This window comes from Hemiscyllium ocellatum, chromosome 9 (assembly GCF_020745735.1).
Source record: "Hemiscyllium ocellatum isolate sHemOce1 chromosome 9, sHemOce1.pat.X.cur, whole genome shotgun sequence".
Classification (NCBI taxonomy): domain Eukaryota; kingdom Metazoa; phylum Chordata; class Chondrichthyes; order Orectolobiformes; family Hemiscylliidae; genus Hemiscyllium; species Hemiscyllium ocellatum.
Window position 1 is genome coordinate 110,834,624 of NC_083409.1, and position 72,089 is coordinate 110,906,712.

Consider the following 72,089-nt stretch of genomic DNA (forward strand, 5'->3'; position numbering starts at 1 on the left):
TCCAGAAACTGAAGCTTTACCAAACGCAGAATCCCTTCAATCCATCTCTTTCGTTCCTTTACATGTATCAAGTATTTCTTATACACTTTCGCTAATGAGGGAGAAAGAAATATCTTTTTTTAAAACTTCAGTCAAAGTGCAGATGGTATCACAGCACTTTACCAAACAAACTGCCAACTTCAACTGGAAAGGAGGAAAGAAAGATTTCTTTCAAACTTATATTTATTTCGTAACTTTTACATCCTCACACTGTTCTTGCCATTTATATCAAATCAGTTAGTGGCCACTGTCACTTTCTGCTGTTAGGACAGTGGGTCAGAATTTCAAAAACGTCACAGGCATTTTCGCCCTTAATTTCAAATGCGTTTCTTGAAAGAGGATTGCTACAGAAACATCGTAACTACAAGTGCAAATTCAGTTGTTTGCTGTCAAAACCCTTGTGTAGGACTGATGGAGTGTAATACCTAAAGGCGTCAAACTTCAAACAGAGAGAGAGTCACACAGAATTCTTAACCAGTTCCCAATAGAGAGCAACCTGTTGCTGTTGGCTTATGTGCTTTTCTCTTCCAGGAATATACAGAAAAGAGTTAAAATAGCATATCAGCTCTCGTCAATGTGTTGTTATCAGTCTCCTGTGAAATGTCCTGTCCTAAGTGTAACTTATATGCAGTGGAAGTCTCAACTTGAGAACTCCTGTAAGCACCCCTCCACCACAGGTAAAACATGGAACACTGTCTCTCGCTCTGAGTGCTACAGACAGTTAAAAAAGGAATCAGGACAAAGGAATTTTAACCAAATTGTACAACAAAGAATCTCAAAAACTAACTCTTCACCTGCTGGGTTCCTCACTACCAATGCATCCCAATAATGACTGCAACATTATCTGAGCTGCTCCTCAAGAACAATTCACAGGGTGATCTGCATCTGTTTTCAATATTTTATCTTTTTGATTTGTGTCTTACATCTAATGTGTGTGTCAGTTGTTTAACATTTCTGCACATGTTGTAATCAATAAACTCACTTTCATGTTAATTTAAGAAAGCCTGGTTAAATTGGGCTCCTTTTAAAGCAAGTATTAATTTCATCTGAGACACAGACATCCGCAAGAAAAGGGATTCTTCTTAAAGTTAACATTGTAGCATCCAACTGAGGGCTGGATGAATAAGTAAAAGGAGCCAACTCATCCTTTCTCACTTGGGAGATTTACAGATTGGGGTGTCCTATCTGAAACTAGGACAAATTGGGGAATCTCACCCAGTCTGGTCATGACAAACTGGGGGCTCAACAGAGATTTGAAACCACAGAGACAACAAATTAATGAGAGTAGGTAAGTTATTACAGTAGCGTTTCGACTTACGAACTTAATCCGTTCCGGGACCCGCTTCGCGAACCGAAAAGTTCGCGAACTGAATCAATTTTTCCCATTGTTCGGATAGCGTAAGAATGCATGGACATAGCAACGAACGTTGTTCATAGCGCACCCACCAAAGACGAATGAATGAGATCACGTGGGGCCTGGGAGCTTTTGCGTTCAAAAAGTGCGTAGCAAAGCAGAACAATGAAACCACATGGTCGCACACGTGCTTTTTGCGTTCGTACTTTCATTCGTACTTTGAATTTCATACGTACGTTGAAGCAAAATTTTACATGCAATCCTATTTGTAAGTCGATTTGTTCGTGAACAGGGTCGTACATATGTCGAGGAGCTACTGTACTTCAAAATGAATTTACATTAAAAAAACAAACTGCAAAGATCTTTCATGATTTTGTATTGCTACTGTAGAGAAATGTCTGCATTTGATGCTAGAGTTTTCCCAGCAGACTGAGGTCAGTTACTTTTGAAGATTTAAATGTTATGTCCCCAAAATGGTTAAAGGATTAAATGAGAAACTTAGAATTAGAATTTCTTTTGTAAGCTATAAAACCTAAAATTTTAACAGGAATGGCCAGTGGTTGATGGGCAGAAACTGAGGATGGTGAAGCAGATAGAGCAATGAAAGTATTGGAGCAGTGGAAATTAGAATTTCAAGAATACAAAAATGAACAGAAAAGAAATATATCCGACAGGAAACAGCAAGATGAACAAGAGGGTTTCAAGAAAAACTGTGGGAGATGGGAGTTGAGGAGGTAGGACCCTACTGTGTCACATTTAGAGAGGAAAAGATGGATGCCTTCTTTATTTCTTTTGAGCAGCAGTTAAAGCAGCCAGTCCAACGCTATTCCATATTGTTGCAGGGTAAGCTTTCAGGGAAAGTACCTGAAGTTTATTTCTCTTACCTGAGGAAATTGCCACAGATTACAATGTAGTAAAAAAAAATCTTCAATACATACCAGTTGGTGCAGGAGGTGTATCATTAAACATTTTGTAACTCAGGCAACGCCCCGTCCAGACATAACTGGAATTTGAAAGGATTATGCAACTTGCTTTGGAGCGTTGGCTCCAGGCAATTAAAATGGAGGCCACAGAAAAATAAACTCTCATTCTCCTGAACTCCAATGAGTACAAGCCTAACCTACTCAATAGCTCCTAAAAATGAAATCTCTCCATACCCGGAATCAACCGAGTGAACCTTCTGTGGACTGCCTCAACTGCCGCATATCTTGGTTGGCTATTAGTCACAGTCTAAAGATATGGGACTGGCCGTATGGGACTGTGATGAGGAGAAATCTCTTCACTCAGGGAGTGGTAAGCCTGTGGAAGTCCCTGCCACAGAAAGCAGTTCAGGCCAAATCACTGAATATTTTCAAGGAGTTAGTTGTAGTTCTCAGGGCTAATGGGATCTAGGAGTGTGGGGAGAAAGAAGAAACAGGGTATTGAGTTGGTTAATAAGCCATGATCATATTGAATGGTGAAGCAGACCGGAAGGGCTGAATGGCCTACTCCTGCTCCTATTTTCTACGATTCCTTAAATATGGGCACCAAAACTGACCACAGTTTACTAGCTGTGGTCTGACCAGTGCCTTGTACAGGTTGAGCAAGATTTCCAAATTTTCCTACTCCATTTCCTTTGAAAATTAGGCCAAAAGTCTGTTTGCCTTCCTCATTATCAGCATCAGCTTGGATGCTAGGTTTTTTTGTGATTCATGCACAAGGACCCTCAAATCCCTCTGAGCTGTAGCATTCCTCAGTCTCTTACCTTGAAAATAATATACAGCTCTTCTTTTCTCCAGTCAAAGAGTACAACTTCCCAATTTCCCAACATGTCTATCTCTCTCCGCAGACTCATCACTTGCTTTCCCACCTACTTTTTGTGTCATCCACAAACTTGAGTTCTCCCTTGTCTTGTTCCTTCTTCCAAAGTGATCCATCTCACATTTATTAACTTTAACTTCCATCTGCCACTGATCTGTCACCTGACCAAACTTCCTTCTCATTGTCAACCACCCAGCGAATCTTGGTGTCATCCGCAAACTTACTTATCATCCCTCCCACATCTTGTCTACATCATTTATGAATATCATAAGCATTAAGGGAACAAGCATTGATCCCTGTGGGACACCACTGCACACCAGGTTCCAGTCACACAAAAGCCTTCCCCCACCTCCCTCTATCTCCTGTCACTAAATCAATTTCAGAACCACCTTGCCAAGTGACCCAGGAGTCACCTGTTTTTATGTTCTTTATTAGTTTCCAAATGGGACCTTGTCAGAGGCCTTGCTGACATCCAGATAAACTACATCAACTGCACTACCCTCAAATATTCACCTGGTTACCACGTTGAAAAATCGTTAGACGTGCCTGCACTCTAACAAAGCCATGTTGACCATCCCTGACCAATGCTTGCCTCTCCAAGTGAAGGTAAGACCATAAGATGCAGGAGCAAAAATTAGGCCATTCAGCCCATTGAGTCTGCTCCACTATTCAATCATGGCTGATAAGTTTCTCAATCCCATTCTCCTGCTTTCTCTCCATAGCCCTTGATCCCCTGGGTACTCAAGAACCTATCTATTTCCAACTTAAATATACTCAATGATCTGGCCTCTACAACCTTCTGTGGCAAAGATTTCCACAGATTCCCCACTCTCTGGCTGAAGAGGTTCCTCCTTATCTCCATCTAAAAGGCCTTCCTTTACTCCAAGGTTATGCCCTCAGATCCTTAACTCTCCTCCCAATGGAAACATCTTCCCAACATCCACTCTGTCCAATTTTCTCCTTGCCTACTTCCTGCTATTGTCCTACTCCTGATACTGGTTGATAGTTCATGGGGCGAGCTCTAAGATCTGGTTTGTAAAGGGGAACGACAGTTTCTTTGCTCTGGCATCTCCCCTGGGGCCAGAGACAATTTATAACTTTGTGTGAGGGCCTCTGTAATTTCTTCCTTCGCCTTCAACACCATCCAGACCTGGTGATTTGTTCACTTTTAAACTGACCAAACCCCAATAATTCCTCACTTCCTATACCAATGTGCTCCAGAAATTCACAGTCAATTTTCACACTTGTTTTCTCTTCCTGAGGAATGGCAGATGTGATATATTCATTTACCAGTGTTCTCCGGTTTTACACAGATTACCCCTTGATCCATAATGGGGCTACTCTTTCCCGGGTTATTCTCTTCCTGTTGACATACTTGGGGAATATCTTGGCACCCTCCCTAATCTTACCCATCAGTGGTTTCCTTGCCCCCCCCCACCTTTGCTTTCCTAATTGCTTTCTTGAGCTCCCCCTGCACTTTCAATACTCCTCTCGGTCTACGTTGTTCTGCTTCCTTTCTACGTATGTTATGTCTCTCTTTTCCTTCTTGTCCAGTCCTGAATATTCCTAGATATTGAGGGTTCTCTGGGTCTGTTGTTCCTACATTTCACCCTAAAGAGAACATATCGCACATGTACTCTTCCCAGTACATCTTCAAACATGTGCCACTGTTCTGCTGTACAATTACCCTCTAGTCACTGTTCTCCATCGATTTTGGCCAAATAATGCGTTATTCTAACAAAATCTACCCTACTTTAATTCAAAACGCTTTTTTAATCACCATCTTTTTCCACTGCCCTAACTAAATTAGGAATTATGGTGGTGTGGTTGTTAAACTCCATGTAACTACATCTCTGTGATATTGATGAGATCATGCCCTAGGCCCGGCCCAATCATCTTTGGCTGTTTCATCAATTAATTCCCCTCCATCTTAAGGTCAGAAATGGGGATGTTTGCTGATGTTTGCATAATATTCAGCACGATTCATGACTCCTCAGATACTGAAGCAGTCCATGTTCATATACAACAAGATCTGCACAATATCCAGGCTTGGGCTGACTAGCAGTGAGTCACATGTGCACTACCCAAAGGCCAGGCAATGGCCATCTCCAATAAGAGTCAATCTCACTACCACCCCTTGACATTCAATGGGGTTACTCGACCCAGTTGCCTGGATGGGTGCAGCTCCAACAACACTCAATAAACTTTTTCCAAATTCATTCAAGGGATGTGAGCATTGCTGGCTAGGACAGCATTTATTGCACATCCCTCATTGTCCAAAGCTAAGTGTCAACCACATTTCTTTGGGTCTGGAGTCACATGTAGGCCAGACCAGGTAAGGATGGCAGTTTTCTACCCTGACGGATATTAGTGAACCATATGGGTTTTTCCAACAATCAGCAGTGGATTTTTGATCATTGTTAGATCCTAATTCCAGATTTTTTGTTATTGAATTCAAATTCCACCATCTGCGATGATGATGATCCAATCCAGGTCCCTAGAACATCACCTGGGTGTCTGGACTAGCAGTCTAGCGATCATACCACTGGGCCATCACCCCTCCCCCCACAGGGCTTGGATGGCTTGACACCACCCAGGACAAAGCATCCACTCCCTCCACCACCAATGCTCAGGAGCAGCAGTGTGTACGATTTACAACATACACTGCAGACATTCACCAAAGCTCCTCAGGCAGCACCTTCCAAACCCAAGGCCACTTCCATCTGGAATGACAAGAGCAGCACATACATGGCAACACCATCCCCTGAAAGTTTCCCTCCAAGCACTCACATTCTCATTTGGAAATATTTCACCGTTCCTTCAGTGTTGCTGGGTGGACATCCTGCAATTCCAGTTTAGATTAATGTGGTGCTGGAAAAGCACAGCAGGTCAGGCAGCATCCGAGGAGCAGGAAAATCGACGTTTCGGGCATGAGCCCTTCATCAGGAATCTGGAATTCATCCTGGAATTCCAGCCAGTGACACCCACATTCCACAAATGAGCAAAAAATCTCATTCATCTCCAGTGGTTAATCAACTTATTCGGTTCTGAATGCTACTTATATCAAAGTAAAAAGACTAACGTAACTCTTTTTTTCCAGCTGCTCTCCTATGCCAGTACATTCTGTCTCATCCTGGCCCACTCTGAGGATTGTTATCGAAATGGGTGCAATACCACTTGCTTTGTAAACCTCCTCCAAGCCACCCACTCCCCTATTCAGTTTCACACCCTCCCTTCTGTGTTTCTGCATTAGTCTCTTTGCTTCCCCTTAACAGAAGTAAATTCAGGGGAATATGCAAACTGAATGTGTGGCTTAGTATCTGCTACATGAGGGAGGGCTATAGATTTCTGGGACATTGGGATTACTTTGTGGAATTCCTGTGACAACAGCAACACAGCCTGCCAGACGAACTTACTCACAGCTAGAGTTTTGTCTCAAAGTTGGGAGAACTGATCATGGAATAGTCAAGCAACAGACTGACAGATCTTTATTCACAGAGCTGTCCTTAGAGGCAATGACCCAGACAACATCCCTGGATATGTCCTGTTCCACTGACAAAGGAGATGTACGAGGGATGGTGGCACAGTGGCATACAGTCAATGGGGAGTTTCCCAGGGAGTGCTCAACGTTGACTCCGGACCCCATGATGTCTCATGGTTTCAGGTCAAATAAGGGACAAAGAAATCTGCTGCTGATTACCACCTGCTACTCCCTCTTGGCCCATGAGTCAGTACACCCCCACACTGACAGTGGCCAAGGCACAGAATATATTCCAGATAGAGGACTTTGATGTCCAACACTCAGGAGTGGTCTGAACGCACTATTATTGACCAAGCTGGCTTAGTCCTGAAGGACAGAGCTGCTGGATTGGATCAGTGGCAAATGGTGAGAAAAGAGGGAATGTAACTACTTGACCTCACTTTCACCTATTTACCTGCCACAGATTCATCTTTCAGATAATCTCCCCAGGCGTTCCTCAGGGTTGTCTCCCAGGGCCAAACATTCTGCCCAACCTATCGATGTCAGCAATTACAATCCTGTTCAGCCTGAAACCTGTAAACTGTATGTTCCCTTGTGGAATTCTCTATCATGCCTCTTGCATTAGGAAGACATATTATTCCATGAGAAAGTGCATTACAATACCTTGCATGACAATCCGAATTCCGTTTGCATGAGCATGACACAGAAGTGCAGTGGGAAGAGAATGTGTAATCACAATTGTCGTAATCTTTGACCAGTCGTAATGTATCCATTCGGGTCCTTTATTATCAAAGATAACGACCTGGTGGAGAAACAGATTAGGCAGTAATGCTGCTTGGAAGTGTACAGAATACGAGCAGTAGACCATTTGGCTGTCTGAGCATGCTCTAAAATTCTGTATGATCATGGCTGCCCCATACTCTTTGATACGTTTTGCCCAAAGAACTGTAATGTGGCTGCTTCTAGAAAACACTTGAGGCTGAGGTTATTTGCTGCAAGTCTAGTGACTGCACTGTCTACTCAGCAACATTACTCAGAGGTGGATATAAACCTCAGCTACTGAACAGTTACAATGTCATTTTACACCAAGGATTGTTTCCAGGATCTGGTACATTGTATTCACCTTAATCTGAACCAGAACCTCAGTTTTACAGAGATTAAACTCAAATCACAATGTACTTCAATATGACCCCAGGACGTTGCCCTGGTGTTTTCTCTGGGTCAATATTCTGTGCAAACGGTAATCCTGATCCATGGGATTAAACTGTCAGAATGGATCACACTTCGTTCCAGAGGCTGTACATCAGGGACACCGTTTAACAGAAATCTTTTCCTGCTGCTGCTGCTGCTCTTGTTAAAATATCTTTGCACTGCTCCGTTTTCCCGAGGCTCCTGTTTCACACAGGCTGGAACGAGAGCAAGTTGCACACTTTCCCATCCGGATTGGAGAGAATTTGATCCTCTCTACATCCCAACAAGGATCTGAGCTGGTCCAGCTCTCCCTGTCCCTGAGCAGGACTCAGCCCCTCAGCCTGGACCTGACCCTTGGTTTGTGTCAAGGAGCCTTCTCCAGCCTGAATCCCCCAGGGCCTGGAGTGGAGCTGGAGCCTGACTGGGAGGGACACTCTGTTCCCCAGCCGAAGCCAGGCCAGCCCCGGGGAGGGAAAGACCATCCTCCAGAGGAGAATCTCTCCCAGCTCACACAACAGAGCGGGGGCTGGGGAGAGGAGCAGCAGCACACGGGGAGAGACAGGAGCTCCCATCCCAATACTCCATCCCAAGTGTTGCTGCTCAATGGCCTTCAAAAGACAACTTCCAGGCAACTAGAGAATTGAACGGTTTGTAAATACCCACCTCGACTTGGTACTGATGGTCAGCAGGCAGAGGGTGGCACAGAGTAGTGGGTTTGCACGGGCACACACGAGCAGGAGAAACAGTGAATCCTGAGAGGATCCCCAGCACCAGCACCACCAGAAACTGCACCGAAACCAAACTCCAGCACATCCTCTCGGCCGGAGATGGAGATCCATCAGACACAGTGAGATGCTTCATTTATACCGAGTGTCATGTGAGTGATGATGCCGCCTCCTGGCTCTCTCTATCTCTATCTCGGTTTGTGTGATAACAGGAAAATGTTGACGCAAACTCCATCCTGGAAAATGTAACTTTGTAGAGAAGTTTGCATCTCCCCCTCCTCCACTCTCCTTGTCTAACAGTTAGCCCTGAACATTCCTGTAGCATTTCCTCCTTGACTTTCTGCTCAGAATCTCACTCTCTCTTCCTCCCTGCCTGTGCTACAGTTAATCTCAACCTGATTTCTGAAAGTCTGATTTCCTGATTTCCCACGTCATTGTGTCTCAGTGGAAACATTTGTGGGTGGTCCCTGCCCTCCGCACATCACTCTATACCTCGATGCTCAGTCCTGGAACCTCTGCTCCCTCCACGCTGTTCCCCTCCCCCATCATTTTCTTCTATCCTTGCAGCAATATCAGCCTCAAATATTTCTCATAGAATGCTCAGATTCTTTGAAACATTAATCTTATCTTTTAACTGACAACTGGCTACATCCCCATTTCACCATCATAGCCAGTCGTCAAGTGATAGTCAGCATTGTTACTTTGTTTAAGAAGAGCATCATAGATCAGCCAGGAAATTTTTGGCCATGTCCAAAAATTATTAAACAAAGCAGCATGGTGGCTCAGTGGTTAGCACTGCTGCCTCACAGCACCAGGGTCCTGGGTTTGATTCCAACCTGGGGTGGCTGTCTGTGTGGAGTTTGCACATAATCCATGTGTCTGTGTGGTTTCCTCCCACAGTCCAAAGATGTGCAGGTTAGGTGAATTGGCCATGAGGGAAAAATGGGTTTGGGTCAGTATGGACCTGTAGGGCCGAAGGGCCTATTTCCACACTGCAGGGAATCTAATCTCATCTAATTTAATCAAGATTCCTCGAGACATGATTGGCCGGCATTTGGAAAAAAAAATAGACTTAGACTCATAGAGATGTCCATCATGGAAACAAATTTTTTGGTCCAAATCATCCATGTTAATTAGAAACCCTAAATTAATCAAACCCCATTTGCCAGCGTCTGACCCACATCCCTCGTTAGGGTCTTTTTCTTCAGATTCTTACACACTTGATGCAACTGCAAAACTCCAACTTTGTGAACAGCCAAAATTCATTAAGCAAGTACAAACTTTTGGAGGAACCCTTACCAAGATTCTGGGTAATCCAAGATGGAGGATGGCAAACATTTCTGGCTGTAACAGGCTGCTCCTTTTTTGAGGATATTTTAAGTGTTGGAGGTGATTTTCTTGAATTCCAGGAGCAGCAATTATTGTTTTATATGCTGTTGCATTGTTTTGGAACTTTGGAGAAAAGGAAAGTCAAAACAATGGCACTTTTAAAAGGGAGAGGAACAGACAAAGGCAGCAAATGGTGAGGTCTGTGCAGGAGGCAGGGAGAGAGAAAGAAACCCCCACTGCTAACTGACGCAGCAGTGAACCTGCGCAGTTACTGCCTTTGCTGTTCGAATTCATGTGTGGCTGGACATTGAAGTGCGTCTAGAAAAATTAACAAACCGTAAAATTCACAACTGATCTTGGAGGAATCTGTTTTGTAAAGATCACAGCACAGAAACAGATAAGTGAATAGTTTTAAGTGTGGCCTTGCTATAGGTCTGCAGGAGTGAGTAGAGTGGGTTGTTTCTTGATTATATGTTTTATTGAGATATGTTTCTTGATTAAACTTAAAACAAATGCCATAAGTATTAAGTTAGCATGGAGCAGTGTTTTGTAGACAATAGACAATAGACAATAGGTACAGGAGTAGGCCATTCTGCCCTTTGAGCCAGCACCACCATTCATTATGATCATGGCTGATCATCCCCAATCAGTATCCTGTTCCTGCCTTATCCCCATAACCCTTGATTCCACTATCCTTGAGAGCCCTATCCAACTCTTTCTTGAAAGTATCCAAGACTTAGGGCAGAGCATTCCACACACCCACCACTCTTTGGGTGAAGAAGTTTCTCCTCAACTCTGTTCTCAGTGGCCTACCCCTTATTTTTAAACTGTGTCCCCTGGTTCGGGACTCACCCATCAGCAGAAACATGTTTCCTGCCTCCAGAGCGTCCAATTCTTTAATAATCTTATATGCCTCAATCAGATCCCCTCTCAGTCTTCTAAACTCAAGCGTATACAAGCCCAGTCCCTCCAGTCTTTCAGCATAAGGTAGTCCCTCCATTCCAGGAATTGACCTCGTGAACCGATGCTGCACTCCCTCAATAGCCAGAATGTCTTTCCTCAAATTTGGAGACCAAAACTGCACACAATATTCCAGGTGCGGTCTCACCAAGGCCCTGTACAGCTGCAGAAGGACCTCTTTGCTTCTATACTCAATTCCTCTTATTATGAAGGCCAGCATGCTATACCTGCTGTACCTGCATGCTTGCTTTCATTGATTGATCAAAGTTTGTGAGAAGATTTGTGAGAACCCTAGCCAGAGAAACAATAGCCAACCTGCTGGATGTACAGAACAGACAACAGGACGTTGAACCTATCAACAAAGACTGCACACTCAAACTACTGGGCCTGTGCCTCACAACACACTTCACATTCAACAACCAAATATATGAACAAATCAACGGAACACCCATGGGCTCACCCATCTCTGGACTCATAGCAGAAGCTGTAATGTAAAGGTTAGAACAAACAGTCTTACCGCAAATTCAACCCAAACTCTGGATCAGATATGTAGATGACACCTGTGTAATCATTAAAAACACAGAAATAGAGAACACACACCGGATCATCAACGCCACACTCACAGGAATCCGATTCACGAGAGAGGAAGAAAAGGACAACCAACTCCCATTCCTAGACGTGATGGTACAGAGAACACCTAACGGAGAATTCACCACAAAGGTATACAGGAAAGCCACACACACAGACCAAGTCCTGAACTACGAAAGCAACCATCCCAACCCACACAAAAGAAGTTGCATCAAGGCACTGTTCAAAAGGGCCACAACACACTGCAGTACACCAGAGCTGCAAAAAGAGGAAGAAGAACACCTATACAATGTATTCTCCAAAAACAGATGCCCGCGCAATTTCATCAACAGATGCCTAAGGGAAAGACAACGGAACGAGGACATGCCGCAACCCAAAGGGCTAGCCACACTACCATACATCAAGAGCATTTCTGAACTGACAGCCAGACTACTGCGACCACTAGGACTCATAACAGCACACAAACCAACAGCTACTCTCAGACAACAACTCACCAGGACGAAGGACCCGATACCCAGCATGAGCAAAACCAATGTAGTGTACAAAATCCCATGCAAGGACTGCACAAAACACTACATAGAACAAACAAGAAGACAGCTAATGATCCGCATCCATGAACACCAACTAGCCATGAAACGACATGACCAGCTATCCTTGGTAGCCACACACACAGATGACAAGCAACATGAATTCGACTGGGACAACACTACTATTTTAGGACAAGCCAAACAGAGAACAGCCAGGGAATTCCTAGAGGCATGGCACTCATCCACAGATTCAATCAATAAGCACATTGACCTGGACCCAATATACCGGCCACTGCAGGGGACAGCTGGAACTGACAACCGGAAGCGGCAGATTCAAACCACTACAAATGCCGGAGGAAACATCACAGAAGCGCTTCACAGGAGGCTCCCAAGCACTGAGGATGTCACCTAGACAGGGGACGAAATGTCTGCAACACAAATTCCCAGTTTGGTGAACAGAACCACAACATTCATTGACTGATGTCCAAGAACACCTAGATCTCGTTGTACTGCCCCTTTACCTAATGTGACTCCATTTAGGTAGTAATCTGCCTTCCTGTTCTTGCCACCAAAGTGGATAACCACACATTTACCACATTAAACTGCAAATGCCATGCATCTGACCACTCACCTAGCCTGTCCCGGTCACCCTGTATTCTCATAACATCCTCCTCACATTTCACCCTGCCACCCAGCTTTGTGTCATCAGCAAATTTGCTAATATTACTTTTAATACCTTCATCTATATAATTAATGTACATTGTAAAAAGCTGCGGTAATTTTGTTATGTGCTGTGGTAATGTGCCCTAATTTTGCTCACTAACCTCCTTTGTGGGACTTTATCAAAGGCTTTCTGAAAGTCCAGGTATATTACATCCACTGGATCTTCCTTGTCCATCTTCAAAGTTACATCCTCAAAAAATTCCAGAAGATTAGTCAAGCATGATTTCCCCTTCATAAATCCATGCTGACTCAGACCTATCCTGTTACTGCTATCCAGATGTGTTGTAATTTCATTCTTTATAATTGACTCCAGCATTTTTCCCACCACTGAGGTCAGACTACCTGGTCTATAATTCTCTGTTTTCTCTCTCCCTCCTTTCTTAAAAAGTGGTACAACATTAGCCACCGTCCAATCCGCAGGAACTGATCCTGAATCTATAGAACATTGGAAAATGATCACCAATGCATCCACGGTTTCGGAGGCCACCTCCTTCAGTACCCTGGGATGTAGGCCATCAGGCCCCAGGGACTTATCAACCTTCAGACCTAACAGTGTCTCCAACACCAATTCCTGGCAAATATAAATCCCCTTCAGTTCAGGTCCTTCAGCCACTGTTACCTCAGGGAGATTGCTTGTGCCTTCCCCAGTGAACACAGATCTGAAGTATCAATTCAACTCTTCTGCCATTTCTTTGTTCTCCGTAATATATTCCCCTATTTCTGTCTTCAAAGGCCCAATTTTAGTCTTAACCATTTTTTTTCTTTTCACATACCTAAAAAAGCTTTTACTATCCTCCTTTATATTTTTGGCCAGTTTACCTTCAGACCTTATTTTGTTCTTTGCGTATTTCCTTTTTAGTAATCCTCTGTTGTTCTTTAAAAGCTTCCCAGTCCTCCGATTTCCCACTCATCTTTGCTATGTTATACTTTTTCCCTTTTGTCTGTATATGCTCCTTAACATCCCTCGTCAGCCACGGCCACCCCTGCCTTCCCTTAGGATCTTTCTTCCTTTTTGGAATGAACTAATCCTGCATCTTCTGCATTATACCCAGAAATATCCGCCATTGTTCCTCCACTGTCATCCCTGCTAAGGTATTGCACCATTGAACTTTGGCCAGCTCCTCCCTCATAGCTCCATAGTTCCCCTTATTCAACTGAAATATTGTCACTTTAGATTCTACCATCTCCCTTTCAAATTGCAGATTAAAGCGTATTGTATTGTGGCCACTACCTCCTAATGGCTCCTTTACTTTGAGGTCCCTAATCAAATCCAGTTCGCTGCACAACACCAGATCCAGAATTGCTTTCTCCCTGGTAGGCTCCAGCACAAGCTGTTCTAAGAATCCATCTCGGAGGCACTCCACAAACTTCCTTTCTTGGGGTCCAGTACCATCCTGATTCTCCCAGTCTACCTGCATGTTGAAATCCCCATAACAACAGTAGTAATATCTTTGCGACAGGCCAATTTCAGCTCCTTATTCAACTTACACACTACATCCAGGCTACTGTTTGGGGGCCTGTAGATAATTCCCATTAGGGTCTTTCTACCCTTAGAATTTCTCAGCTCTATCTGTACTGACTCTACACCCCCTGATTCTAGGTTCCCCCGCGCAAGGGACTGAATATCATTCCTTATCAACAGGGCCATTCCACCCCCTCTGCCCGTCAGTCTACCCTTACGATAGCACGTATAGCCTTGAATATTCATTTCCCAGGCCATTTCCACTTGAAGCCACATCTCAGTTATTTCCACAACATTATAACTGCCAATTTCCAAATGAGCCTCAAGCTCATCCATCTTATTTCTAATGCTTCGTGCATTCATATATAATATTTTTAATTTGTTACTCCCCTCACCCTTCTTATCAATCCCTATATCACTTGACCTTACGGCATGATCCTTTATTGAGTTTTCTGCATTGATTCCTTTGTCTTTCTTGACTTCTCTTGTTCTAACTTTCCCTTTAACTTCCTTCTTAAACTTCCAGTTTGTCTCCTCCCCCACCCCCCCACTATTTAGTTTTGTAGAGGAATAAGACAGTGCTCTTCCTGGGCCTGCAGATTGTAAGAAGACAAAATGGCCCTTAGTAGTGTGATATGCTATTCTTGTTAGATGTGGGAATTTAGGGAGAGTTTACGTGTTACTGAGGATTATAACTACAATAAATGTCATTGGTTGTGAATCTATCAGATCAAATGGATCAGTTGGAGTGATAGTTAGAGGCAATGAGGAATTTACAAGAGCAAGGGGATGTGATGGATAGCAGTTACAGGAAAGAGGAAAAGTTGAAGATACAGTCACATAGATGGGTTAACTCCAGGAAAGGTAAGAGAGGTAGGCAGGTAGCGCGGGAGTCTTCTGTGGCTATTCCCATTTCAAACAAGTATGCTGTTTTGGAAAATGTAGGGGGTGATGGATTCTCTGGAGAATGTAGCATGAACAGCCAAGCTTCTGGTATCAAGTCTGGCTTTAATGTAATGAAGGGTACGTCAGAATTGATTGTGTTAGAGGACTCTCTAGCCCGAGGCACAGACAGACATTTCTGTAGCCAACAGTGAAAAATCAGAATGGTGTGTCGCCTCCCTGGCCTGGTGCCAAGGTCATGGATGACTCAGAGAGGGTGCAGAATATTCTAGGGAGAAAGGGACCAGCAGGAGGTCATTGTACACATTGGCACCAACAACTTAAGGGAAAAGGGATGAGATTCGGAAGGGAGAATATAGAGAGTCAGACAGGAATTTAAAAAGGAGGTCTTTGAGAGTAGTATTATCTGGATTACTCCCTGTGCTATGAGCTAGTGAGGGTAGGAATAGGAGGATAGAGCAGATGAATGCATGGCTGAGGAGATGGTGATGGGAGAAGGATTGACATTTTTGGATTATTAGAATCTCTTCTGTGTGAGAAGTGACCTGTAAAAGAAGGATGGATTGCACCTGAATTGGAAGGGGACTAATATATTGGCAGGGAGATTTGCTAGAGCTGCACAGGAGGATTTAAACTATTAAGGTCGGGGGGTGGGACCCAGAGAGATAGTGAAGAAAAAGATCAATCTGAAATTGGTACAGTTGAGAAAAGAAGTGAGTCAAACAGTCGGGGCAGGCAGGGACAGAGCAGGGACAGAGCAGGGAACAAGGTAGGACTGATAAATTAAACTGCATTTATTTCAATGCAAGAGGCCTAACAGGGAAGGCAGATGAACTCAAGGCGTGGTTAGGAACATGGGACAGGGATATTATTGCAATTATGGGTGGAACAGAGAAATAGGAAAGGGCTGATCACCTTACTGGAATTGTGTCATAGACGCCCAAATGGTCAGCGCGAAAGTGAGGAACAAATTTGTAAGGAGGTCTCAGTTATCTGTAAGAGCAATAGGGTGGTTATATTAGGGGGTTTTAACTTTCCAAACATAGACTGGGACTGCCATAGTGTTAAGGGATTAGATGGAGTGTAAAATTTTCTGATTCAGTGTGTGGTTGTACCCACTAGAGAATGTGCAAAACTTGACCCGCTCTTAGGAAATAAGATAGGCCAGGTGACTGAGGTGTCAGTGGGAGGAAGACTTCGGGGCCAGCGACCATAATTCTTTTAGTTTTAAAATAGTGATGGAAAAGGTTAGGCCAGATCTAAATATTGAAGATCTAAATTGGAGGAAGGCTAATTTTGATGGCATTAGCAAGAGCCTTCTAAAGGGCAAAAGTGAGGACTGCAGATGCTGGAGATCAGAGTCAAGATTAGAGTGGTGCTGGAAAAGCACAGCAGGTCAGGCAGCATCTGAGGAGCAGGAAAATCGATGTTTCAGGCAAAAGCCCCAAGCTGATTGGGTGCAGCTGTTTGCAGATAAAGGGATAGCTGGAAAATGTGAAGCCTTCAGAAATTAGATAACGTGAGTCCAGAGACACTTATTGTGAAATGAAAGGCTGGTAGGTGTAGGATATGCTGGATGACTAAAGAAATTGAGGGTTTGGTTAAGAAAAAGAAGGAAACATATGTCACGTATAGACATACTGGATTGAGTGAATCCTTAGAAGAGTATAAAGGCAGTAGGAGTATACTTAAGAGGGGAATCAGGAGGGCAAAAAGGGAGCATGAGGTAACTTTGGCAAATAGAGTTAAGGAGAATCCAAAGGGTTTTGACAAATACATTAAGAACAAAAGGGTAACTAGGGAGAGAATAGGGCCCCTCAAAGATCAGCAAGGCGGCCTCTGTGTGGAACCGAAGGAGATGGAGGAGACAGTAAACAAGTTTTTTGCCTCAGTGTTTACTGTGGAGAAGGTGATGGAAGATATAGACTGTAGGGAAATAGATGGTGACAACTTGAAAAATGTCCATATTACAGAGGAGGAAGTACTGGATGTCTTGAAACATATAAAAATGGATAAATCCCCAGGACCTGATCAGGTGTACCCTTGAAATCTGTGGGAAGCTAGGGAAGTGATTACTAGGGCACTTGCTGTGATATTTGTATCATCGATAGTCACAGGTGAGGTCCCAGAAGACTGGAGGTTGGCTAACGTGGTGCTACTGTTTACAAAATATGGTAGGGACTACAGACTGGTGAGCCTGATGGTGGTGGGCAAACCTCACCACTTATTCTGGCAGTTCATTCCATTCATGTAATACCCTCTGTGTGAAAAACTTACCCCTTAGGTCCTTTTTAAATCTTTCCTCTCTCACCCTAAGCCTATGCCGTCTAGTCCTGGACTCCTCCACCCCAAGGAAAGGACCTTGTGTTTTTACCCTAAACATGCCCCTCATGATTTTATAAACCTCTATAAGGTCACCCCTCAGCCTCCAACACTCCATAGGAAACAGCCCCAGCCTATTTCCCCTCTCTCTGTTGCTCAAGCCCTCCAATCCTGGCAACATCCTTGTAAATCTTTTCTGAACCCTTTCAAGTTTCACAACATCCTTCCTATCGGAGGGAGACCAGAATTGTGAGTCAACATGACTTTTCGTGGGAGAGATCTTGACTCATAAATTTGATTGAGATTTTTGAGGAAGTAATGAAGATGGTTGTTGAGGGTTGACACTGAATGTTGTATAAATGGACTTTCCTTAAGCATCTGACAAGGTCCCTCATAGTAGATGGGTTCAGAAGATTAAGCCACATGGTGACAACACGTTGGTGACAAGCTTGGCTTGGTCATAGAAGACAGAAGGTAGTTGTGGAGGGGTGTTTTTCTGACTGGAGGTCTGTGACCAATGGTGTTCCACAAGGATCTGTATTGGGACCCCTGTTGTTTGTAACACATTCAAAATATGTGGGTGAAAATGTTGGTGGTTTGCTTTGTTAGTTTGCAGGTGACACAAAAATTGGTGTATTAAAAGAAAAACAAAATAATTATGATCATCGAATGTTGGATAATTGAGTTTCCTCTGTATACAGTAAATGGCAGGGATGTCAGGAGTATTGATTTACAGGGGGATCTTGAGGTGCAAGTCTATAGCTCCCTGACAGTGGCAAAACAAGTGGATAAGGTGGTAAAGAATGCAGATGACAATCTTGACTTCATTAGTCAGGGCACTGAGTGTAAAGGTTGGTATGTTATGTTGCAGGTATAAGATTTTGGTCAGACCGCCTTTGGAGTATTGTGTGCCATTCTGGTCACCGCAATATAGGAAGGATGTGGAGGCTTTGGAGAGGGGGCAGAAGTGATTCCAAGGATGCTGCCAGGATTGGAGTGTATCAGCTACAAAGAGAGGTGAGAAAACTTGGATTCGTTTCACTAGAGCATCGCAGGCTGAGCATTGGCCTGACAGAACTGTATAAAATTTTGAGAGGCGTGATTCGGGGGGATGGTCAGAATCCCTTACCCAGAGTGGAAATGTCAAAAACTAGGGGACATAGGTTTACGGTGAGAGGGGGAAAGTTGAAAGGAAATGTGCGAAGGAAGTTTTTTACATAGAGGGTGGTCGGTGCCTGGAGTCCTGCTATAAAAGGAGGTAGAAACAGATACAACAGCAACATTTAAGAGGCATTTAGACAGACGTATGGACCGGCAGAGAATCGAGGGATACAGATCACGTGTAGGCAGATTGGATTGGTTTAGAAGAGAATCAAGATCGTCACAGACGTGGTGGGTCGAAGGGTCTGTTCCTGTGCTGCACAGTTCTATGTTCTATCACGTAGCAACGCTGCACCCACACCTACTGTCACTTGCATCAACAGCCAGTTTGAATGGCTCCCTGTAATTCAGAATTGTTAAAATCAATTAGGTCATCAGAACAGCTTTCCAGATGTCAAAGGTACCCTGATTTTCCCAAGTCTCTACAACATTTTTGTTTTTTTTAATAAATTTGTCAAAGGAGCCAGGAAAATTCTGAAGCTCAGTATAAAATTGTAATGAAATCCATTCCTGCCAGCATATCTATTAATTTCACGTTTTGTCTTGGTCAGTCTGAAATTGCCCTTAATTTTCTCGCTGTTACTTATCCTTGTCCCACAGTGTAACCCAAATAAGTCACTTTTGCTTCTCAAGTTCAAACATAGCCAGATGCATGATTCACACGAAAACAGAAATTACTGGAGAAACTCAACAGGTCAGGTAACATCTGTGAAGAGAAATTACAGTCAGGTTGGCATTGGCGGCATAGTGGCTCAGTGGTTAGCACCAATACCTCACAGCGCCAGGGACCCGGGTTTGATTCCAGTGTCGGGTGACTGTCTGTGTGTTGTTTGTACATTCTCCCCGTGTCTGCGTGGGGATGCTCTGATTTCCTCCCACAGTCCAAAGATGCACAGATTACGTGAATTGGCCATGCCAAATTGCCTTTGGTGTTCACGGATATGTAAGTTTGGTGCATTAGTCAGGGGTAAATATAGGAGAATGGGTCTGGGGGGGTTACTCTTTGGAGGGTTGGTATGGACTTGTTGGGCTGAAAGGCTTGTTTCCGCACTGTAGGAATTCTATAATCTATTCTAAGTTCAGTGACACTTGTTTAGAATGGGTGTGTTCTGTCAGACCTGCTGACTTCCTCCAGCAATTTCCATTTCTGTCTTAGATTTCCAACTTTTGCAGTTCCTTCAGATTTACAACCAAGGTGCTCTTTATACTCCCGTCAGGTGGTGTGCATGTTTCCCCAACTTTGAATGAATAAAACTGGGTTGTTGGCATAAACCACACATTTATGAGTCATTCAATGACTTTATGTGTTAATTTGTGGAATCCAGGTTTGGCGTTGCAAATCTGGTCACCATACTATAGGAAAGATGTGATTTCACTGGAACGGCTACAGAGGAGATTCTCCGGGATGTTGCCGAGGGTGGGGCAGTTCAGCTTGAAGAAAAGCTAGAGTTGTTTTCTTTGGAGCATAGAATGTAATGGGGGGCGGGGGGGGGGGGGCGGGTTATGAATGAACGCCAACATGTTCCAGAAAGTTAACACATGGGAATTCTACTCCAACTTATTTTATCTTTCCCGATACTTCACTCTCCTCATGTATCACACTCAAACAGTTACCTTGAAATTAGTCTTTTATTTTTATTTTGTAAAATAATACATAGTCACGGAGATGCGCAATTTTCCTTTTAGGAATACACAATTCTTCAGTGTTCAGAAGTTAAACATCAAACCAGTCCAGTGTTTCAAATCCTTACTTTAAGACGCAAGCAGGAAAAAGACAGCACTATTCACTGAACCCTTCACAGGTTGAAATGGAGGGGATTGCTCATTGCTGAAGTGATAATGCAAATCAAAACTGGGTAAAATGTGAATTAGAAACATAGAAAGAAAGGAATAGGCCATTTGGCCCTTTAGGGTCTAGATTAGAGTGGTGCTGGAAAAGCGCAGCAGGTCAGGCAGCATCCGATGAGCAGGAAAATCTACGTTTCGTGCAAATGCCCTTCATCGGAATTCCCGAAACGTCGATTTTCCCGCTCCCTGGATGCTGCCTGACCTGCTGTGCTTTTCCAGCACCACTCTAATCTAGACTCTGATCTCCAGCATCTGCAATCCTCACTTTTGCTATTTGGCTCTTTGGGCCTGTTCTGCCATTTAATATGATCATGACTGGAATTCTAACTCAGTCCCTGTTCCTACTTTCACTATATACTCTAAGGAATATATTTATTTCCTTCTTAAAAACAATTGAGAATTAAAAGAGCATTAAGATTCGAACAGACATGTGTATAGCAGATTGGATTATTACCCAACAGGAAAGCAGAATTGTTCTCCAGCTTCTAGTTCCTGCCTGGTGTTAAGGATTGCAACAGTTGATTGAAATTGTGAGCTCATGTAAACAATTTAATGTGCTACTTGAAGTGACCAGATCTTGTTTTGCACATCAAATCAGTAGGTTTGCATTTCATTCGTAGATGTTCAATCATTACAGAACTATGTTGGGTGAATGGTCTACATTGGAAACTAACTTACACTCTGCTGCATTAAGTAGGAAAACTAATTAGATCGTATGAAGATTGATAGGATCAAACTCGTCCTTTTCCTCAGAAAGGGCAGAGAGCATTCCACATTTGTTCGGTTTGCATTGCTGCTAATGGATCCGTACTGTAGTTTAGATAATTTCCTGACGACATACTAATGCCACGGAGTTTTAGCTTCTTCAGGATAGATGATTTCAGTGAAATGCTCTCTGGGTCATCATACCAGACCTCATGGTATTTTTCACCTTCCTGCCATAAAAGCCAAAGAGATTTACATAGATAGGAGATGCTTTTAGGTCAGTACAAAGCTCTGGAGACAATGCTGAACATCTTAAACAGCACCAACTAACATTCATTACCTGCGTTAAGAAACAAATTTGGGTGGAATTTGAGTTCACATCCTCTGAATTTTTGATTCAGGAACATCACTATAACATGGAAATTTCCCTTGTAAAGTCACAAAGTTACATCAAGTTGATTGCCTCATAGTTTAAACAATTAAGCTTTGAAAGTGAACAGGAAAGTATGAAATAGGAGCTAAAGAAGATCGCATGGCCTTATGAATTTACTTTGCTATTCAGGTAGACTGTGCTTGACCTTTAACCTCAGAACCACCTTCCCACACTATCACCATTTCCTCAATGACCTTGACTTCCGATAATCTGTTGGCCTCTGTCTTCAACATATTCAACAACTGAAAACCTTTAGCTCGTGGGAGAAGAGAATTTCAAAGATTCACAGCCTTTCGTGTGCAGTAATTTCACCTCCCTTCAGTTCTACAGAACCTCGGCTTTATTCAGTATTGTGTCCTGTGCGCTAGATTCCTTTGCCAATGGCAGTATTTTCTCAGAATCGCACTTGTGAAGCTGCCAAGAATTTAAAGATGTAAATTAATAATTTTTCATTTGCCTCAATTCCCCGTCAGGTAACTATATCAGTGTAAGGGAAGTAGATGAAAATTGTGCAGAGAAATTTTAGCCTGACCTCCCCGACGCCCGATAAAACTGTGGGAAGGATTGTTACTCAGACATTGCAACCTCTTGGTAACTATATTACTTTACCACTGCTCTATGCAATGATCTTAACAGTTCTTTATATATGAATTTTGAAATATGAAAAACTAGTGTAGAACTTTCCTGCCTAATTGGCTATCCTACCTTATCTACTTTATTGTTGTGATGGACTCATAAGCACACCAAGTTTCTTCTGAAAGTAAACATTTTCAAGTCTCTCATCAGTCAAAAAACAATTGTTTTCGTTTTCTCTTCAATAGTAGATTACTTCATACCTGGTGTTGGCAATATAAACTTAGACTGATAGAATGTCTGATGCAGTGGAAATAATAATTAGAAGGGCGTGATTGAAAAAGGACATTTTGCAGATTTTCAATGGAATGCATAAATCTTTTCCAAGATGTGATCAGCAGTTTAATTGACCGAAAACCTACATGCTATTTAGAGAAGCTTAAAGAAATTTGGAAAGCAGCCAAGCAATGCTTTTGGGGAGATAAGCAAAATTGTGTTTTGCCACTTAACTACACATCTGAAAGGACTTATTTTAATACTTAATTTTCAAAGTTATTTTAATGAAGCAGGGTTGAAAGCAATTTCCAGTTCACTGTATATAACAGCAAATTCATTAAATTCACCGAGATGCTGTGCAATGTATGAATGCAAGGCACATGTTTAAAGACCAAATATATAAACTCAAACTGACATTCTGAGATGTGGGCTGGTTTAGATCAATTGGTTTGACAGTTGCTTTGAGAAGCAGAGTGATGCCAGTAGCATCACTAACTGAGGCTCCCATGTTGGATTCTCTTCTCAGTCACTCTCCACATGTGGGACATGGTGACCCTCAGGTTACACCACCACCAGTTGTTTCTCTTTGTCTAATGAAAGGGATACCCTGTGGCTTCATAAGACTATGATGATTTTAACTTTGTATTCTCTGATTATTAAGATTACATTATTGCTAATGATAGAGAGTTTGAAAAGAAAACATTTTAAAATCACTAAAACAATGATTTCAACTGCTTGTATCCTTTTTATTAAAACAAATGTGCATCATGTTTTGTTGCTTTGCTTACCAACTTCCATTTTCTTGTTAAATCTCCAACTATACATGTTCTACTGTATAAGCTGCATGTTGTAAACACTGGTGACGCATGTGCACAGAAAACAATGAATCCTGAAACACTGCAATGTTTGCGTTTGACAAAGAATATTACAATGCCCAGTGTCTATTTTACTTTGACTAATATGAATATATCAATATACAAACTGGGAGGATTAGGCCACTCAGCCCCTCAAACTTGTTAATGAGGCAACCTACACCTTCCTCCAGATCGTTTATGTATATCACAAACAACAGTGGTCCCAGCACAGATCCCTGTGGGACACCACTGTCACAGTCTCCATTTTGAGAAACTCCCTTCCACTACTACTCTCTGTCTCCCGTTGCCCAGCCAGTTCTCCATCCATCTAGCTAGAATACCCTGGACCCCATGTGACTTCACCTTCTTCATCAACCTATCATGGAGAACCTTACCAAACACCTTACTAAAGTCCATGTGTGTGACATTTACATCCCTTCCCTCATCAATCGACTTTGTCACCTCTTCAAAGAATTCTATTAGGTTTGTAAGACATGACCTTTCCTGCACAAAACCATGCTGCCAATCACTGATAAGCACATTTTCTTCCAAATAGGTATGTATCCTATCCCTAACTATCTTCTCCAGTTGTTTCCCTGCCACTGACGTCAGGCTTATTGGTCTATAATTACCTGGATTATCCCTGCTACCCTTCTTAAGCAACATTAGCAATTCTCTAGTTCTCTGGGGCCTTACGTGTTCAAGGATGCTGCAAAGATATCTGTTAAAGCACCAACTATTTCCTCTCTCACTTCCCTTGGTAACCTGGTATAGATCCCATCCAGGAGAAAGTGAGGTCTGCAGATGCTGGAGATCAGAGGTGAAAATGTGTTGCTGGAAAAGCGCAGCAGGTCAGGCAGCATCCAAGGAGCAGGAGATTCGAAGTTTCGGGCATAAGCCCTTCTTCAGATCCCATCCAGACACAACACTGCCTCCCCCCTTTTGTTAATCTGACCTAGAATAATCAAAGATCTATCCCTAACCTCAACATCTGCCATGTCCCTACTCATTAAGAATCTCACCCATTTTCTCTGACTCCACGCATATCTTTTTTGTTTTATCCTTGAGTGGGCTAACCCTTTTCCTAGTTACCGTCTTGCTCCATATTTATGAATAAAAAGGTTTTGGGATTTTCCTTGACCCTGTTGTGAAACTTGGAAGGTTCAGAAAAGATTTACAAGGATGTTGCCAGAGTTGGAGGAATTGAGCTACAGGCAGAGACTGAATAGGCTGGGGTTGTTTTCTCTGGAGCACAGAGGCTGAGGGGTGACCTTATAGAGATTTATAAAATCATGAGGGGCATGGATAGGGTAAACAGATAATGTCTTTTTCCTGCAGTGGGGGAGTCCACAACTAGGGAGCATGGGTTTAGGATGAGAGGGGAAAGATACAAAATGGATCCAAGGGACAATTCTTTCACGCAGAGGGTGGTGTGTGTATGGAATGAGCTGCCAGAAGAAGTGGTGGAGGCTGGTTCAAACACAACATTTAAAAGGCATCTGGGTTGTTATATGAATAGGAAAGGTTTGGAGGGATATGGGCCAAGAGCTGGCAAATGGGACCAGATTAGATTAAGATATCTGGTTGGCATGGATGGGTTGGACCGAAGGGTTTGTTTCCGTGCTGTACATCTCTATGACTCTATGACTTCAGGACCTTATGTTTCAAATAAGTCCCCTCCAACCCTTCTGAATCCCCTCGGCAGATACGAGCCTAGCCTGTCCTCATAAGATACCCCATCCATTCTAGGTACAGGTCCATCTGCTATAATGCATGTTTCACTAATGTGAATGCACTGTAACACAACTGATGAATTGGGGACACTATTTCTAAAGAGCAAACCTTTAAAACATGTGTTAGCTGTTGAGTGATTGCATTGCCAACACTAAGCTCTGTTTATAAAGCGGGATTTTTCTATAATGCGGGGTTGGACAGGACTGCAACCATTGTGTGATAGAAGAACTACCTGGAGTAGTTTAGGAACCATTCTCTGAACTGTTTCCAAAATATTTGGATCTTTCCTTAAATAAGGAGACCCAATACTATGCAGGGTACTCCAGATATGAGAACACAGTGCTTTGTGTAAATGAAGCATAACCTCCCAAATTCTGTTTTCAATTCCCATCACAATAAACTGTAAGTCCATTAGCTTTTCTGATTATTTGCTACAACTGCATATTTACCCTTGCAATTTCTGCACCAGGACACACCGATCTTTATACATCCCAGAGCTCTGCAACTTCTTACCACTTTGATAATGAGCTTTTTTTTATCCTTTCTACTGAAATGAGCCAATTCCACATTTTCCCAAACTAAACTCCACTCGCCAGATCTTTGTCCATTCACTAAAACTAACTGTGACTCCCCTCATGGTTTCCTGATGTCCTTTTCACAACTCGTTTTCCAATAATTATTGTGTCATCAGCAAATCTAGCATTTGTTTGCATAATCCAAGTCATTTATATAATTTGCAAAACGTTGAGGTCCTAGCACTGAGGTCCCACTCATTCCATCTTTCCAAGCAGAAACTGATTCATTTCTACCCATTGTCTGTTAGCTCTCAACCTTCTGTCCATGCCAATGTGTGACTCCCTACACCTTGACCTTTTCCTTCTACATTTACCTGTGGTGTTACACCTGATTAAATGTCTTCTGGAAATTTTAATACTCTACATCTATTAGTTCTCCTTTCTAAGAGCCACATTTATGTTGCAAGATTAACCTCTTTAAGTGTGCTGCTGTAATGTATTTATCAATAGCTTCTAACATCTTCATTGCAACAAATGTTAATTTAATTGACCAGTAGCTTCCTCAACTCAGGGAAATTTTGGAAAATCAAAACCAACACAACAACTATCACTTCTTTCAAGATGCTAGGATGAAATCTCTCTGAGACCTGGGTCCTTATCAGCCTCCGATTCCAATAATATAATTGCCACATCTGCATTGTTTCTCCCTCTCTTCTGATTTCCTGATTTATAGCTATTTCTGGGATGTTACTTGTACCTCTACAGTGAAAACTAATGCAAAATATTTGTTTGATTCATTTGCCATCTCCTTACTCCCATAAGACATAGGATCAGAATTAGGCCATTCAGCCCATTCCAATTTGTGCGCCATTTAATCATGGCTGTTATGCTTTTCAACCCTATTTTCTGTCTTGTTCCCATAATCCTCGAGCCCCTTACTAATCAAGAACCTAGCCATCTCGGTTTCAAATACACTCAATGACCTGGCCTCCACAGCCTTCTGTAGCAATGGGCTCCACAGATTCACCACCCTGTGGCTGAAGAAATTCCTCCTTATCTCAGTTCTAATGGGTCGATCCTTCAGCATTAGGTTGTGCCCTTGGGTCCCTAGTCTCTCCGACTCGTGGAAACATCTTCTCTATGTCCATTCTATCCAGGTCCCTCAATATTCTGTAAGTTTCAATCAGATCCCCCTCAACCTTCCAAACTGTGTCAAGTACTCTCCCAGAGTCCCCAACTGCTCTTCATATGATAAGCCCTTCATCCCCAGGATCATTCTTATAAATTTCCTCTCGGCCCACTCTGATGCCAGCACATCCTTCCTTAGGTACAGAGCTGAAAACTGCTCACAACATTCCAAATGTGGTCTGATGAGATCCTTATGCAGCCTCAGCAGTATAACTCTGGTGTTGTATTCAAGCCCTCTTTAAATTAATGCTGACATTGCTTTTGCCTTCCTCTCCATCAGCTGAACCTGCATGTTAACCTTAGGAGAATCTTGAACTAGGACACCTAAGTCCTTTTGTGCTTCAGATTTGCAAAGCCTTTCCCCATTTAGAAAATAGTCTTCGCCTCCATTCTTCCTACTAAAGTACATAAACCGGCTTTCCCACATTGCATTTCTTCTGCCATACCTTTGCTCACTCTCCTACCCTGTCCAAGTCCTTGTGCAGCCTCCCTGCTTCCTCAACACTACCTGTTCCTTCACCTTCTGCCAGTCAGCCGATCCTCTGTCCAATTCCCCATACCTGCGTTCTCTCAGACCAACACTCTCTTTCCCTTTCTTTTGGAAATATAATTACAAGATCTCACCACCTGTTTCTATATTCCTAGCCACGATTTCCCTCATATCTAATTTTTCCTCCTTTAGTAGACTTTTAATTATGTTTTGTTTTCTTAATTTTTTGGTCTCATCTTTGACTTCCCTCCAGTTTTGCATAACTGTATGCAATTTTTCCTTAAGTTTGGCAGCCTTACCTTGTAAACATAATATGGGGATTTGTGGTTATCATCCCAGTATCTGCCAGTAATAGAGTCGGGCAGCTGCTGTATAATGTCTTTGTATGGGACCACCTTCGCAATGAGAGAACCACAGAAACCAACTCCAAAGGGAGGTACTGTCACATAACATCTTCCAGGCTGTAAAATACAAAAAAGGAAAGGAAGAGAACTTGTGAGCACCGTTATTTTACAAACATTAAAAAGGCTCTGGCAGAATAAAAGATAGTCCATTTAAGACTGAGATAAACTGGAATTGCACGGCTCAGTGAATCATTGAACCTTTCTACCTACGGAGGATTAATCACTGAGTATGTCAAAGACAGAAACTGAGAGAGTTTTAGATGCTAAAAACCTTCGGGAAAAGTGAAGCAATACAGAAAAATGATGCTGAGGTGGAAGAATGGCCATGATGGAGTTGAATGGTGGAGCAGGCTCGAGGGGCTGAATGGTCTGCTGAGAGAGTCAGATGTATGCAGTCTCGAAACAGACCTTTCAGCCCACCATGTCTAAACTGACCAGCAAACCCCAGACTACATCAATCCCATTTACCTGAACTTGGCCCGTACCTTACTATACCCTGGCATTTTAGGTGCTAATCGAGATGCTTCTTAATAGTTGCAAGACTACCTGCTTCCACCACCCTCTCAGGCAGCACCTTCCATATTTCTACCACCCTCTGGGTGAAAATGGTTTTCCTCTGATCTTTTCTAAAGCACTTATTCCTCACTATAAACCCATGCCCTCTGGTCTTAGAATCATCTGCCATGGGTGAAAGAGATTCTCATGACTTACTGTGTCTGTGACTCTCAGAATTGTGTATAACTCAATCTGATCCTCCAGCACGACCCCACCCCCGACATCCTCTGCTCCAGAGAAAACAACCCAGCCTATCCCGTCTCTCTTTATAACTGATACTTTTTATCCCAGGCAACATCCTGGTATATCTCATTTGCAACTTTCTGAGAGTGTGGTGAACAGTACTACACACACACACACACTATTCCATCTGTCGTCTGACCAATGCCTTACAAAGTTGTGACAAGACTTGCTTGTTCCTTTATTCTATGTCCTGGCTAATGAAGGCCAGTATCGCGGATGCCTTTTTCATTACCCTGTCTCCCTGTGCTGACATCTTCAGGCATCCTGCTCTGCGGATGCTGCCTGACCAGCTGTGCTTTTCCAACATGACTCTAATCCTGACTCAGGTTTCCAACACAACAACAAATGGTAGACCCTAATGGTAGAACAAAGGAACCTTGATGTAGAAGTCCTCATTTTAACCTTCAGGCATCTATGGACGTCTACATCAAGGCCTCTTTGTCCTCAGTACTCTTTAGGTTTACCATTTGTTGTGTAATCCTTCTCTTATTCGACCTCCCAAAATGCATTGCCTGCACTTATTGGAATTGAATTCCTTCTGCCATTCCTCTGCCCCATTTACCAGCTGATCAATGTTGGCCTGAGGCCATCCTCCTCAATACCAGCAATAGCTGAATTTTCATGTCATATGAAAACTTGCGAATTATATTTTCTACATTCATGTCTGAGTCATTAATGTACATAACAAACAGAAAGTCTCCTCGCACCAATCCTTGCGGTACACAGCTAGACAAAGGCTTCCAATCACAAAAACATCCCTCCGCCATCACACTCTGCCTCCTGTTGACAATCTAATTTTGGATCCAGTTTGCCTCATTCCTTGGATCCCAACTTCCTTTTGGACCCACCTTCCAAATGGGACCTTGTCAAATGCCTTGCTGAAGTCCATGTAAACCACAGCAACTGCTTTACCCTGATCAATACATTTAGCCACCTTTTCAAAAGACTTGACTAACTTAGTCACACAGGATCTCCATCCAGCAAAGCCATGCTTACTATCTCTGATCGATCTCTGTCTTTCCAAGTGTTGCTTAATCATGTCCTTCCAAGTTTTTTCCAACCTGTCCTGACTATTGATATCAATTTAACTGCTCTGTAATGACCTGATCTATCCCTGCTGCCTTCCTTGAACACAGAAACCTCATTAGCTATCCTCCAGTCACTCCTCAGACACAGGACAAGGACAGTTGGGTTACAGTTGGGGGAGGAAAGGCAACCAACAGATAGGGCAGGGATCCCCTGTGGCCGTTCCCCTTAGCACTAAGTATACCATTTTGGATACTGCTGGTAAGGACGGCCTACCAGGGGAAAGCCATAGTTGTCAGGTCTCTGGCACTGAACCTGGCACTGCGGCTTAGAAGGGAAAAGGAGAGAATAGGGGTAGAGGTAGGGGACTCAATAGTTAGATGGATTGACAGGAGATTTTGTGATCAGGAACGGGACTCCCGGAAGGTACGTTGCCTCCCCGATGCCAGGGTCCGGGATGTTGCTGATCGGGTTTACAGGACTCTGAAGGGGGAGGGTGAGCAGCCAGAAATCGTGGTACACATTGGCACCAATGATATAGCCAGGAAAGGGATTGAGGATCTGAAAAGTGACTACAGAGAGTTAGGTTGGAAGCTGAAGAGCAGAACGAGTAGAATAGGGATCTCAGGTTTGCACCGGTGTCACGATATAGAGAGATGAGGAACAGTCAGCGAGTGCAGCTTAACACATGGCTGCGAGGCAGGTGCAGGTGGGAGGGCTTCAGATACTTAGATCATTGGGATGCGATCTGGGGAAGGTGGGACCTGTATATGAAAGGTTGCACCTGAACTGGAGGGGCACAAATGTCCCGGGTGAGAGATTTGTTCATGTGGTTCGGGAGGGTTTAAACTAGTTTGGTGGGGGTGGGTGGGAACCGGAGCTATACATCTGAGAGAAGTTAGTTGCAGATGGGGCAATGACAGGATGTAGTGAATCTATTGGGAAGGTTTCTCATGCGATGAAACAAAGGAATCGGTTAAAGTGTGTCTGCTTTAATGCAAGGAGTGTCAGAAATAAGGGTGATGAACTTAGAGCATAGATCAGTACTTGGGAGTCTGATGTTGTGGTCATAACAGAGACATGAGTTTCACAGGGGCATGAATGGTTGCTAGATGTTCCAAGGTTTAGAACATTTAAAAAGAACGGTGGGGGGATGGAAAATAGGATGGGGGGTTAATATTGCTCATCAGAGAGTGCATCACATCTACAGAAAGGAAGGTCGTTGAGGAAAGTTTGACAACCAAGTCAGTATGGGTGGACGTTAGGAACAGCAAAGGAACAGCCACCACATTAGGGGTTTTCTACAGACCCCCAATTAGCAGTAGGAAAATCAAAGATATTTATTTGGGGAAAAGGAGATTATGACGCTATCAGACAGGAGTTGGGAAGAGCAATTGTTCCACAGAAAGGGCACCACAGACAATGTGGAGATTGTTTAAGGAGCAGTGATGCACAAATTTGGTTCTCTGAGACAGGCAAGAAGGGATAAAATCAAGGAACCTTGGATGATGAGAACTGAGGAACTTCTTGTCAAAAGGAAGAAGGCAGCTTACGTCAGGTGGAGGAAGCAAGGGTCCAAAATAGCTTTAGAGGATTACAGGCTCACTAGAAAGGAGCTTGGCAAGAAGGATTAGGGAGAGACCAAAGGCATTGTACTCATATGTGAGGAATAAGAAAGTGATTAAGGAGAAAGTAGGGTCAATCAGGGATAGCGTAGGGAATTTGTGCATGGAGTCTGAGCAGATCGGGGAAGCCCTAAATGAGTTTTTTCCTTCGGTTTTCATGAAGGAACGGGACCTTATTGTGAATGGGAACTTCAAGGAGCTGGGAAACAGGCTTGAACAGATTGAGATTGAGGAAGTTGATGTGCTGGAAACTTTAGTAAACATTAAGATTGATAAGTCCCTAGGGCCAGACCTGACTTATCCTAGACTGCTCCAGGAAGCGAGAAAGGAGGTTGCTAAGTTGCTAGCGAAGATCTACCGAAGTGGGCGGCACGGTGGCACAGTGGTTAGCACTGTTGTCTCACAGCGCCTGAGACCTGGGTTCAATTCCCGACTCAGGCGACTGACTGTGTGGAGTTTGCACGTTCTCCCCATGTCTGCGTGGGGTTCCTCCGGGTGCTCCAGTTTCCTCCCACAGTCCAAAGATGTGCGGGTCAGGTGAATTGGCCATGCTAAATTGCCCGTAGTGTTAGGTAAGGGGTAAATGTAGGGGTATGGGTGGGTTGCGCTTCGGCGGGTCGGTGTGGACTTGTTGGGCCGAAGGGCCTGTTTCTACACGTAAGTAATCTAATCTTTGCCTTCTCAATTTCCACAGCAGTTGTACCAGAGGATTGGAGGGAGGCAAATGTTGTTTGTCTTTTCAAGAAGGGAGTAGGGAAATCCCTGGGAATTACAGATCAGTCGGTCTTATATCTGTGGTCAGCAAGGTTGTCGAAAGAATTCTGAGGGATAGGATTTATGGCTCTTGGACAAGGCATAGTGTGATTAAAGGCAGCCAGCATGGCTTTGCGAGGGGAAGGTCATGCCTCACAAATCTTATTAAGTTCTTTGAGGAGGTGATGAAACAGGAAGGTCTCTCTTGAGTGCTGAATATAGGATTAAAGACAGGATTCTTGGCAGTTTGGAGGAACTGAGGGATCTTGGTATTCAAGTGCATAGATCCCTCAAAGTTGCCACCGGGGTTGATTGGGTTGTTAAGAAAGTATATGGTGTTTTGGCTTTCATTAACAAGGAGTTCGAGTTTCAGAGCCACGAGGTTTTGCTGCAGCTCTACAAGTCCCTGGTGAGACCACACTTGGAATGTTGTGTCCAGTTCTGGTCGCCCTATTATAGGAAAGATATAGAGGCTTTGGAGAGGATGCAAAGAAGGTTTACCAGGATGCTGCCTGGACTGGAGGGCTTGTCTTATGAAGAAAGGTTGAATGAGCTCAGACTTTTCTCTCTGGAAAGAAGGAGGAAGAGAGGTGACCTGATCGAGGTATACAAGGTAATGAGAGGCATGGATTGAGTTGATAGCCAGAGAATTTTCCCCAGGTCAGGATTCACAGGTATGAGGAGTCATCGTTTTAAGATATTAGGAGGAAGGTGTAGAGGAGACATCAGAGGTAGGTCCTTTACACAGAGAGTTGTGCGTTCATAGAATGCGTTGCCAGTGGTGGTGGTGGAAGCAGAGTCATTAGGGACATTTAAGTGGCTGCTGGACATGCACAAGGACAGCAAGCGAATTGAGGGATGTGTAGGTTAGGTTATTTGATTTTTGATTAGGAATAATCCTTGGCACAACATCATGGGCTGAAGGGCCTGTTTTGCACTGTACCTTTCTAGGTTCTATGCTAATGTTAATACCAGTTGAAGTTGAAATCCTGTATGAGGGTGGCACGGTGGCTCAGTGGTTGCCACTGCTACCTCACTGCGCGAGGGACCTGGGTTCGATTCCCACCTCAGGCAACTGTGTGGAGTTTGCACATTCTCCCGTGTGTGCATGGGGTTTCCTCTGGGTGGTCCAGTTTCCTCTCACAGTCTGAAGATGTGCAGGTTAGGTGAATTGGCCATGCTAAATTGCTCATTGTGTTAGGTGCATTAGTCAGGGGTAAATGTAGGGACATTGGTCTGGGTGGGTTGCTCTTCGGAGAGTAGGTGTGGACTTGTTGGGCTGAAGGGCCTGTTTCCATATTGTAGGGAATATTATCTTTCCACATAACTAAAACCCTGTTTTTCTCACACCTTTCTGAGATTTGCCTACGCCTGCACCTATGTCCTATGTTCTTACATGGCAGCAGCCTGACTGACCTCCAAATATACAGGCTATGACAGAAATTCCAGAGAAATGAAACAACTTAAAATCTCAAAACCAAAACTGAACATTGTTCTTGTTGATCAAGAACATTAAGCATGAGTGAACCAAGGAATTCAGACCTTTATCTTCCTAATGGGATAGTGGAAGAGGCTCAAAAGGATGGAGACATCTCCTTTCGATCCTCCTCCCAGTTTCTCTGTAAACGGATCTGCTTTGAGAAATGATTTGAAAAGCTTCAGTTTACAGTCTGGAAGGAAGCAGTTGGTGGAAAGCTTCAATTAAACAAAAGATTAAGTGTCTTGGTTAATGTAAACCAAGGTAACAATCAGTGCTCGCAAATGGAAGTCAGTGCAAAGTTAAGATGACGGAGGGAAGATACTAACAATATTAATTTACCAAGTTCTAAAGGTTTTGAAAGTGAATGCATTGAGGATATAATTAATTGCTCTGATTGGACAGTTAATGTACCAATTGGAATGTGTTTTGAATAAACTTACTTTATTCTCATTTCTTATAAAATACAAACTAATTACTTTTCCTTACCTCAAAGTACTGCTCACAGAGATAGTCATAACCAAACCATGGAACTCCCATTATCAGCTTTTTGGAATCAATACCGAGCCTAATATAATTTAACAGACCTAAAGGTAGAAAGAAATTATTGTATTAGATTAAGAATGATATAGATCAGGCAGAACTTGAACTACATGCTGTGTTGTACATACCTGTAAAAACCTCAACATAGGGAGCATTTGCTTTTGCAAAGCATTCATCCATCATGAAGCTCTGCACATCAAACGATGCCACTATTAAAAGGTCACAGGCATTTGCAATTTCCACAAAATCATAACATCGGTTATTCTTGCAAGGAGACCAGGGCGCATTAAATGAAACCTGGGACCAAGATATAATACAAAAAGTTAATTTAGCCATAAATCTGGGTTGGAGTTGAGCAGTATTTATAAAACTAGTTTCTTGGAATGTGAACTTAGGGCAATGTCACAGAATGACAGGACCATACTGTACTGAAGAGGCCCTTCAGTCCATTGAGATTGCACTGACAAAAACTATTCTAAATCTAAAACAGTCCTATTTTCCTGCACTTGCTCAATGGCCTTGAATGTTAGACATTGTTCGTGTTCATCCAAGTACTTGGATGCCCTCAACTACCCTCTGAAGCATTCCAGATTCCCACCATCCTCTGGGTGAAATATCTTTTTCTCAAATTCCCTGGATTTCACCTTAAAATTATGCCCCTTTGTTACTGACCTTCCAATAAGGGGAACAGCTGATGTTGGTTCACTCTGTCCACGCCCCTGATAACCTCATGCACCTGTATCAGGACTCCACCTCAACCTTCTCTGCTTTAAAGAAAACAACTTAGGCTTATCCAACTTCTCTTCATCACTGAAATACTCCATTCCAGGCAACATCTTGGTGAATCTCCTCTTCACTGTACTCACATCGTTTCTATAGCGTGATGACCAGAACGGAACATAATACTGCAGCTGTGGCCTAACCAAAGTCCTGTACAGCTGCAACATGAACACCCTGCTCTTAGAATCTATGCCTCAATTGATAAAGGCAAGAATCCCATATATGTCCTTAACTACCCTATTACTCTATCCTGCTGCCTTCAGGGATCAGTGGATAAGCACCCCAAGATCTCTCCATTCCTCTGAGTTTCCTGGTGTCCTGCTATTCAGTGAATACTCCCTTGTCTTGTTAATTCTCCCCAAGTTCATCGCCTCACATTTATCAGCGTTAAATTTCATCTTTTCAGAAATGGAAACTGAACCAATGATACCAGCAAATGAGGAATAGCAGTAATCCATTAGCTAGTAGATCCATCTGATTATTATCTAGAAATTTTATCAGTGACTCACAAAATTTCAATGGTAGTTCAGGTAGCTTTTCCAGAAAAATTCAGGCTAAAAGAGTAAAATTTCTTTCATTAAAGGATGTGGGGAAATTTTGATAAATGTGCCAGGTAGTGGGGAAACTCCAATTTTCAATGAATTCAGTGCCTTTAATTCCAATACCAGCTTTCAAACAACTGTCTAGCATGACCTCAATAGATTGTGCTGGACCATTACTTAAAACCAGGAGTGAGAATCAGTACCTTTATATAATTATGCTTAAAGCAATGAAAGGTCTTTTTTTTAACAACATATGGATTACTCAAAGAAATACAATCAGATCAAGGATCAAATGTTATGTCCCAAATTTTGAAACAAAGCCTAAAGTTTGGGACGTAAGCAATTTATCTCTTGTGCTTATAGCCACAATCTCACAGTGCATTGGAAAGATGACATCAAACTTTGAAAACTATGATGTGGAGGAGCCGATATTGGACTGGGGTGGACAAAAGTTAAAAATTACACAACAATAGGTTATAGTCCAACAGGTTTATTTGAAATCACAAGCTTTTGGAGCCCTGCTCCTTTGTCAGATAACTAGTGACGGCAGGTAGACTGGCTACCAGAGCAGCAGTCTGAAAGGTTTATTTTGAATAAACCGGTTGGACTATAACCTGGTGTTGTGTGATTTTTAATTTTGAAAACTATGGTTAGAGCTTATCTTCATGAAAGGTATGAATAGCTGAATGTAGTTGTGAGAAACCATTTCAACTGTTGTGAAATAGCCGAGAGATGTGAGGGAGGAGCAAAGGACTTCTGTGAAGGTTTTAACTTGGTGACATTTAAACCTGAGACCCTACACATTAGGGCATCCCTCCACCCCACCTCCTCTAATCTTACTAAGAGTCGGTAAACTAGGTAAGTTTTCAGGTTTCTCTTTCTTTTCTTCTCTTCCTTTGTTTAGCTTTGTGCAGGCTTTCAGCATGGCGGGATATGGATGTGAGGGCAGTTGCATGTTCCTCCTGTAGAATGTGGCAGGTGAGAGACACTGTACATGTCTCTGCCGACTACATCTGCGGGAAGTGCACCCAACTCCAGCTCCTCGAAGACCGAGTTAGGGAACTGGAGCTGGATGGACTACGGATCATCTGGGAATATGAGGGGGAAATTGAGAGGATGTTCAGGGAGGTGGTCACTCCCCAGACACAGGTTAAGGACAGCTGGGTTACAATCAGGGGGAGGAAAGGGAACCGACAGTCAGAGCAGAGATCCCCTGTGGTCGTTCCCGTCAGCAATAAGTATACCATTTTGCATACTGCTGGTGGGGACGGCCTACCAGGGGAAAGTCACAGTTGTCAGGTCTCTGGCACTGAGCCTGGCCCTGCGGCTCAGAAAGGAAAGGGGGAAAATAGAAAAGCGCTAGTGGTAGTGGATTCAGTAGTTAGACGGATTGATAGGAGATATTGTGGTCAGGAATGGGACTCCCGGAAAGTATGTTGCCATGGTCTGGGATGTTGCCGATCAGGCTTACAAGATTCTGAAGGGAGAGGGTGAGCAACTAGAAATTGTGGTACATATTGGCACCAATGATACAGCCAGGAAAGGGACTGAGGATCTGAAAAGTGACTACAGAGAGTTAGGTTGGAAGCTGAAGAGCAGGACGTGTAGAGTAGTGATCTTGGGTTTGCTACCGGTGCCACAAGATAGTGAGATGAGGAACAGTCAGCGAACACGTGGCTGCGAGGCTGATGCAGGAGGGAGGGTTTCAGATACCTAGACCATTGGGATACCTTCTGGGGAAGGTGGGACCTGTACATGATGGACGGGTTGCACCTGAACTGGAGGGGCACAAATGTCCTGGGTGGGAGATTTGATCGTGTAATTCAGGAGGATTTAAACTAGATTGGCAGGGGGGTAGGAATCAGAGCTACATGTCTAAGAGGGAGTCAGTTGCAGATGGGACAGTGACAGAATATATTGAATTCTATTAGGAAGGTTTCTCATGTGATGAAACAAAGGTTAAAGTGTGTCTGCTTGAGGCAAGGAGTGTCCGAATTAAGAGTGATGAACTTCGAGCATAGATCAGTACATGAGGCTACAATGTTGTGGCCATAACGGAGATGTGGGATTCCAAGGGACAGGAATGGTAGCTTGATGTTCCAAGGTTTAGAACATTTAAAATGAACAGGGAGGGGGAAAAAGCAGAGGGGGTGTAGCATTGCTAATCAGACAGTGCATCACAGTTACAGAAACAAGGTTGTTGAGGAAGGTTTGTCTACTGAGTCAATATGGGTGGAAGTTAGGAACAGCAAAGGAACAGCCACCACAATGGGGGTTTTCGACAGACCACCAGTAACACAGTAGAGAGATTGAAGATCTCACAGGCAGACAGATTTTGGAAAAATGCAAAAGTAGCAGGGTTGTTGTTATGGGTGATTTCAACTTTCCTAATATCTACTGGAACCTTCCAAGTGCCGATGGTTTGGATGAGTGGTTTTTGTCAGGTGTGTTCAGGAGGGTTTCCTTACTCAGTATGTAGACAGACTGACAAGGGGAGAGGCCATTTTGGATTTGGTGCTCGGCAATGAGCCAGGACAGGTGTCAGATCTCATGGTGGGTGATGACAACTGCCTCACATTTAGCATAGCCACGGAGAGTGAAAGGAGCAGTTACCGAGGGAAGATATTTAATTGGGGAAAAGGAAATTATGACACAATCAGACAGGAATTGAGAAGTACAGACTGGGAGCAATTGTTCCACAGAAAGGGCACAGCAGACATGTGGAGACTGTTTAAGGAGCAGTTGTTGTGAGTGATGCACAAATTTGTTCCTCTGAGACAAGTAAGAAGGGGTAAGGTTAAGGAACCTTGGATGGTGAGAACAGAGGAGCTTCTCGTCAAAAGGAAGAAGGCAGCTTACGTAAGGCATAGGATGCAACAATCTAGCACAGCTTTAGAAGATTGCACGCTTGCTAGAAAGGAACTCCGAAATGGACTGAGGAGAGCCAGGAGGGGGAACGAAAAAGGCTTAGGGAGGATTAGGGAGAACCCAAAGACATTTTACTCATACATGAGGAATAAGAGAATGATCAGGGAGAAGGTAGGGCCGATCAGGGATAGCGGAGAGAACGTGTGTGTGGAGTCTAAACAGATAGGGGAAGTCCTAAATTAGTTTTTTGCTTCCATTTTCACAAAGGAAAGGGAACTTGTTGCAAATGAAAACTTTGAGGAGCTGGGATACAGTCTTGACTAGGTCAAAATTAATGAAGTTGATGTGCTGGAAATTTTGGCAAACATTAAGATTGATAAGTCCCCAGGGCCAGACCAGATTTATCCTAGACTGCTCTGGGAAGCAAGAAAGGAGGTTGCTAAGCTGCTGGCGAGGATATTTGCCTCCTAACTCTCCACAGGAGTCGTACCGGAGGATTGGAAGGAGGTGAATGTTGTTCCTCTTTTCAAGAAGGGTAATAGGGAAATCCCTGGCAATTACAGACCAGTCAGTCTTACGTCTGTGGTCAACAAAGTTTTGGAAAGAATTCTGAGGGATAGGATTTATGAATATTTGCAAAGTATAGTGTGATTAAAGGCAGTCAGCATGGCTTTGTGAGGGGCAGGTCACGCCTCACAAATCTTATTGAGTTCTTTGAGGAGGTGTCAAGACCACAACCACCTGATGAAGGAGCAGCGCTCTGAAAACTAGCGCTTCCAATCAAACCTGTTGCACTATAACCTGGTGTTATGTGATTTTTAACTTTGTCCACCCTAGTTCAACACTGGCACCTCCAAATATAGGAATGCAAGTGTTTTAAGTAAAATATAAACAAGCAATTTTTTTTGTGTAGAGAATAGTTTTATAAAAATCATTATATGTTTCATGTAAACAGATATAGTGATGATGGGAAGTTTGATAAAAGATTAAGTTGCCTCTTTGGGATACCTTTCCACATTTTCCTTCTGGAAAATCATGATAACAGCTTATACTATCATTTGGGAATTTATTTTGACAACAAAGATAAAGCAGATTTTGCTTTTAGTTCTGTGGAAGTGATTACTTCACAGGTTATTTTGGAAGAGTTACCAAGATGTATCATTTCTAAGAAAACGTGAGAGTTAACATAAATGCCCCAATTTTGGAGTCAATTGATAAAGTATTTACAATGCTGGGTTTTATGGCATACAGAAAAACACTTGGTCAGTGGCCACATGTAGCCTGAGCTCTGTTCAGTTTGGAAGAATACTTTTATCCTAATAGCAAAGGTAGGCTGTTCCTTGTGTAGGAATCGCACATGAGGAGAGTTGAGATCAGTTTATAGAATTTCCAGATTGTGAGAGTTTGTAGAAGTCTCTTGAGAATTAGAATTGAAAAGGAATCCATGCCTTCAACTTGAAAAAATGTTCCTAGGCCAATAAAACTGGGCAGACTTAATTAAGTAAGGTAGATATAGTACTTTAATGGGTTTGAGTATCTGTGAAGGCTATTGCTGAGAAAATGTCTCAATCTTTGCTTATATTCATGCCTTTATGATGAAGCATAGAAACATAAAATGTCTTGTTAACTTTTTCATAGTAAAATGCTTTTACCTGGGATCCTGGTATTTCTTTGTGGAATGTTTGGACAGTATCCCTAACCATTCTGGTTAGATCATTGTAAAATATAGATTCGTTGTCAATCATGAACGTCACATCCAAATTGATGCCATCCATAAAAAATTGTTTTACGTCAGAAGCATAGCGACTGATCCATTTCTTCCTCTGATTTTGATTGGACAATATGTCAAGGCTTAGCTTTGCTGAGAAACAAGTTAGAAACAGCAGATAACATCTTCTACATCATTTGCATAGCAAGGTATCCCAAACTACTTTAGAAAACAGAACTACCAACATCAAGCAAGAAGTAGAGAAGGATAATTTAGTGAGAATATTGGTTTCAAGGCCTTTCAATATCTTGAAGTACTGAGCTGCCCATTAATTGTCGCTGTGGTGCATTTCTTGTTCTGTAAGTGGATATGATTACTGTACAAACAGGAATTTGCAATACGCAGGTAGAGTCAGGTTTAAATACAGCACACAGGTGTGACAATAAGTCTGTAAGTTAGCTCACTGAGCTGGAAGGTTTGTTTTCAGACATTTCGTCACCATACTCAGTAACATCAATTCTCTGGTGAATTGCTGGTGGTATGTCTCACCTCTCTATTTATAGGTCTGGTTTTCTTAAAGTGGATGATGTCATTTCCAGTTCTTTGTTTTCAAGGGAACACAGAAAGGCTCCAAATCAGTGTGTTTACTGATGGAGTTCTGATTAGAATGCCATGCCTCTAAGAATTCTTGTGCATGTCTTTGTGTCGCCTGTCCTGGGATGGTTGTGTCGTCCCAGACAAAGTGGTGTCCTTCTTTGTCTGTAGGTATGGAAACTAGTCGTGTCTTTTGGTGGTGAGTTGGTGTTCACGTATCTTGGTGGCAAGTTTCCTGCTGGTTTGTCTGATGTAGGTGAAACAATTAGGAGAAAGTGAGGACTGCAGATGCTGGAGATCAGAGCTTAAAAATGTGTTGCTGGAAAAGCGCAGCAGGTCAGGCAGCATCAAAAGAACAGGAGAAGGGCTTATGCCCGAAACGTCGATTCTCCTGTTCCTTTGATGCTGCCTGACCTGCTGTGCTTTTCCAGCAGCACATTTTTAAGTTGGTGAAACAATGTCACAAATGTCAGATTGTCCAAACGAAGTCTTCTGATGTCATTCCATCCACATTGTAAATCTTCGTTTGCTAAAAAAAAGTGATATTTTGATCCAATATTGTTTTAAAATCATGATGTGGAGGTGCTAGTGTTGGACTGGGATGGACAAAGTCAGAAGTCAGACAAGACCAGGTTATGGTCCAACAGGTTTATTTGAAATCACAAGCTTTCAGAGCATTGCCTCTTCATCAAGTGATTTCAAATAAACTTGTTGGACTATAGCCTGGTCTCGTCTGACTTCTGACCTTGTTTTAAAATAAACAATTTCAAGTTGAAACTGCAATACGGGCTGCAGCACCAATACTATTGGTGAGGTCCTCATTACTCTACAGAAAATTTACAAATCCAGGTGTCATTTAACTTGCAAACAACATCCATAAATATAAATATCTATACTGACGTAGTGCCTATAACACAGCAGGATGGCTCAAGGCTCTTGTCTGATGTGAGAATATACAGAGGAACCTCAATTACCCGAAGGACATGGGCGGGGAATATTTCATTCAGTTAATCCAGTGCTGGATAATTGAATGTTGGATAACATAGTTAGCCAAGCATCAGGACCACGTGATCTTGTTTGGATAATCCGAAATTCAGATAATCGAATGTCAGATAATCGAGGTTCCTCTATATATTATATATCGATGTAATTTATTTTAGAGTTTAGACTTTGAACTAGTGAGGTGTGAGTTTGGACTGTGTGTATGAGGGTGTTGAAGGACTGACTTGACAATATTTCAGGATTCATAATTTTTTTAAGACAGTAAGGAAGAAAGAGCCCCTTGGGTAATCATGACAATCTGTTTGCTTTGGAAGAGTCTTACAAGTAACAACATATTCACTGGAAAGCTTTTGTTTTCAGTTCCGAATGGAGGTGCTATGAAAATTCGATGTTTCATACAGTTGCCCCTGAAGGGAGGAATTAATTTAGTACTGTTAGGAAGCAGGTTACCTTGTGTTAGTGTATTAGTATGATGGTTCCACACCCAGAAGTAAAAAAAAATCAAAACTTAGTTGTGTGCTAAATCAAGGAAAATGCTACCTGAACATCCAAGACCAGTCCTTGAAAGGAACAGGTAAGTCAAACCTACACAAAACCAGAAATTGTCAGAAAAGCTCAACAGGTCTGGCAGTATGTGTGGAGTGAAAGCAGAATTAATGTTTCCAGTCCAGTGACCCTTCCTCAGAGCATGTGTTGATGTGTTGAGAATGCACCTCTCTCTTGTAAAGTGATAGTGTGAGGATAAATATTATTATATTTATGTGTTTTAAAATCTTTCAGGCATGGATTATTTTTCCTTTGCATAAAACATTTCTGTTTTATTTTAGAAATGAAATCTGCAGTACCGTGTGGTTGTGCTTCTTTTAGGAGTGGTGCTGGTCTATGGAGAAATGGCACTGAATTGGAACTCCAGGCCAGTATTGTGGGGACATGGTTTTAAAGCCCATCATGACAGATGGTGAAATCTTCATTCAATAAAAATCTGTCACATTGGCAACCACGTATCAACTGCCATAAAAAAAATCTAGTTCATTAATATCCTTTCGGGAAGGAATCTGCCATTCTCACCTGGTCTGGCCTACATGTCATTCCATACCCTTATACATCATTATGACTGAGTCTTAATTGGCTTCTGGACAATTAGGAATAGACAACAGCCAGTGAATGAATTAAAAAAAACTGAAGAAAGAACCAAATATGATTTAAGACTCCAGATTTCAACCTGGGATCTCACTTGTCCTGTCAACAGCTGGGATCATGCAGACATTGTGGTGGAGAGATTGACAAATGGATTAAGTTGGAATGTAAGTGGAAAAACATAGCCAAGGCAAAAAAGGCTTTGTAGCAGGAGGTATCTGTAGATGAAGGTTTGATTGAGAATATCTGCACATGCAGACAACCCACCAGAGTGTGTAAGATGAGAGAGTTCCACCTGACTGAATATTGCAAAGTCAATCCACATCGAATAGGGAGCAAGTAACTAGACTACAGCAAGTCCTGACGGCAAATTTTGAACTTCTCGTAAGATGCAGCACAATTATAACTGTTCTTCAAATGACTTGGCAAATCAGTGTCTCTGGTGACTGCTAACTTGTCTGCTCCATAAGACCATAAGACCATAAGACATAGGAGTGGAAGTAAGGCCATTTGGCCCATTGAGTCCACTCCGCCATTCAATCATGGCTGATGGGCATTTCAACTCCACTTACCAGCAGTCTTCCCATGGCCCTTAATTCCTTGTGACATCAAGAATTTATCAATCTCTGCCTTGAAGACATTTAGCGTCCCGGCCTCCACTGCACTCTGCGGCAATGAATTCCACAGGCCCACCACTCTCTGGCTGAAGAAGTGTCTCTGCATTTCTGTTCTGAATTGACCCCCTCTAATTCTCAGGCTGTGTCCATGGGTCCTAGTCTCCTCGCCTAACAAAAACAATTTCCTAGCGTCCACCCTTTCCAAGCCATATATTATCTTGTAAGTTTCTATTAGATCTCTCCTTAATCTTCTAAACTCCAATGAATACAATCCCAGGATTCTCAGCCGTTCCTCGTATGTTAGACCAACCATTCCAGGGATCGTCTGTGTGAATCTCCGCTGGACACGCTCCAGTGCCTGTATGTCCTTCCTGAGGTGTGGGGACCAAAACTGCTCACTGGTCACTGTACAGATTGTCTGACTATATATCAGCATTTCCTTCATTGAAATCAGGGACTCAAATTTGGAAACAGATTGGAACTGTGGCTGTGTTTCCTGGTATTTTATGAATAGATTAAATGTCAGTTGAAAGCTGGTGTGAAGTCCTTGGTGCACAGATCAATAACAGATGCTAATTTTGTGTTGGGTACATACACTCTATTTTCATATTTCAGAGACGGAATGTAGAATAATCAGTGATCATTGTTCCAGAGTTGCAGGACAGTTTCAGCACAGCACCTTCACATCATCAAATTACATGGAGCATGCCACACACAAACGGGGCATTCAGTCCAACATGGTCATGATCGTGATTGGTCTCCTTAAGCCTCAATTCTATAAACTGAATGTTCCTTTATGCCACTGTCAAAAGCACTACTTATGTTCAGAGGCAAGAAGAGATTTGTCTTGCTTTGTTAAAATAACTTAATTAGTGATACAGTCCTTGAGAATTGCTGATAAAAAAACACACTCTGTTGAAGCTTTTCATCTTATACTCACCAGGACAATTTACAAGAATACCAATTTAAAGGGAACACCAACATTGATACAGTATAAGAAGCTGGTTGGTTTGCAATTGGACTCATACAAGCACAACAAAGTCGATGACAGCCATTTACTAGTTCATTTCACAGGACATTGCCTTAACCACACAGAGGGAAATGGTCTGGTTCAAAGTTTAACGGAGGCAGGCAGTTAGCTGTCAACTCTGTGTAAATGTTTCCATCATTCCACTTCTTAACAAATCAGCCTGCTTCTCTAAAAGCGTATAAATTGGTTTATTTATGAATTGTCCTGATCAGTCAAAATACAGTGCGGAAACAGGCCCTTTGGCCCAACAAGTCCACATCAACCCTTCAAATGTAGCATAGCCAATTCACCTAACCTACACATTTTTGGACTGTGGGAGGAAACTCACACAGACAGTTGCCTAAGGCAGGAATTGAAGCAGCAGCTCTGGCACTGAGAGGCAGCAGCACTAACCACTGAGCCACCATGCCAACCACAAACTGTGTCTTTTGATAAAATTAGTTACCTTGTAGGATCACTCGAGCCTTATTTTGATGAGCTTCACATACAATGTTTGTATCAAAATCATCACTGACAACAACTGTGGTGATCTTCGACCAGTCATAATGTTGCCAATTCGTTCCTCCTTGATCAAACATGATCACCTAGTACAGAAATCAGGCCGTCAGCAATTTGATCAAGCAAGTTCATCTGGTTATGAATTATGTTATTGGGTTGGAACAGTATAGAAACATTACTTAGACACTGAGGGTTTAGAAATCGGAGGAAGGAAAATGTGAACAATATAAACTGGCATTAAATATCTGCATTCCCCATCACTCTATCTGTTGTCAGGGGACAAGATTAGGAATGGGATCATGAACAGAACAAATCTGCAGATTATTTGCTGACTCTCCTATGATCGCCACTGAGTAACACTGAGATAATCCAAACCTGAACAGCTACTGAACAGTTACAGTGTCATTTTACACCAAGGATTGTTTCCAGGATCTGGTACATTGTATTCACCTTAATCTGAACCAGAACCTCAGTTTTACAGAGATTAAACTCAAATCACAATGTACTTCAATATGACCCCAGGACGTTGCCCTGGTGTTTTCTCTGGGTCAATATTCTGTGCAAACGGTAATCCTGACCCATGGGATTAAACTGTCAGAATGGATCACACTTCGTTCCAGAGGCTGTACATCAGGGACACCGTTTAACAGAAATCTTTTCCTGCTGCTGCTGCTGCTGCCCTTGTTAAAATATCTTTGCACTGCTCCGTTTTCCCGAGGCTCCTGTTTCACACAGGCTGGAACGAGAGCAAGTTGCACACTTTCCCATCCAGATTGGAGAGAATTTGATCCTCTCTGCATCCCAACAAGGATCTGAGCTGGTCCAGCTCCCCCTGTCCCTGAGCAGGACTCAGCCCCTCAGCCTGGACCTGACCCTTGGTTTGTGTCAAGGAGCCTTCTCCAGCCTGAATCCCCCAGGGCCCGGAGTGGAGCTGGAGCCTGACTGGGAGGGACACTCTGTTCCCCAGCCGAAGCCAGGCCAGCCCCGGGGAGGGAAAGACCATCCTCCAGAGGGTGCAACCAGAGAATTGAACGGTTTGCAAATACCCACCTCGACTTGGTACTGATGGTCAGCGGGAAGACGGTGGCACAGATTCAGGGATGGACATGGACACCTGGCAAAGGAAGCAGCCCTGGGGCTTGAGAGGATCCCCAGCGCCAGCACCGCCAGAAACTGCACCAAAACCAAACTCCAGCACATCCTCTCAGCCGGAGATGAAGATCCATCAGACACAGTGAGATGCTTCATTTATACCGAGTGTCATGTGTGTGATGATGCCACCTCCTGGCTCTCTCTATCTCTATCTCAGTTTGTGTGATAACAGGAAAATGTTGACGCAAACTCCATCCTGGCAAATGTAACTTTGTAACGAAGTTCGCATCTCCCCCTCCTCCACTCTCCTTTTCTAACAGTTAGCCCTGAACATTCCTGTAGCATTTCCTCTCTGACTTTGTGCACTGAATCTTTTGCTCCAACTTTGCTGCAATTAATGTGAAATTGATCTTTAAAAGTCTGATTTAGTGGCACCTAACTCTAACTACTGTCTGCAGAAACTTTCCCTCATGATCCTGCCTGCCCCCAGTCCTCTGTTTCCCCAAAGTTAACTTCCCCACACCAACTCCCATCACTTCTTCCATCACTCAGCAATATCAATAGAAGTGAGGCTGGAAAAGTGCAGCAGGCCAGACAGTATCCCAGGAGCAGGAAAGTCAATGTTTCAGCCCAATAGAAATGTTGACTTGCCTGCTCCTCGGATGCTGTTTGACCTGCTTTGCTTTTCCAGCCTCACTTCTATTGACTCTGCCTTCCAGCATCTACGGTCCTTTGTCTGCGGCAATATCAACCCCTCTCACAATCACAACAACCACCCCCCTCCCCCACCCTTTTCAGCTAGGACCAGACCCTCATTCCTTCTTTACAATCACTCTGTTGGCCTCCAAAACTGGTCAAGATTTGTCCCCAAACATTCTGGACACATCCTGATTGGACATTCATCTCTCACTTACTTCACCTCCTCTCCTGTGAACATGTGAATTAGGAGTTAAAACAGGCTATTCGGCCCCTCCTTTACAATCCAATAACATCCTTCTCGGTTTCTTTGTAGTACAAATTCTAGATTCGCAGTGAATGCCAATCAACACGATGGCCTGGTGGTATTGTTGCTGGACTGTTCATCCAAAGACCGATGTAATACCCTGGGGACCAAGATTCAGATCCTGCTGTGCCCGAGGGTGGAACTTGAATTCAGTTTAAAAAATCTGGAATTAAAAGTCTAATGGTGACCATGTAATCGTTGTCAGTTGTCAGGAAACATCCATCTGCTTCACTAATGTTCTTCAGGGAGGAAATCTACAATCTTACCTGGTCTGGCTGATATAGGACTCCAGATCCAAATCAATGTGGTTGACTCTTAACTGCCCTCTGAGCAACTAGAGATGGGCAGTAAATGCTGGACTGGCCAGTGTTTCCCCTCATCCCATGAATGAAAAAAAATCCCATCTATTCTGATACCCTGGATCCCCTGCTTAGGAAGAATTTGTCAATATATGTGACTTGAAAATGTTCAGTCACCCTGCCTTCCAACACAGAGTTTCACAGTCACACAATCCAAAGAGAGAAAACTTTTCTGCTCATCTCTCTGTTTTAAAACAATGCCTCTTAGTTCTTAGGAAGAAGTTACTGCAGATGCTGGAAGCTGTACTGGAAATGCTGGAGATCACAATGGGTTAGACAGAACCCATGGAGAGAGAGCAAGCGAACGTTTTGAGTCTCGATGACTCTTCATCAGAGCTGAAGTGAAGTGTAGAGGGAACAGGATTTATTCAATAATTAGGGGGCAGGGGGTGTTGTTAGTGAAGGTAGGGAGCTGATGGTGAAAAGATGGTGATAGTTCAGGGTAAAGTGATCAAAATGTGAGAATGGCAGAACAATGGTGTATCTAACTGACAGATGTGGAAGTCCCACTGGGATGGGAGATAGGAGAGAGGACAATTCACATTAGCTTTGATGAAGAGTCATTTAGACTTGAAACATTAGCTGGCTTACTCCCCATAGAAGCTGCCTGATCCACTGTGATCACCAGCATTTGTTGTTTTCAGCTCCTTAGCTCTTGTCTCTCCAGTCTGACCAAGTGTGTCTTGGGCTGGATCTGAGTGTTGCTGGAAAAGCACAGCAGGTCAGGCAGCATCCGGGGAGCAGGAAAATCAACATTTCAGGCAAAAGCCCTTCATCAGGAATGGAGGCAAGGAGCTTTCCGGGTGCAGAGATAAATGGGAGGGGGGGGGAGAAGGTAGAAAAGAGTATAATAAGTGAATGGGGGGTGGGGGAAGGTAGCAAAGAGTACAATGGGTGGATTGAGGTGGGGATGAAGGTGATAGGCAGTGAGGAGGGTGGAGTGGATAGGTAGGAAGGAAGATTGGCAGATAGGACAAGTCATGAGGATGGTGCTGAGCTGGAAGTTTGGAACTGGGGAAAGGTGGGTGGACGGGAAATGAGGAACTGGTGAAGTCCACATTGAGGGAATGGGGTTGAAGTGTTCCGAGACGGAAGATGAGGCGTTCTTCCTCCAGGCATCGGGTGGTGAGGGACCGGTGGTGGAGGAGGCCCAGGACCTACATGCCCTCGGCTGTATTGATGACTGCATCGGCGCCACCTCGTGCTCCCGCGAGGAGGATGAGCAGTTCATCAACTTCATCAACCCATTCCACCCTGACCATAAATTTACCTGGACCATCTCTGACACCTTCCTCCCCTTCCTGGACCTCTCCATCTCCATTAATGACGACCGATTGGACGTCCAATCCTTCTACGCCCTCATCCAGGTCATTTATAAACACAACAAACAGCAGTGACCCCAAGACAGATTTTTATGGTACACTACTAGTAACTGAACAGCAGGATGAACATTTCCCATTAACTACCACCCTCTGTCTTCTTTCAGCTAGCCAATTTCTGATCCCAACCACCAAATTATCCTCAATCCCGTGCCTCTGTATTTTCTGCAATAGTCTACTGTGGGGAACCTTATCAAATGCCTTACTGAAATCTATATACATCACATCAATTGCTTTACTCTCATCCATCTGTTTGGTCACCTTCTCAAAGAACTCAATAAGGTTTGTAAGGCACGACCTACCCTTCACAAAACAGTGTTGACTCTCCCGAGTCAATTGTTCCATTCTAGATGATTTTACGTCCTATCCCTTACAACCCTTTCCAATATTTTGCACACAACCAAAGTAAGGCTTACATGTCTATAATGACCAGGGTTATCTCTATACCCCTTCTTGAATAAGGGTACAACATTTGCTATCCTCCTCTTCTTTCACTATTCCTGTAGACAATGACAACATAAAAATCAAAGCCAAAGGCTTTTAAATCTCCTCCCTGGCTTCCTTGAGAATCTTAGGATAAATCCCATCCGGTCCAGGGGACTTATCTATTTTCACACTTTCCAGAATTGCCAACACCTCCTCCTTGTGAACCTCAATCCCATCTAGTCTAGCAACCTGCATCTCAGTATTCTTTTATTACTGGCATACCAATAGAAAGCTTCAGGGTTTTCCTTGATCCTATCTGCCAAAGCGTTCTCATGTCCCCTCCTGGCTCTTCTTAGTTTTCTGTTTAGGTCTTTCCTGGCTAACTTGTAACTCTCAAGCACCCTAACTGAGCCTTCATGTCTCATCCTTATATTGAACATAGAACAATACAGCACAGAACAGGCCCTTTGGTCCTCGATGTTGTGCCAACCTCTGAACGATTCTCAACTCGTCCCCCTAAACTATCCCAAAATTATCCATGTGCTGGTCTAAGGATTCTTTAAATCTCCCTAATGTGGCTGAGTTGACTACATTAGCAGATAGGGCATTCCACACCCTTACCACTCTCTGCATAAAGAACTTGCCTCTGACATCTGTCTTAAATCTATCACCCCTCAGTTTGTAATTGTGCCCTCTCGTACATGCTGACTAGGAAAAAGACTTTCACTGTCTACCCTATCTAATCCTCTGATCATTTTGTATGTCTCTATCAAATCACCCCCTAGCCTTCTTTTTTCCAATGAGAACAGACCCATGTTTCTCAGTCTTTCCTTTTAAGACCTTCCCTCCAGACCAGGTAACATCCTGATAAATCTCCTCTGCACCTTTTCCAATGCTTCCACATCCTTCCCGAAATAGGGGGACCAGAACTGTACACAATATTCCAAGTGGGGCCGCACCAGCATTTTGTACAGTTGTAGCATGATATTGTGGCTCCGGAACTCAATCTCTCTACCAATGAAACCTAACACACTGTATGCCTTCTTAGAAGCACTATCCACCTGGGTGGCAACTTTCAGAGATTTATGCACATGGACTCCAAGATCCCTCTACACATCCACACTACCAAGAATCTTTCCATTGACCAAGTACTCTGCCTACCTGTTATTCTTCCCAAAGTGCATCACCTCACATTTAGCTGCATTGAACTCCATTTGCCACCTCTCAGCCCAATTCTGTGGTTTATCCAAGTCCCCTGCAACCTGTAACATTCTTCCAAACTATCCACTACTCCACCAACTTCAGTGTCGTCTGCAAATTTACTAATCCATCCACCTATGCCTGCGTCTAAGTCAGTTATAAAAATGACAAACAGCAGTAGTCCCAAAACAGATCCTTGTGGCACACCACTAGTAACCTGGCTCCAGACTTTTTCATCAACTCACTCCCTTCTTTCAGAAAGCCAGTTTCTAATCCAAACTACTAAATCACCCTCAATTCCATGCCTCTGTATTTTCTCCATCAGCCTACCGTGTGGAACCTTATCAAAGCCTTTACTGAAGTCCATGTATACCCCGTCAACTGCCCTACCCTCATCTACATGCTTGGTCACCTTCTCAAAAAAGCCTCCTTCTTCCTCTTGACAAGAGATTCAACTTCTTTAGTAAGCCCATGCTCCCTCACTTGACCACTTCCTCCCTGTCTGACAGGTGCACACTTATCGAGGACCCGCAGTAGCTGTTCCTTGAACAAGCTACACATTTCAATTATGCCCATCCCCTGCAGTTTCCTTCCCCGTCCTATGCATCCTAAATCTTGCTGAATCGCATCATAATTGTTTTTCCCCCAGCTATAACTCTTGTCCTGTGGCATATACCATTCATTTCCCTTGCTAAAGGAAACATAACTGAATTATCGTCACTATCACCAAAGTGCTCACCTACCTCCAAACCTAACACCTGGCCAGGTTTATGACCTAGTACCAAATCTAAAGGGCCCTCATCCCTTATTGGCCTTTCAACATACTGTGTCAGGAAACCCACCTGCATACATTGGACAAAAACTGACCCATCTAAAGTACTCAAACTATAGCATCTCCAGTCAATATTTGGAAAGTTAAAATACCCCACAACAACTATAGACAATAGACAATAGGTGCAGGAGTAGGCCATTCAGCCCTTCGAGCCTGCACCGCCATTCAATATGATCATGGCTGATCATTCCTAATCAGTATCCGCTTCCTGCCTTATCTCCAAACCCTTGATTCCACTATATTTGAGAGCTCTATCCAACTCTTTCTTAAATGAATCCAGAGACTGGGCCTCCACTGTCCTCTGGGGCAGAGAATTCCACACAGCCACCACTCTCTGGGTGAAGAAGTTTCTCCTCATCTCTGTCCTAAATGGTCTACCCCGTATTTTTAAGCTGTGTCCTCTGGTTCGGCACTCACCCATCAGCGGAAACATGTTTCCTGCTGCCAGAGTGTCCAATCCTTTCATAATCTTATATGTCTCAATCAGATGCCCTCTCAGTCTTCTAAACTCAAGGTTATACAAGCCCAGTCGCTTCAGTCTTTCAGTGTAAGGTAATCCCGCCATTCCAGGAATTGACCTCGTGAACCTACGCTGCACTCCCTCAATAGCCAGAATGTCTTTCCTCAAATTTGGAGACCAGAACTGCACACAGTACTCCAGGTGTGGTCTCACCAGGGCCCTGTACAGCTACAGAAGCACCTCTTTATTTCTATACTCAATCCCTCTTGTTATGAAGGCCAGCATGCTATTAGCCTTCTTCACCACCTGCAATACCTGCATGCTTGCCTTCATTGACTGGTGTACAAGAACACCCAAATCTCTCTGTACTGCCCCTTTACCTAAATTAATTCCATTGAGGTAGTAATCTGCCTTCCTGTTCTTGCCACCAAAGTGGATAACCATACATTTATCCATATTAAACTGTATCTGCCATGCATCTGCCCACTCACCTAACTTGTCCAGTTCACCCTGTAATCCCCTAACATCCTCATCACATTTCACCCTGCCACCCAGCTTTGTATCATCAGCAAATTTGCTAATGATATTGCTGATACCATCTTCTATATCGTTAACATATATTGTAAAACTACTCTGTCACTCTCACTCCTATCGAGATACGTCTTTGCTAACCTTTCCTTTACATCTCTGGAACCTTCCAGAGGCTGACAGGAAACTCCCAACAGGGTAACCTCTCCTTTCCTGTTTCTAACCTCAGCCCAAACTACCTTAGTAGACGAATCCTCAAATGTCCTTTCTGCCATCATAATACTATTGTTGACTAACAATGCCATTTTAGATTAAATCAAGCATATACATATGAGTTACTCACTAATGGACTCCAAGAAAGGTCAGAGGCTAGGAATATTACAGCAAGTAACTCACCTCCTGACTCCCCAAAGACTGTCCACCACCCACAAGGCACAGGTCAGGAGTGTGATGGAATACTCCCCATTTGCCTGGATGGGTGCAGCCCCAACAACACTCAAGAACCTTGATACCATCCAGGATGAAGCAGCCTAGTTGATTGGCACCACATCCACAAATATCCACAACCTCCACCACTGTTTCTCAGATCAACAGTGTGTACCATTCACAAGTTGCATTCACCAAAGATCCTTAGAAAGCACCTTACAAACCCACAATCACTTCAATCTAGAAGGATAAGGGCAGCAGATAGATAGGAACACCACCATCTGCAAGTTCCTGTCCAACCCACTCACCATCCTGACTTGGAAATATATTGCCATTCCTTCTTTGTTGCTGGGCCAAAATTCTGGAATCCCCTCATTGTGGGTCTACCTACAGCACATGGACTGCAGTGTTTCAAGAAGGCAGCTCACCCCCATCATCTCAAGGAACAGCTGGAGTCTGACTCCACTAGTGAATAAAAGAAAGATAAGTCTCAGTTTCTAAACTTTAAAGTTCATTTCAAAGTGGACAATGTTTGAATTCCTCCACCATATATATCCATTCCTCTTACTCCTTCAAGGGTATGTGCTATTATTAAAGCATCTACTTATTAGAACATAGAACATAGAACATTACAGTGCAGTACAGGCCCTTCGGCCCTCGATGTTGCGCCGCCCTGTCATACTATCTGAAGCCCATCCCACCTACACTATTCCATGTACGCCCATATGCCTGTCCAATGTCAACTTAAATGCACTTAAACTTGACGAGTCTACTACCGTTGCAGGCAAAGCATTCCATAACCTTTCTACTCTCTGAGTAAAGAAACTACCTCTGACATCTGTCTTATACCTATCTCCCCTCACTTTAAAGTTGTGTCCCCTCGTGTTTGCCGTCCCCATACTTGGAAAAAGGCTCGCCCTGTCCACCCTACCTTACCCTCTGATTATCTTGTATGTCTCTATTAAGTCACCTCTCAACCTTCTTCTCTCTAACGAGAACAGCCTCAAGGCCCTCAGCCTTTCCTCATAAGACATTCCTTCCATACCAGGCAACATCCTAGTAAACCTCCTCTGCACCCTTTCCAAAGCTTCCACATCCTTCTTATAATGCGATGACCAGAACTGTACACAATACTCCAAGTGTGGCCGTACCAGAGCTTTGTACAGCTGTAGCATAACTGCCTTGTTCTGGAACTCAACGCCTCTATTTATAAAGGCCAAAACACTGTATGCCTTCTATACAACCCTGGGTAGTAACTTTCAGGGATCTGTGTGCATGGACACCGAGATCTCTCTGCTCATCTGCACTCCCAAGAATCTTACCATTAGCCCAGTATTTTGCATTCCGATTACTCTGTCCAAAGTGTATCACCTCACACTTGGCCACATTAAACTCCATTTGCCACCTCTCAGCCCAGCTCTGCATCCTATTTATGTCTCTCTGCAACCTATTACAACTTTCGTCACTATCTACAACTCCACCAACCTTAGTGTCCTCTGCAAATTTACTAACCCGTAAGTGTTTAAAGTCTGGTTGAAGATTTGTAGCTCGGGTGTCCGTTGTTGTGGTTCTGTTCGCCGAGCTGGAAGTTTTTGCTGCAAACGTTTCGTTCCCTGGCTAGGGAACATCATCAGTGCTATTGGAGCCTCCTGAGAAGCGCTGCTTTGATGTTTCTTCCGGTATTTATAATGGTTTGTTCTTGCCGCTTCCGGGTGTCAGTTTCAGCTGTAGTAGTTTGTATGTGGGGTCCAGGTTGATGTGTCTGTTGATGGATCTTCTTGACGTTTCCGGGTGTCAGTTTCAGCTGTAGTGGTTTGTATATTGGGTCCAGGTCTATGTGTCTGCTAATGGAGTTTGTGGATGAATGCCATACCTCTAGGAATTCCCTGGCTGTTCTCTGTCTGGCTTGTCCTATGATGGTAGTGTTTTCCCAGTCAAATTCATGTTCCTGGTTGTCTGAGTGTATGGCTACTAGGGATAGCTGGTCGTGTCGTTTTGTGGCTAGCTGATGTTCGTGGATGCGGATTGTTAGCTGTCTTCCTGTTTGTCCTATATAGTGTTTTGTGCAGTCCTTGCATGGTATTTTGTAGACTACGTTAGTTTGGCTCATGCTGGCTATTGGGTCCTTTGTTCTAGTGAGTTGTTGTCTGAGTGTGGAAGTTGGCTTGTGGGCTGTTATGAGTCCTAAGGGTCGCAGTAGTCTGGCTGTCAGTTCTGAGACGCTCCTGACGTATGGTAGTGTGGCTAATCCTTTTGGTTGTGGCATGTCCTCGTTCTGTGGTCTATCTCTTAGGCATCTGGTGATAAAGTTGCGTGGGTATCCGTTTTTGGCGAATACCTTGTATAGGTGTTCCTCTTCCTCTTTTCGCAGTTCTGGTGTACTGCAGTGTGTTGTGGCTCTTTTGAATAGTGTCCTGATGCAGCTTCGTTTGTGTGTGTTGGGGCGGTAACTTTCATAGTTTAGGACTTGGTCTGTGTGTGTTGGTTTCCTGTGTACCCTTGTGGTGAATTCTCCGTTGGGCGTTCTCTCTACTAACAATCTAGGAATGGGAGTTGGCTATCCTTTTCCTCTTCTCTCGTGAATCGTATTCCTGTGAGTGTGGCGTTGATGATTCGGTGTGTTTTTCTATGTCTGTGTTTTTGATGATTACAAAGGTGTCATCGACGTATCTGATCCAGAGTTTGGGTTGGATTTGTGGTAGGGCTGTATGTTCTAACCTTTGCATAACTGCCTCTGCTATGAGTCCCGAGATTGGTGATCCCATGGGTGTTCCGTTGATTTGTTCGTATGTTGTGGTTCTGCTCGCCGAGCTACAAATCTTCAATCAGATTTGTTCGTATATCTGATTGTTGAATGTAAAGTGTGTGGTGAGGCACAGGTCTAGTAGTTTAAGTATGCAGTCCTTGTTGATAGGTTCGGCCTCCTGTGTTCTGTTATGTATGTCCAGTAGGTTGGCTATTGTTTCTCTGGCTAGGGTTTTTTCAATTGATGTGAACAGTGCCGTCACGTCGAATGATACCATGGTTTCTTCTTTGTCTATGTGTGTATTCCTGATGATGTCCAAGAATTCCAGTGTTGATTGTATGGAGTGTTTGGATCCGCTGACTAGGTGTTTCAGTTTTTGTTGTAGTTCTTTGGCTAGTTTGTATGCTGGTGTCCCTGGTAGTGATACTATGGGTCTGAGTGGGATGTCTGGTTTGTGTACTTTGGGTAGTCCGTAGAATCTGGGGGTGTTGTTGCTTACAGGTTTCATTCTTTGCTGGTCCGCTTTGGTTATCTGTCCATTTTTTTGTAGATTCCTTAGTGTGTTGATTATTCTATTGGTGAGTTGTGGTGTGGGGTTGGAATCCTTCATTTGGTAGGTGTTGGTGTCTGCGAGTAGTTGTTGTGCTTTATTGATGTAGTCTGATTTATCCAAGATGACCGTCATTCTGCCTTTATCTGCCGGTAGTATGATTATGTTCTTGTCATTTTTCAGTGCCTTCAGTGCTTCCCTCTCCTTGGTGTTGAGGTTATGTGTATGTCGTTTTCTTATCATCAGAGGTACGACCGTTTGTCTCACTGTTTGTTGTGTCTCTTCTGTCAGTCCATTGTTCCTGAGTGTGCATTCTAGTGCTGCTAGGAAGTCTGCTGTGTTGGCATCCCTGTAGTTGTATTTGAGTCCCTTGGCCAGTATAGTTCTTTCCATGTCTGTGAGCTGTCTGTGGGAGAGGTTTTTAACCCAGGTGTGTGCTGTAGTGTCCTCCTGTTTGTGGGTTAGTTTGTCCATTTTTTCTTTTGGTGCCGTTTTTTTGCGAAGTGTTGTCCTTTTCTGTCCTATAGTGATAGCCTGTTCTATGGTCCGGGTCCATTCCTGATTAGTGGTTTTTAAAATTAACGACTTTTGGCGCGCAATTTCTTGCTTGTATCTGTGCAGTCGGTTGTGAGCGTCTGTGATCATTACCTGGACCATCCTGAATCCGTTCTTCTTGGCTGTTTCCCTGGCTTGTGGATTATTTACTGGAGGTCTGTACTTGACACATTGTGGCAGGATTTGATTTTTTCTGCATTCGTGGAGGAACCGGAGTTGTTCATGTGTTGCGCTTAGGCGGTTAGCGCAGGATTCCCATCTCCTGGCTTGTTTCAGCGTTTCTCGCCCGTAAGTGTTTAAAGTCTGGTTGAAGATTTGTAGCTCGGGTGTCCGTTGTTGTGGTTCTGTTCGCCGAGCTGGAAGTTTTTGCTGCAAACGTTTCGTTCCCTGGCTAGGGAACATCATCAGTGCTATTGGAGCCTCCTGAGAAGCGCTGCTTTGATGTTTCTTCCGGTATTTACAGTGGTTTGTTCTTGCCGCTTCCGGGTGTCAGTTTCAGCTGTAGTAGTTTGTATATTGGGTCCAGGTCTATGTGTCTGTTAATGGAGTTTGTGGATGAATGCCATGCCTCTAGGAATTCCCTGGCTGTTCTCTGTCTGGCTTGTCCTATGATGGTAGTGTTTTCCCAGTCAAATTCATGTTCCTGGTTGTCTGAGTGTATGGCTACTAGGGATAGCTGGTCGTGTCGTTTTGTGGCTAGCTGATGTTCGTGGATGCGGATTGTTAGCTGTCTTCCTGTTTGTCCTATATAGTGTTTTGTGCAGTCCTTGCATGGTATTTTGTAGACTACGTTAGTTTGGCTCGTGCTGGCTATTGGGTCCTTTGTTCTAGTGGGTTGTTGTCTGAGTGTGGAAGTTGGCTTGTGGGCTGTTATGAGTCCTAAGGGTCGCAGTAGTCTGGCTGTCAGTTCTGAGACGCTCCTGACGTATGGTAGTGTGGCTAATCCTTTTGGTTGTGGCATGTCCTCGTTCCGTGGTCTATCTCTTAGGCATCTGGTGATAAAGTTGCGTGGGTATCCGTTTTTGGCGAATACCTTGTATAGGTGTTCCTCTTCCTCTTTTCGCAGTTCTGGTGTACTGCAGTGTGTTGTGGCTCTTTTGAATAGTGTCCTGATGCAGCTTTGTTTGTGTGTGTTGAGGTGGTTACTTTCATAGTTTAGGACTTGGTCTGTGTGTGTTGGTTTCCTGTGTACCCTTGTGGTGAATTCTCCATTGGGTGTTCTCTGTACTATACACCACATCAACCGGTTTTTTTCTCATCTGCCTGTTTGGTCACTTTGTCAAAAAAGTCAATAAGATTCTTTAGGCACGACCTACCCTTCACAAAACCGTGCTGACTGTCCCTGATCAGATTATTCTTTTCTAGATGGTTATAAATCCTATCTCTTATAACCTTTTCCAACAGTTTCCCAACAACTGGAGTGAGACTCACTGGTCTGTAATTACCAGGGTTGTCTCTACTACCCTTTTGGAACAAGGGAACCACATTTGCTATCCTCCAGTCCTCTGGCACTATTCCTGTAGACAATGATGATTTGAAGAGCAATGCCAAAGGCTCGGCAATCTCTTCCCTTGCTTCCCAGAGGATCCTAGGATAGATCCCATCCGGCCCAGGGGAGTTGTCTATTTTCACACTCTGCAGTATTTCTAACACCTCTTTCTTGTGAACCTCAATCTCTTCTAATCTAGATGCAAGTATCTCTGTATCTCTGAATTGGGCCGGAGATGGGGGGGCGCTGAGAGATAAATGGGAGGGGGCTGGGGCTGATGGGAAAGTAGCTGAGAATGTAACAGGTAGATGGAGGTAGGGGAGAAGATGATAGGTTAGAGAGGAGGGTGGAGCAGACAAATGGGAAAGATGATGGACAGGCTAAGAAGGCGGTGCCGAGTTGGAGGCTTGGGACTGGGATAAGGTGAGGGGAGGGGAAATGGGGAAACTGGTGAATTCCTCATTAATTCCATGTGGTTGAGGGTCATAAGGCGGAATATGAGGTGCTCTTCCTCCAGTCATTGGGTGGTTAGATGGAGGAGACCCAGGCTCTGCATGCCTTGATGGAATGGGAGGGGGAGTTGAAGTGTTCAACCTCGGGGTGGTGGGATTAGTTGGTGCTTATGTCCCAGAGATGTTCTCTGAAATGATCTGCAAGTTGGCGTCCTGTCTCCCCAATGTAGAGGACACCACATCAGGTGCAACGGATACAGTGGATGACATTTGTGGAAATACAGGTAAATGTCTGTCGGATGTGGAAGAATCCTTTGGGGTCTTGGACGGAGGTGAGGGAGGATGTGTGGGCACAGTTGTTGTGCTTTTTGTGGTGGCAGGTGAAGGTGCCAGGAGTGTGGTGTGGTCTGGTGGGGGGGGGCGTGGATGTGACAAGACAGTCACGGAGGGAATGGGCTCTCTGAAGTGCTGATTTAGGTGGAGAGGGAAATACATCCCTCGTGGTCTGTTTGTATGTGGTGGAAGTGGCGGAGGATAATGCAACGTATATGGAGGTGGGGATGGTGTATCTGTGAAGATAATCCCCCACTTCTTCCTCCGCTACATCAATGACTGTATCGGCGCTACCATGTGCTCCCACGAGATGGTTGAATAGTTCACCAACTTCAATAAAACTTTTCACCCCAACCCCAAATTCACCTGGACCATCTTGGACATCTCCCTCCCCTTCTTGAACCTCTCCATCTTCATCTTCAGTGACTGACTAACCACAGACAGCTACTACAAACCCACCGCCTCCCACAGCTACCTGGACTACACCTCCTCCCACCCCAAATCCAATAAAAACGCTGTCTCTTATTACCTATTTTTCAGCCTCCACCACATCTGTTCCCACAATGACCAATTCCACCATAAAAAAGTCTCAGGTGGACTCCTTTTTCAAAGACTGCAATTTCCCATCCCATATGGGCGATGATGCCCTCCAGCGTATCTCCTCCATTTCCCGCACCTCTGCCCTTGAACACTTCCCAATGCCACAAGGACAGTACATCCTGATCCTCACCTTCCATACCTCAAACCTCCGTATACATCACATCATCCTCCGCCACCTACAAATAGGCCCCACCATTAGGGATATATTTCTCTCCCCACCCCTGTCAGTGTTTCAGACAGACCATTCCATCCGAAACTCCATTGTCAGAGCTCACCACCCTCCCCCCAACCCCAACCAAACCATACCTCACTCCTGGCAACTACCTCTACCACTACAAGAAGTGAAAAAACTGCGCCCACACTTCCCCCCCGACCTCCGCCCAAGGCCCCAAGGGAACCTTCCACACGTGACAGAAATTTACCTGTACCTCTCCCAATGCCATCTGCTGTATCCGTTGCACCCGATGTTGTCTCCTCTACGTGGGGGAGACAGGACGCCTTCTTGCGGATCATTTCAGAGAACATATCTGGGACACCCGCACCCACCAACCCCCGCCCCATGGCTGAATACTTCAACTCCCCCTCCCACTCCATCAAGGACATGCAGGTCCTGGGCCTCCTTCATCACCAAACCATTACCACCCGATGCCTGGAGGAACAGCACCTCATCTTCTGTCTTGGGACCCTGCAACCACATGGAATCAACGTGGATATCACCAGTTTCCTCATTTCCCCTCCCCCCACCTTATCCCAGTCCCAAGCCTCCAACTTGGCACCACCCTCTTGACCCATCCATTGTCTTTCACATCTATCTGCTCCACCCTTCTTTCTGACCTATCGCCTTCTTTCCCACCTTCATCTACCTATCATATTCTCAGCTACCTTCCCCCCTAGCCCCAACCCCATCCCATTTATCTCTCAGCTCCCCCGGCCCACACAAGCCTCATTCCTGATAAAGGGCTTATGCCCATAACATCGACTCTCCTACTCTTCGGATACTGTCTGACCTGCTGTGTTTTTCCAGCACCACACACTTTGATGTGATCTCCAGCATCTGGAGTCCTCACTTTCTCCCAGTTACTGTTATTAGGCAGAGTCAGATTTATCTGAGCAGCTTCAGTCTGCCTGGAGGGTTCTGTATCTCTGTGCTTGGAACCCCAACCTCAACCACAACCTCCCCTGTTAGAAATCCCTATCCTTCTCTATCTCCTTGTTGGCGAGTCTAGTCTAGTCTGACCTTGAACCCTTTCTCATGGTTTTTAAGTTCAAAAGCAAAGAAACAAAAACACAAAGTGCTGGGGAAACTCAACAAGTCTGGCAGATATCTGCAGAGAGTGCAATAGAGTTAACGCTTCAATTCCAGTATTGGCACTGTTCCAAATGTTGGGTTTTTCTAAACCTTAAACTCTAGCTCAATTTCCAATTCTTTTTTAACACTGTTTTACTAATGTTGACGTTGCTTTGTGGATCTCCTGTGCACCATAACCTTTTGCGCCTCACTCTGTCTCAGCACCCAATGATCTGTCCTTCTGTGTTTGCTATGATCTGCCTGTACTGTTTACAAAGCAATGTTTTTCATTGTACTCAGGTACACATGACCGCAACAAATCGTATCAAATCAAATCACTAGTGGGGCTAAAGTCACCCAGTCTGGCTGCAATTCCCCTGTCCTGTCTCTGGACAGAGATCCGAACACTACACCTGCCTTCTCAAGGTTTCTAGCAATTTGTTTTATTGGGGTCTAAAGTTGTAACTGCTTAGCAATGGCTTTGAAATGTTTTACGTCCTGCCTAATCTTGCACACTAAAGGTTGTTATCCGAAGTTATTGTTTGTAACATCTCTGTAATGTGGAGAGAAAAGGGATTGTAAAACTCCAATAGGAAACAAAGCAGCAGGTTAACATCTGTCAGGGTGGATCCAACTGCATGGAGAAGTATTTAAAAAATGAGAGGAATGGACAACTCAGGAGACGTTATGAAAGCCTCCAGAACAGAGTATTTGGAAAGGGTTAGAAATAAAACTTCAAGCACACTGGTTAAAGGGATGACAATGAAAAGAGAAACAATAAATATAGGACAGAAGGGGCTGTATCTGACTGCATGTGGTCTGCAAAATAAGGTAAATGAGCTTGGGGCACAGACTGAAGTTGGCAGGTATGATGTGGTGGGCATTATGGAGACATGGCTGCAAAGAGATGAGGGCTGGGAGTTACATATCCAAGGATATACATCCTAACGAAAAGGATAGGCAGGTGGGCAGAGAGAGTGGGATTGCCTGATTGGGAAGAAATGAAATTAAATCAAAAGCAAGAAACTACGCTGGGTCAGGTGATGTAGAATACTTGTGGGTCGAGTTGAGGAACCGCAAAGGTAAAAGAAGCCATAAAGAGAGTTATGTACAGGCTCCAACCAGCATCAGGATGTGAGGCACAAGGTACACAGGAGCTAGAAAAGGCAAGGTTATAGTGATCCTGGGGGATTTCAATATACAGGTGGACAAGGAAAATCAGGCTGATAGTGGATCGCAAGAAAAGGAATTTGTGAAATGGCTTTTTGGAGCAGCTTGTGGACCCACTGGAGAACAGACAATTCTGAATTTAGTGTCGAGAAAGTGGTGCTGGAAAAACACAGCAGGTCAGGCAGCATCCGAGGAGCAGGAGAATTGACATTTTGGGCAAAAGCCCTTCATCAGGAATGCCCAAAACGCCGATTCTCCCACTCCTCGAATGCTGCCTGACCTGCTGAGCTTTTCCAGCACCACACTCTCAACTCTGATCTCCAGCATCTGCAGTCCTTCTTCAGGAATAGAAGGGCTCATGACCGAAACATTGATTCTCCTGTTCCTTGGATGCTGCCTGACCTGCTGCGCTTTTCCAGCAACACATTTTCAGCTTTGATCTCCAGCATCTGCAGTCCTCACTTTCTCCTAAAGTTGAATAAAGGCAACTACAGAGGTATGAGGGAAGAGCTGGGTAGAATTGCCTGGGAGAGGAGCCGAGCAGGACAGTCAGTGGAACAGCAATGGCTTGGGTTTCTGGGAACAATTCAGGAGACACAGCAGGGATTCATCCCGAGGAAAAAGAAGCATGGTACATGGAGGAAGAAGCTGATTTGTTTCCCATTGGAGTTTTACAATCCCTTTTCCCTCCACATTACAGAGATGTCACGGTCGACGTGTTATGTTATTCAGGTGGATATCCTCAATAGGTGGGCGGCACGGTGGCACAGTGGTTAGCACTGCTGCCTCACAGCACCGGAGACCTGGGTTCAATTCCCGACTCAGGCGACTGACTGTGTGGAGTTTGCACGTTCTCCCCGTGTCTGCGTGGGTTTCCTCCGGGTGCTCCGGTTTCCTCCCACAGTCACAAAGATGTGCGGGTCAGGTGAATTGGCCATGCTAAATTGCCCGTAGTGTTAGGTAAGGGGTAAATGTAAGGGTATGGGTGGGTTGCGCTTCGGCGGGTCGGTGTGGACTTGTTGGGCCGAAGGGCCTGTTTCCACACTGTAAGTCTAAGTCTAAGTCTAAGTCTAAGTCTAAGGTATGGGTTACTACCGGATTAAACTACAGTACCTCGGGCTTATACCTGAGGCCGTTACCTGTCAAGTTTACCAGTGGTCCCTATTGACTGTATGGTCCTGATAGCTACAAACTCGGCTGGGTTTATCGCAGGTCTCTAGGTCCCTTCAGTTTATCCTTTCACCTAGGAGTGAGAGGGATTCACTTTAAGTCAATCCTAATGCCTTCTCAGCTAAGTTCTAGACTTTACATACCAACACAAAGGTAAACATATCTTATCAAATAAAGGTTCGGCGAATACGAAGTGTGTGGTGTAAAGTATAATAGAAATTTATCACTATAATAAGTTGAATACTCACAATCAGATGTTTTCAGTTAATCACAATCGTTACAGCCTTTTTGAATGTTCTTAAAAGATACCTAGGATAAAAGCAGAGCTTAATACCTGAGTGTCCCAAATGGGATCTTCTTAGACTAGCGTGTTTCAGCTAGTTGGTTCAGATTGTATCTTCTTCAGGCTAGAATGCAGTGCCTCAACCGAGAATCTTTTAGGCAGGCGTATTTCAGCAAGCTCTTAGCCGTCCGTATGTTTCATCCGATCGGTCTGTATTTTGCACAAATGTGTCTTTTCTGCAAGCCTGGTGGTTCAGAGGATCTGCAGTTAAGCCGAGATGGTTGGGTGACTCATTGTCTGTGTTTCAAGACAAGAGTGAGTTCTGTCTGTTTAGCTCTGCTTTTTATCCCTTACAGTCTAAGTTAAGCAATTACATCATTTGTTTAAAGAACTGGAATCTCAAACTGTGCCTCGGTCAGCATTGTTTAAAGGTCACGTTAAACACTTAATTAGCTGAGAAAACAATAAGTAGCTGATAAGTAGCTGGTAAAGAGCAGCTGCCACGTAGTCATAGTTATACTTAATTGTTGCTAGGCTAAAATACAATAAAGAGTTAATAGTATCATTGTTGCTACAATCTAATATAATCAGGTAAAATTCCACAGAAGAATTGAGTCTTTTCATGAAGAAGTAGACGAATCCCATGACACTTAACGAGTTAATAGCATCATTGCTGTTAAGCTTAATCTTATACAATATAATATAATCAGGTAAAATTCCACAGAGGAATCGAGTCTTTTCATGAAGAAGTAATGGATCCCGTGACAGACGGGAGATGTCAGGCATAATATAAAAGCAAAAGAGAAAACATGTGATGTGGTGAAGGGCAGTGGGTAACCAGAACATTGAGAAGCTTATGAAGACCAACAGAGGTGAAGTAAAAAAGAAATAAGGAGGAGAAGATTAAATATGAGAGTAAGCTGGTTAGTAATATAAAAGAAGATTGCAAGAGTTTGTTTAGGTATATAAAGAGTAAAACAGAGGCAAAAATTGATATTGGGACACTAGAAAATGATGCTGGAGAAGCAGTAATGGGGAACAAAGTAATGGCTGAGGAACTGAACAGGTGTTTTGCGTCAGTCTTCATGGTGGAAGATGCAAGTAACATCCCAAAGATTCAAGAGAGCCTGGTGCAGAGATGGGTATAGTGACTATCACCAAGGAGAAAAACTGTAAGGTCTGAAGGTTGATCAGATGGACAACACCCCAGAACTCTGAAGAAGATAGCTGAAGAGATAGTGGAGGTATAAGAGGTGACCATTCAGGAATCACTGGAGTCAGGAAAGGTCCCAGAGAACTCGAAAATCACTAATGTTACATCCTTGTTTATGAAGGGAGTAAGGCAAGAGACAGGAAGTTACAGAACGATTAGCTTCACCTCAGTCATTGGTAAGATTTTGGAATCCATTGTGAAGGATGAGATTTCTGAATAGTCAGAAGTGTGTGGTAAAATAGGGGAAAGTCAGCATGGTTTCATCAAGGGGATGACATGCCTGACAGGTCTGTTAGAATTATTTGAGGAGATAATGAGCAGGTTAGACCAAGGAGAGCCAATGGATGTTATCTACTTGGACTTCCAGAAGCCTTTGACAGGGTGCTGCCGCACAAGAGGCTACTGAATAAGGGCCCATTGTTTACGAGGCAAGGTACAAACATAAACAGAAGATTGACTGTCTGGTAGAAAGCAGAGAGTGGGGATAAAAGGGTCCTTCTCAGGATGGCAGCTAGTGACTAGTGGAGTTTTGCAAGGCTCAGTGTTGGGACCACAACTTTTCACTTTCTACATTAATGATCTGGATGAAGGAACTGAGGGCATTCTGGCTAAGTTTGCAGATGATACAAAGATTGGTGGAGGGACAGGTGGTATTGTTATAAAACCTTAAGTTATCTTGAGAAGGTGACTTAAAAAGAAGTTCTGGGATTTACATATTAATGAACTAAAAATTGCAACCCATTCTAAAAGGTGAAAGACTTAACAATCCAGGTATGTTCAATATATCATTATATGACATTGTAATCTTCTGCTCTAAATTCTGTGTCTTATGATCTTATATTTCATAACCACCTGATCAAGGAGCAGTGCTCCAAAAGCTAGAGCTTCCAAATAAACCTGTTGGAATATAACCTGGTGTTGTGTGTTTTTAACTTTGTCCATCCCAGTCCAACACTGACTTTTCCGCATCATGATCACCATTACACCAGACACACATGTGACCAAGACAAACTGTACATTTTTCATGTTGGTAATGACGTGTGGGTAAGTGATTGACTAATGACCATTACACAGATGAACAAACATCAGCTGAGTTTAACTGGCTGGTTGGTTTGCAACATGGAGTAATGGCAACAATATGGATTCAACTCCTGAGGTTACCATTGAAGGACTCTCCTTCTCAACTTCTCCCTCACCTGAGGTGGGGGGTGACCCTCAGATAATACCATAATTGGTTCGCTTTCTCTACTGAGAAAGTAGCCCGATGATTAGATTACTTACAGTGTGGAAACAGGCCTTTCGGCCCAACAAGTCCACACCGACCCACCGGGGTGCAATCCACCCAGACCCATTCCCCTACATTTACCCCTTCACCTAACACTACGGGCAACTTAGCATGGCCAATTCACCTAACCTGCACATTTTTGGACTGTAGGAGGAAACCGGAGCACCCGGAGGAAACCCACACAGACATGGGGAGAATGTGCTAACTTCACGCAGTCAGTCGCCTGAGGTGGGAATTGAACCAGGGTCACTGGCGCTGTGAGACAGCAGGGCTAACCACTGTGCCACTGTGCTTGGAGGACAATGGTAACTTTAATAGTGCAAAGATTAAATCAATGAGAAATTTCAAGATCAGAATATTTTACATTTACACAATTCCCTCTGAGAAACACAATTAAACTCTTACTTCGGAAATAACATTTTATTTGTGAGACATGTTTATGTAATTTAAAAAAGGATTTATATATATTTATTCACAAGGTGGTGACATCACTGATGAGGCCAGCATTTATTGCCTCCCCTAACTGCCCAGAGGGTAGTTAAGAATTGCTTTGAGACTGCAGTCATATTGAAGTCAGACCATGCTATATTTGACAATCTCCAAAATAAATTAGTGTTTTTCTTTTAATAACCATAGTTATACAGAATCCTTCAATGCAGAAACAAACCATCGGGTCTGCACTGACGTTCCAAACAGAATCACACTCAGATCTCCAACTTATCCCCATAACTCTGCATTTCCCTTGGCTGACCTACCCAACGTACACATCCCTGCACAGCTTTGTACTGTGGGATGAAACCGGAGCACCTGGAGAAAACCCACACAGAATGTGCAAACTCCACACAGAGGGCCAAGGCTGGAACTGAACTAGGTCCCTGGCGCTGTGAGGTAGCAGTGCTAACCACTGAGCCACTGAGCTGCATGGTTACATGGATACTATTAGATTAGCATTTTATTGAATTCCAATTTCACCACCTGCCACTGTGGGTTTCAAACCTCCCGATTGTAGGTTTGCTACCATTACACCACCACCTCCCCAAGTTGACTTTTAGGAATAGACAACTGCAACGCACACAAGAGGTTTAAAATTCAAATAGCTACAGCATTTGGAGTTTGATAATTAAGAAAGAAGCTTATTTACATTGCTTGGTGAAGAAACTAAAAGTTCAATGTTGTCAATGTTCAAAATGATGACCATCCGCAAAGTAAAATCATAAAATGGAAATGTCAAAACTTAAGTTGTGAATAAAGTAGGCAGCACTGGAATACAACACCAATGAAAAAGGTGAATTGTTTACTGAGTTTAAAGTAGGTCATGACTTCAAGTCTTAACTTACACTGTTAGTAATTACAATAAAAAGTTTTTTTTTCCTCTATTCATTCATAGATGAGGACATCACTGCCCAGGCAGCACTTATTCCCCATTCCTAATTGCCCAGAGGGCAGTTAAGAGTCAGCCACATTGCTGTGGGTCTGGAATCATGTGTAGGCCAGACCAGGTAAGGACAGTTTTCCTCCCTAAAGGACTTTAGGGAATCAGGTCATTTTTTTTCTCTCAATGGATTCACGGTCATCATTAGAGTCATAGTGCCAGATTTCTTTTTAAATTGAATTCAAATTCCACCATCTGCCATGGTAGGGTTTGAACCTAGCTCCCTTGGATCATTAACCTGGGTCTCTGGTCCAGCAGTAATACTGCTAGGCCATTACCTCCTCCAATAAAAATTTCTACAGATCTTGACTGAAGTGATTTAATCATGCAACCAAAACTACAGTCCTAAATTTGCTTCCATTGGCTAAGAATACCATTGATGAATTAACATTTATCCCAGGTGCTCTGGTTTCCATCCATAAGCCAAAGATGTGCAGATTAGGTGCATAGACCATGCTAAATTTCCCATAGTGCCCAGGAATGTGTAGGCTAAATGGATTAGCTACGGGAAATGCAGGATTACAGGGATAGTGTATGTGGGTAGGTTTGGGTGGGATGTTGTTCAGAGGGTTGGTGTGACTCGATGTGCCGACCTGCCTGCTTCCACACTCACGGCATTCTATGATTTTTTTTGCCTATTTTTTAAAAGCTGTGTTCACATGTAAAATGAAAGATTTATCTTATGTGGATCGTAGATGATTTCAGTTTGACGCTTTCCTCATTTGGAAATTAGGGCATGCCACATCTCCGTTGTCTGTGCTTCTGCTGTGGGGTTTGCACCGTAGTTTAGGAAATTTCCAATCCATACACCAATGCTACGAAGTTTTAATTTCTTCACAATAGATGATTGCAATGAAATGCTATCTGGATCGTCATACCAAACCTCGTGGTATGTATTATTAACCTGCAGAAAAACAAAGCCAATGAGAGTTACACAGGGAAGGGTTAGGCAACAAATACTGGCCGAGCCAGTGACACTCACATCCCATGAGTGCATAAAACACCCTCCTTTGTAACAGCTTATGTAAACCACTGCAGTCTTACTTATAATGTGGTGAAGCACAGTCCAACAGTAGTGTCCCTGCCTCTAAGCCAGAAGACAAGGTTTGCTTCTGAGGTGTGTCATAACATTTCTGAACAGTTTAATTAAAAATACCGAGTACTGTATACTCTGCAATGTACTTTTTGCACATTTACATTTTTAGAAATAAAATCAGAAAGTAACACTCAAAAATGAAAGTCACTAATTCTTCATTGAGATCACAGGATTTGGAATGAGAATAAATGTCAACTTTTTAAATTCTTCAAATTACTAAAATTGGCAAAAGTAATGAGTGTATTTGCCTGAAGATTGGGATAGAGTACAAATAACTGAATAGTGGCTAATGCTGGTAAAATAATTTTCATCTAACTGAATTAGCTACAAGTTTGACAAATTTCAAATAGTTAGATAACAAGGGTGTTTACTGAACGACATATTTTCAATTGTCTTAAACAGATATGTCCAACAGAGTTAGGCCCAGATGATTCAAGATTCCTGGCACTGGGATAAGGGGTGAGTGTCGATGCGGATCATAAGCCTATAGCATTCCATCCTGGTCCCCTGGTGATAGGCAGTTCCATGTGCTCTCCTCTCCCCGCTGTGCCAACCCCTCACTCCCAGGCAAACTCTTGTGTCCCCCTCACCCCTAGGTTTTGGAGGAGAGAGTCTGATCACCTTTTCAAGGATTCATGGTGCCCAGCATTCTAAGCTCAAGTATGAAAATCCAGCTCAATACAACAACATTCTTTGGTCTTGATTTAAGAACAAAACAATCTGCATTCATATAGTGCCCTTATTTAGTAAAATAGTGTGGTATTTCTTAGAACACTATCTATAAAAACCTGACATCGAGACACCTTAAGGAAATGTTAGGATAAGTGACTAACTGCTTGATTAAAGACTGATGTATGAAAGAATGCATTGAAGATGGAAAGGAAAATAGGATTAAAAAAGGGATTTCTAGACCTTAAAGTCTAGGAAGCCAAGCTATGCAAGGCTATAGGCCAAGTGATGTAAAAGGGATTAGAATAGTCAGGTAGTTGTTTTGACAGGCACAGACATGATGGGCTGAAGGGCTTTTTTCTGTGCTGTCGACCTCTATGACTACATATTACCAATAACAACAATCTTTCCTCAGCCACTCAATATCTCTGTTACTTCACTGTGCCTGGCTCAATATTTTGGAAGTCCCTCACTAACAGCTCTCTAGGTCTCCTTCCATTCCCTGGATTGCAGCAATTCAGAAAGACACTACTTTCTTCGGGGACAATGAGGGACAATAAATATTATTCCAGCCTGCCATTGTCCACGGACATGAGTATATAAAGGAAATGAAACACTGCAATGTTCACATTCTACAAGTCACATTGAAATACACAGCCTCCACATCGCTTTGATGGATAGTCTTACCATGTAGATATAGTAGGGGGCTTTATAGTCATCATCCCAGTATCTGCCACTAAGTGATTTTGGCAGGTGTCTCATGATCTGCTTGTACGATATCCAACGACTGGCTCGAAAGCTACAACTGGATTTACTGAAATGGAACACTGTCAAATCACATCTACCAGCCTGAAAAGTACAAAAAAGTCAACAACACTTGTGAATAGAGTTCCTGTGGTTCCTTCAAAAATGCAGAAACAGCGAGATTATTTTTAAAAATGCGAGACAATTTAAGATATTAAAAGGCAAATAATTTCTAATGAAGAACTCAATCAGGCCTGGAGAATGGAAAAAGGAATAGCAGATGAAGAAGAGGCAAAAACTATTTTCTAAATGGGGAAAGGTCTCAGAAATCTGAAGCACAAAGGGACTTAGGAGTACTAGGTCAGGATTCTCTTAAAGTTACCCTGCAGATTCAGTTGGCAGTTCGGAAGGCAATTGCAATGTTAGCATTCATTTCGAGAGGGTTAGAATACAAGAGCAGAGGTGACCTGCTGAGGCTATCTCAGACTCTGGTTACATTGCATTTGGAATATTGTGGTTTGGAATATTTGTGCACGCTGTATGGCAGGAAGGATGCTCTGGCTATGCAGGGGATCCAGAGGAGGTTTACAAGAATAATCTGGGGAAGAAGGGCTTGTCATAGGAGGAACGGTTGAGAAGTCTTGATGGAGTTCAGAAAGATGAGAGGGGATCTGACTGAAACTTACAGAATACTGAGAGGCCTGGATAGAGTGGACATCAAGAAGATGTTTCCACTCATAGGGGAGATGAGGACCCAAGATTACAGCCTCAAAGTAAAGGGACAACCCTTATCATTGAGATGATGAGGAGGAATTTCTTCAGCCAGAGGGTAGTGAACCTGTGGAACTCATTGCCGCAGATGGCTGTGGGGGCCAAATCATTGAGAGTATTTAAGACAGCGATAGATAGGTTCTTGGTTAGTAAGGGGATCAAGGCCTACAGGGAGAAGGCAGGAGGATTGGATTGAGAAACACATCAGCCAGGTCACCTGGGGTTTCTGGATTGATAGTCTGGGCCCTATTTATTGCCCATCCCTTGAGAAGGTGGTGATGAGCTACCTGCTTCAACTGCTGCATTCACTTGCTGTAGGTCGATCCACAACGCCCTGAGGAAGAGAATTCCAGGATTTGATCCAGTGAAGGAAAAGCAATATATTTCTAAGTCAGGATGGTTCTGGACTCCCCAGTCATCGGGAACACCCTTCCTGATTTCACCCTGTCTAACTCTTTCAGAACTTTATAGGCTTTTCATGGCAGCAAAGGTAAAGCTGCTAAGTTCCTACTTGACATAGGGTTCCTCTCTCATGACAGAGAGAGGTGACTGATAGTGGTTTAAACTGAGGGTCACCTTAGACATAGAGAAAATTTGAGAAGGCAGTCCTTCAGCTGCTATGGCGATTGAACCCATACTGTTAGCGTCGGTCTACATTACAAACCATCCATCTGGCCAACTGAGCTAACTAGCCCCCAGTGCTCCTGTAGGATACACCCTCAATCTTCTAAATACCAATGAGTTTAGCTCTACTCTATCCAGTCTCTTTTTACACATCTGTTCTGCCATCCCAGGAATCTGTCCAATAAACTGAGGAGATGGGTGCCGAGTGACATTATCACTAGACTATTTACCAGGAGACCCGGGTAATGCTGTCGGGACCTGGGTTCCAATCTTGCCACAGTAGGTAGTGGAATTTGACATCAATAAATACCTGGAGTGATGACTAAAACACCCATCTGGGTCTCGAATGTGATGGCAAGGCAGAAGGTCTGGTCTAGCCTATGTGTGATTCCAGACCCACAGCAATGTGGCTGACTCTTAACTACCCTCTGGGCAATTAGGGATGGGCAATCAATGCTGATAAAGTCAGCAACACCCTAGTCCAATGATTGAAAGAAAGCTGGAATGGTGTGAGGAGTTTTGGGTCCCTTAGCTAAGGAAAGATTGACTGTCAGTGAAGGCAATCCAGAGAAGGTTGGCTTGGCTAACAGGAGGTATGCAGGGGTCACGTAACACAAGGCTCACCTCCAGCTTCTCGAGAGCAATTAAGGATGGATCATAAATACTGGCCTAACCAGAACTGCCCACAGTTCCATGAGTCAAACTTTGTTGTACACATTGCAAACCTTTGATCTCAGTGAGAATCGGGTTTCAGTGCCTGGAACTGTGTTGGGAAACGCGACTTCTTGTTCCTGATGTTGACAAAAGCCTTGCTGAACCTCTCACCTGATTCTCCCAGATTTCTCACCCATTTAGCTGTAACACTATATTCTGCATTCTGTTCTGTTACCCTGAAGTACGTACGTAAGGTATGATTTGTCTAGTTAGCACTCAAAACAATACTTTTCACTATATCTCATTACATGTGACAAGCATGGCAGCACGGTGGCTCAGTGGTTAGCACTGCTGCCTCACAGTACCAGGGACCCAGCTTTGATTCCCGTCTGTGTGGAGTTTGCACATTCTCCCTGTTTCTGTGTGAGTTTCTTCCCACAATCCAAAGATGTGCAGTTTAGGTGGATTGGCCAATCTAAATTGCCCATAGTGTTAGGTGCATTAGTCAAGGGTAAATGTAGAGTAGGGGAATGGGTCTTGTTGGGTTACTCTTCGGAGGGTTAGTGTGGACTTGTTGGGCCAAAGGGCCTGTTTCCATACTGTAGGGAATCTAATCAAATAAATTAAGTCATCAAAATCAAACTATTTCCTTCAGAGCAGTAGAAGAGTCCATTTAT

The 72,089-nt window shown here is 43.5% G+C and overlaps 1 protein-coding gene across 1 annotated transcript; it reads right to left on the reverse strand.

Moving 5' to 3' along the window:
* Positions 1 to 21,162: 21,162 nt before the first annotated feature.
* LOC132818559 (di-N-acetylchitobiase-like) lies at positions 21,163 to 45,831 on the reverse strand. Its single transcript, XM_060829617.1, has 7 exons — positions 45,634 to 45,831; positions 44,531 to 44,669; positions 39,650 to 39,858; positions 33,936 to 34,104; positions 33,754 to 33,851; positions 26,151 to 26,157; positions 21,163 to 21,344 (listed from the first exon to the last, which is right to left on the reverse strand). The coding sequence occupies exons 1-7, from the start codon at positions 45,829 to 45,831 to the stop codon at positions 21,163 to 21,165; spliced, it is 1,002 nt and encodes a 333-aa protein (XP_060685600.1).
* Positions 45,832 to 72,089: the final 26,258 nt, after the last annotated feature.

What these genes read in the sequence shown, in the direction of transcription:
- LOC132818559 (XM_060829617.1), bottom strand. Translation starts at nt 45,831, where the DNA reads ATGAAGCATCTCACTGTGTCTGATGGATCTTCATCTCCGGCTGAGAGG. An exon ending in GGCTCGAGTGATCCTACAAG is followed by an intron (nt 39,859 to 44,530) that starts GTAACTAATTTT and finishes CTTGTTTCTCAG; the next exon opens with CAAAGCTAAGCCTTGACATA. An exon ending in CTATGTTGAGGTTTTTACAG is followed by an intron (nt 33,852 to 33,935) that starts GTATGTACAACA and finishes TTCTACCTTTAG; the next exon opens with GTCTGTTAAATTATATTAGG.